This window comes from Leptosomus discolor, chromosome 2 (genome assembly GCF_034619465.1).
Source record: "Leptosomus discolor isolate bLepDis1 chromosome 2, bLepDis1.hap2, whole genome shotgun sequence".
NCBI lineage: Eukaryota > Metazoa > Chordata > Aves > Leptosomiformes > Leptosomidae > Leptosomus > Leptosomus discolor.
This window is the reverse complement of record NC_141392.1, coordinates 17,323,960-17,378,707: the sequence shown is the minus strand read 5'-3', so window position 1 is coordinate 17,378,707 and position 54,748 is coordinate 17,323,960. Positions and strand designations below refer to the sequence as shown.

Genomic DNA, 54,748 nt, shown 5'->3' with positions numbered 1-54,748 from the left:
TCTCAAAAAGCTGAAGAAAGGGGAATGATACCAAAGTTCTCTACTTTAGAGGGAAGAGAACAAGTCATCTACTCAAAGTTACACCACATGTCAGTGACAGGGCTGGGAACAGAATCACAGCTCTCTCTAGAGTACACTGATCCTTACCAGCACACAGCCTATACCTAAGTGTCCTTCAAATATCCACCCCTACAGAGCAAAAAGAAATAAGGAGTTATAGCCCGTTTGCTGACCATCCTAACAGTCTACTGTTAACAGTCATATCTAAATGATTAAATGCCATACCAGCATTGGCTTTAATTATAAGCTTCTGGAAAACAAGACACACCCTGTAACTGTACATCCGTCCTCCTCAGGTGTAAGAAGATATCTTGCTTATTGTCCTTTTTGTACACCAGGACAGAACCATGCACTCTATGTCTTCAGTCACTGTGTTACGAAGTCAGTAAGAGGTACCCCATGCACGCCTCAGGGGGCAGACACATATCCTCTGCTCACAAAGTGAGTATAACCCTTCTGTTATCATCGTGAACAGCAGGTCAAACACCACAGCCTTCCACTATCGATCCTGCAGGCATACATGTCTATATAGATCCCATGATTTTCAACCTTGCCCTGGAAGCTAGGGTTAAGTTCAAATTTAGTAACTTACAACACATCCTAGTCTATTCATAGCCCCCTTACATATCAGCATCCTACCTAAGGCAGCTTTCTTTTTTCTGGCTGTAACTACTTCAAGACAACATAAATTGACGTCTGTACTGAAGGGGAACATGCCTATCAGAACCTACAGCTCCCACATTACAGCTCTGCAACAGTCCTCAGACCGGTTGTCTCAGTTCCTACTCACCACAACGGGTATTTTGACACTAGGGTAAATAAGAGTAATGAGCTCTGTATTTCCCATAACTTACTACCAAATGTAATCTGCAGGCGCTCATACCTGATACAGAATCTCTAATCTACAATTATTTATGCTCTCTCTGTATAGATTTCATGAAATCATATTCTATATAACATAGAATAAACATATTGCTTTTCCAAATAGAAGAGCCAAAGTTTTAGGCAACTTACATAGTTGCCTTTGAAAATCCCAAACCTCCCAGAGCAACTTCTGAATGACCATGCTCAACAAAGCTTTGCTATGCAATATAAAATTCTAGGCTTACTGATTTTAGAACAGTTCTCCAGAAGAAACACCTCGATCCACTTGCAGCTTACTGCCCAGTCATTTTCCCTTCCATCTCTTTCTTAGTTCTGATTATGCTCCTGATGAGTACTTTGACCGTATCAAACTAAGACTAAGGATTTAATGCTCTCAATCTGCACAATTCAGGCAGTAGAACAGCTATGACACTTCAGAATACATCAAGCCCTTTTATAGTACATTTGCTCAGCACATCCAAAGCATGCAACTGGTGAAAAAGGAGACATGAATAGCAATTAAAGGGCTACACAAAGATCTAATCTACCCACAAAACCAGGACAAACTGTAGAGGCAAAACAAACACAGTAGGAGAATGCTGTAAGTGGAAGCGATCACCTGCACAACACAAAACAGCTCTAGGACCACCTAGACCACAAGCAGATGATCTTTCGTGGTATCTCTACATACAAAATCTACACCGTCTTTAAGAAAGAGACATAGCCCTATGCAGCTTCCAGAAAAAAAAAAAAAGCACTTTAACTCCGTATGTGTGTAGACTTGTTTAAGCAGGCATATAAATCTGTAAAGTTTCTAGAAGCAAACAGCTTCTAGAACATGGATTGACAGCTCAGTTTTTCAGAGCAATTAGTGTTATTTTCTACCATGTCAGAAGTACATAGAACATTTCAGATACTGCATAACTGGGCATGTAAGATGCTCCGTTTAGCTCTACTACCTCTGACTGACAAAACACGAAAGCCATTAAAATAAGGCGTAGAAAACACAGCTGTACAGAAAGTGCTTATCTTGTTATTTCCTGGTCTTTCTCACAAGCTTAGATTGGTTTAACTTTGCAATCTACTGTAATGGGGGAGGGGAAGAGTGAGGAGGAGGGAACAAAGCAAGTGGCATCTGAAAAATGGAGAGTGTCTTTCAATCTAAAGATAGGCACATGTCAATAAAATGAGCTTTCACTGCTGGGTGGGAAAGAAGACGTTCACCGAACCCTCTTCTCTCCAACGACTGTGCTTTACTGCTTTAACCGTTTTGGCTCCATATACGAATAACTCATTTTCTTTTTCAGGTACTGAAGGAAAGCACAAACTCACAGAACAGGCAGTGCGTTAAGCACTTCCATAACAAAAGAGGAGAGAGAAGCTACTCTTCTCCTAGAGATGCTCGTCCCAGAATACACAACTCCGTAATTCAAAAAGCCTCCTCTTCCTGACTCCTTTCTTGAAGAGTTTTGGATTGAGAAAGCCAGGAGACCCACATACACACACAGAGGAGAGATACCACCTAAATACTGCTTCAGACTTACTACCTCCATCCTAACCTGGGCTGTTCACCCATCAGTATAGACAAATTTAAGGAATAAGAGAAATGCTTATTCATGCATCAAGCCAAGTCCTGAGATGCCTTTAGCAAGCCAGCTGGACCAAGCAAGCTATACCATGCACACTGACACACAAGATAAAAGACCACAAGACACATGCCATCCCTAGTATTCTTGTTAAAACAATAAAACCCCCCCCCACACACACAGGAAAAACAAACCAAGCTTTACCTACAAAAAAAAAAAACAACCACAAAGCCAAACACAATTCTGTAACCAACCAACTAGTTTAACATGAGGGAAATTAAAAAGCAGGATTTCAGCTGCTGTCCCTCATCCCTCTCAGTTTCTATAAAAATAATAAGAGCCTGACAGAACAAGGCACAAAACAACAGACCACCACTTGCCTGTAAAAGGACTACTGGAGGACTAGAAGCCAAAAAAAGTTCTGTTCTTGCTGCATGGATGCAATGAGCTATTATTAACCTGCTCGAAATATCACAAATGAAATAACCAGAGCTGCATTGCACAGCATAGAATTCTCCTTGACAGCAACAGAACAAGGTGATCAACACTCAGGCAGTAAACACGTTAGGGAATTCTCCACATCTTCTGACCTTTTCTTCTACTTATCACACTACTTTATTTTTAAAAGGGAAACACTGTCAAAGCACCACAGGTCACCTATCCGCCCCCCCACCCCCCCACCCCCCCTTGAGTAAGGCTGGACAACGTACAACTGTTTGTTTATTCTAAGCATATCTTATTTAAGGTTACCAAGGTCATTGCCAGCTAACAGCAGAGAAAAAGCATTTACAAAATACAGAAATAAGTCTCCTAGTCTGAGCGCAAGCAGACTGGTAAGCATATGAACTGCAGCTAAACTTTTCCTTTTGACGATACATGAAAGAGAGACAAGTTTGTATTACATGGCAGAGAAATGCAAGACCACCAATAATCTGTTTAAATGCTGATCTGCTTTTGGCCTTTGATTCACAGCAATTTCTGAATCCCTTCAGAAATCTTTTACTGAGCTACTATTGACTTTGGCCAGTATCTTTCCACACCTGGCTCTAAAAATTATTTTGCATATGCACAAAGAATACACCCCCATTTCAGTGAAGCAATCTAATTTAAAGACAAGCCACTCCAGAAATAAAGTTCGGAAGTCATTAGGTTAATTCTTTTTAGAAAAACAATACAATACTTTATTCAAAGAAGATTTTTATTTCCTCTCACATTTTTCTTTGCCTAAACAGTAAGCAAGTTTTTATTAAGAGCAGCTTCATTCTTACTAAGAATAACCTTCCAACTTCTTCCTTTCTCATAACGCTGACCAAAAAGCTTAGATTTTTATTGCATGGGAGGGGGAATGCAGAGGAGAAGTTCCCCACCTACATTCCTGCTGGGTGGGACATGAGCATGTTGGGGTATCAGAAATAGCATTACTACATTCTGCAGAAATTAGGATGGTCAGTAACTATGAGAGCAACATTATACGAGCCAAACTTTTATGCCCACAGTTATTTTATAGGCAGTTTGTTAAAACTAGCATCTCTCCGTTAATACCAGTCCACTTGTTACAAAGACCGTACAAGCCTGTTAGCTTGTGAAAAGTCGTTATTTCCTGGAGTGCCTTACCAAAGCCAAGGGTCTCACAGTTTTGCTCCCCGCGCTTCAGCCACAAGCGAGCTCAAAACAGCCAACAGATTTATCCTACATCCACCCTCAGCCGCGCGCCGAGCGCGGAGGGACGCGAGGCTCCGCACCGGGGCAGCCCGCAAAGCCAGCACACGCACGCAGCCCAGCACCAGGCTCTGCATTTTCTTCCGTGGTGCCCGTGGCAGGACGGACATACCTCACGGAGCGGCACAGCGGGTCCCACCCCCAGGCCTAGGCAGTTTTAGGCTGAACACACGGCACACCCTGCGCACCTGCTCGGCTGAGCGCAGAGCCGCCATCCCCTCTCCGAAAGGCGCGATCGCTAAGCCCAGGGTCCCCCCTGCGGCACCGGAGAAGGGACACGGACCGGCCCCCGCTGCCGCCACGAGCTGACAGGCTGCAGGAGAGGCGGCGGCGCGGCCGGACCCAGCCGCCGCACAGGGCCCGGACCGCACGCCACCCGCGCCGGGCAACCGGGCACAGGAGCGAGGGCCCGAGCGCGCCCCGTCCCGCTTGGTCAATCGCCAGGGCAGCTGAAGGCCCTGCTGACCGGCTCCCGGCCCGGCAAGGCCGAGCCGGCGGCAGGTCGACGCCGCCCCGCTACGGCTCACCGCCCGCGGCGACGGCTCCGGGCGGCGCGGCCTCCCCCAGCCGCTGCCCCGGCCAAGGGCGCGGAGAAGGCCGCAGCACCGCCTGGCTTCTGACCGGCTCCAGCCCCGCGGGGCTGCGGGGATCCGCTGGCACGCCGCCGCCATTGCCCGCCGGACCCCGCACACGTGTGTATCCCCCCGCCCCCCTCCGGGGAACGGCGCCCCGGCGGAGCGACCCCCGGGCCAAGAGGCCGAGTGGCGGCCGCGCCTCCTCTCGGCGCCGGGCGCGGGTCTCCTCCCCGCGGCAGCGCCGCCACCGCCCACCTCCCTTTCCGCACCGCTCCGCTCTATGGCACCGCACTACCGGGTACCACGCAGATCCTTCCCCTCCGCCGCTATGGCCGTTCCCCGGCCCGCGCGCCCGGACCGGCACAGCCCAGCGACCACCACTACGCCTAACTTGGCTCAGCTTAGCTTCGCCTCGCCCCGCCACTGCCGCGGAGCTCACCTGGCCGCCCCACCACCGCCGCCGCGCCGCCCCGCTCCGCTCCGCTCCCCTACACGCCCGCCGCCCGGGCCCGCGCGCTTGTTTACCGCCCCGGCCGCCCCCGGCGGCGGCCCGGCCCCGCGCCCCGCCCCCGCGGCGCTCCCATTGGCTTCCCCGCCGACCCCGCCCCGTATCGCGGAGGAACCCTCTCGGAGGAGCGTGCCGAGCTCGTGCACCCCGCGCCCTAGCCAATGGCAGGAGGGCTCGGGCGGGGCGCCGGCCAATGGGGGGCGGGGAGTGGGCCGGGTCGGCGCGCGCGGCGGCGGCTGCAGGGGGACGTGAGGCCCGTGAGGTCCGTGCGGCGGCGGCCGTCGGGCGGTGGGGGCGGGGGGCGGCGGGCGGTGAGGCGTGAGGTGCGTGTGCGGCGGGCGGGGGAGGCCGGGCGGGCGGCGCTTGGGGACCCGCCGGCATCGCGGGGGATTGGGGGGGCCGGCAGCCGCGCCGCCGCCTGCTGTTAGCGGTGGGCCGGCGGGCTCCCGTAACGAATGGGGCCCGGCCTCGGGGGAGGGTCAGTCAGAGGTGGCCGTGTCTCGCCGCGGTCCCGGCGGGCGGGGCGGCCCCGGACCGGGCGGGGGAGATTGGTCCCACGGCGGGACAGGACGGGGATAGGAACCGCTGCTACCCCGCGCTTTCGGCGGGCCGGGGAGGGGGAGGGGCGGGGGTCGGTGCTCAGGCAGTCCCGCCGGCCCCCCGGGGTCGTTAATGCGTACGGCGAGATGCACGGGAGCCCTATGCCCAGCTCCAGGCAGATGCTAAGGGAAGGGAGCAGCTCCATTTTGTGGCGCTTCATCTCCGAGAAACCTTTGTGCGTGGATGCCGGTGTCGTTTTCCAAAGCATTGGCTTAAAATCGCGGTTGATCTTGCTCACGCATGTGTTGGAAATTGCGTGCTCTCCTCCGTGTTGGAAATAAAAATAGCGTGTTGTTTCCTACAGGTTGGTTCCAGCGATGTGGTGTCTCACAGATGCTGCAAGGGGCTGATAGTAACAGCTAGCTCTGTGCTTTTCTGGATGTTCTGGTAGGCGCCTGTCTCTGTCAGCAACTTTCCTGTCTGAAAAATAACAATACATTCTTTATGGTGCATTTGCCACATGGCTGCATTAGTGCAGAAGTATATTTGGATGAGGTTTGGAGGTTAAATAGAGCATTTCTTCCTAAAACAAACAGGATTCATAATTCTCCTCTAGTTGTAGCGTAACTTACAGGAGTGACCAACAAACAGCCCCGAGCTTTCATTTCAGCAGAGTCAATTGCTTGCTTTGGCCAACCTTTTCAGCTAACTAGTAGCTTGAATTGAGCACTTAAATCCACACTGAAGGACTTCTATCAAAGAGTTGCGGGTGCTGTGGATTTGTGGAGAAGGAAACTGGGTAAATGGTCTGCTATAAGTGTGTATAGGGGTTTAACTACACACCCTGTTGGTGAATGCTACTGCCAACCTGCAAGTACCAAACTTATCCCCCTCCATAGACTGGGATAATTGTATCTCTTATCTCCAGCTGCTCATACCAAAGGTTATTTGGCTGGTATTTATGAACACACAAAATATTCAACTATTACATATATTCCTTCATGGTTGTTTTTTTAAATTAAAAGATATGCTTCCCACCCAAGCCCCACTCAGCTTCCCAGGTAAGGCATGAGGAGGTCTCTGCTAGGCACTGGACAGGCAGCTACAAGTAAATTTAGGAAAGCTCATCACCCAGGCATTATCCGATTGGAAGCAAACCTCAGTCAGTACTAGAAAGGCTAGATTTGAATGTGAAAGATTAAAAAAACAATTCCCTGGGGAAGACACATTATTGATTTAATTGCTCTACGCACAGGCCGTGCATAGACACAATATACCTGAAGTGGAAAGGCCAAACATGACACTTTCATGTTTGAGAATGGGATGGAGACTGGATGTGTTAGATGATGCAAAAACATGGCTGCGATAAGACACCAGCCTCAAAATGTTTTGTCAGATGAATGCCTTGTTTTCTTAATTTCAATACTGAGCTTCAGAAATGCATACGAATTAACTGTTCTGTTTGTAGTGAATTTCATGCTGCCTTCTCTAAGGGAAAGATCATCTTCACCCTCATCTAGAAAGAGCTACTATGTTTCAGATGTCTTTTCTAAAGACACTCTTTTATCTACTGCTGTACTGAATTTGGACGTCAGTTCTAAGTTTCTGTGTAACATCACTTTGCTTGCATCAGCTCGGCTTTAGTTGTGAAATATGTCTTACTCACTGTGCTGAGCACGGAGAACTGCATGGGTTTCAGCATGAGCACGCTGTCATAGTTTGAGATGTAGGCAGAACAAGCACAGGATAAAGCTCTCCCCATCTTTCAAGGCCTGGCTGGTTCCTTTTATTCCCACGTGGTAAACCTTTGGGTATTTCTGCTGCTGTTCAATTTGCATCACACCTTCTGTTGCCAGGCTTTCTGCAGCCTTAAAAGACCCCTTGAACTCAAGTGCAGGGCTAGCTCTTTCTGTACTTAGACTAAAGAAGAGAGAAGTGTCTGTTTTCCCACCCGATTTGGAATGCAAAGACGTAGGATTGAAAGCTGGACTGAAGCTGCTGGGAGTAGATCCTTTATGTCCGTTTCTGTTACTTGTTAGTTCTTGAGGGGAATAGGGGCAGGACACCCAGGACTCACAGTCCAGAATCCAGAGGCTAACTTTTGCGGGGGTGGTTGCCTAACTGCGTCCACAATCCTAAACAAAACTGGTACATGTAAAGCACGGGGAGAATTGTTCCATGGCAGAACCCATGCGAGATCTCCGTGTAAACTGGAGAAAAATGGTAAAAGAGAAAAAATCCTCTCAATATTTGGGATTGGTTTAGCACTACCGATTATGAGATTTACAACCCTGAACCCTGGAAGAAAGAAAGGGCAGAGTTCTGTACTGCAAAAATAGACCATGGAGTCACCCTTTTCTTCAGAAAGGGTATCAGTGGTTTATGTAACAGCCTCACGGTTAGCGGTTCCCATTGGCTTTGGGAGGTCCAAATTCAGGTTCTCTCTCTGCTTGTGAAGACTTATAGCGCTCCACCTTCACATTGGCACCCTAATCGTTACACATGCTCTTGCCTTCTCCTCTTTCCAGCCTTATGCATATTCTTATTATTTATCATTGTGCTCTTATTTATTATCTATTTATTATGTGTATATGCCCATACACAATGGGAAAGCTCAGCAAGAGGAAATGGGAATGGAGCACTCCTCCGTCCCTTCCAAATCCCAGATGAATTTACACTAGGCCTTGTGCAAACTGTGCCTTGTTTGGAGGCAGGAGACATGGACGTGAATCCTGTGGGGACCAGCCCAGGCTACCCCATTCTGATTTTGTGCCCTCCACCAAAGGACTGTAGGTGAAAGGGCAGTGACACCTGCTCCATCCATGCTTTGAATCAACTGTCAGAATAAGTTGTGTAGGAGCTGATCTGCTAAATGTGCTGTGCAAACACTTGCCAGACAAAGCCCTTCCAAGCAGGGTAGAGAGAAGAAACCTAGCAAACTTCTATGTAAAACCCTAAACGTTGGCATCCACTGATGCCTTAGTTCCTCCAGCATGATGAAGCAGCAGCAGGAGATTGTTGCAAGTTAAAAGTTTTTACTTCAGCATCTAAATCTCATGTACTTTTTGTGCTATATGCCTGCATTCTTTTGCAGATCTGTGCAATGCAGACCTGAATTTACCAAGCAAGACAGAGCAGCCCTGTGAAAAAGCAAGTTTCCAGATTTTGTGGAGTCTCTTGATCACCTGTAAGAACAAGAAGTGAACATTATTAAGAAATCAGCCACAACACATCTTTGGCGCTACAACTGTCATTTGCTTCTCACGTCTTGTTCAGTAGTGTTCTATTCAGTCAGATTTCAACATACTTGCTGCCTTGTCCAGAAACGTGAGCATTCCTAGCAAGAATCTTACACCTATGAGCATTATATAAATCAATCTTTTATTAAACTATAATAAAAGTCTGATAAATGTGATTATAATAATATAAATTACAATACAGATATAAATACTATAATGATGTATCTAGCCTCATAATATATATAATATATAAATATAGTGGAAATTGTAATAAATTTAAATTATAACTAATAGTGAGGCACACTTCCCCAGAGCCTTCTGTCTACTGATGTTAAAATGGTTTGTAGAAGATTATTAAATTCTCCAAATACCCTGATTTTGCAAGTCAGAGAGAGGTCAGTACCTTACCCGGGGTCACGGGGAAAGCTTGCTGTAGCAGCTGGAAGTCCTGACTGTGTAGCAGATGCTTTAGCCGTGCCATCATGTCTGCACCTCACATTGCCTGTTGATACTTATGTAAGGAAGGGCTTAGTGATGCAATTTCAGCTCTGCTGCGGGTCTGGGGTAGAAGCAGCAAGAAGGGCACCGGGAAGAGCAAGTCCCGGGCTCTTTGACTGTGACTTCCAGCAGGGTCGCTGTCAGCCTGTGGGTGGGGTTGCTTTCCTCCTCCTGTTTGATGTTTTCTGAGAGGAGTCTGTTCGCTCACCACCTAGCAGCTCGCCACTTACTGGGTGCCAGGAAACACCCAAGAAAAGCTCTGCCAGTTCTGATGCTGACTGCTGTGAAGGACACGGCAAAAGCTGGCTTGCTTTAAGCCTTGTACAAAGTGGGCCAAGTTTCCAGAGAGGAACATGGAGAGGAACGGGCCAGAGTGGCTAAACTTCTACAAACAAACAAAGTTAGAGAAGCAGAGTGTGGAAGGATCTTTGGGCCCTGCAGTAAGAAGGGCTCCATTGCCACAGGAAATTAGTAGTCAGACAACTAACCTGCAGAAAAAAAGTTAATGGAGTCTCAATTAAGCAGGTATTGGTCACGTCATTAGGTTGACAAGTATCCAGGCTATTCAGAAATCCTTTTGCATAGGACAGGCCCAAGCTGTTTCTCCAACCACAATAAAATATACGTCACCATCCTTCTCTCATGTTCACACAGCTAACCACAAAGCAAAAGCTGCCCTGGAAACGTTTCCCTCGGTCGTCCTTCTCCAAGCAACCGCTGAGGCTCAGATAAGCTACCTCTTGAGGGGGTTTGCCTTGTGTTCACTCATCTTCTTTAGAGGGTAGTTTCTTCAGGGCAGGAGGAATGTCTTATCTGACTACGTAGATTTATGGTGTTCCATCAACATATTATAATAATATAGGGATGATGAACTGGAACAGCTCAAGTAGAAGTCACTGGACAGGTGGCTTGGTTTTAGTAGTTAACTTGTAGGTATTTCAAAACTTCGTCAGGTTTCAGTGACGCTCTTTGTACCATGTGTTATTTACGTGGCTTTATGGCCAAGAATGAGAGCAACAGGCTTGTAAAGAAATGAGATCTCTCTGACTCAGTCAGTGGTAGATGCACGTCCAGTATCATCACAGGATCCAAATGATGAGCTATTTTTGTAATGCTTAGGACTGCTCTGATTCCCGAACTGTGTATTTTCATCCCAAAGCACTCAGGCATTCTTCGCGCTCGTCCTTCCTTTCTCCCTCCCCTCCCTGCAAAGGGACGGAGACAAGGCTCCATTTCAGTTAGTCACTGAGCACTTTATTTTTAAGATGATTTAGTGATGTCAGAAGGAGACAGCGTGGCAGTTCTTGAGAAGAATGTTTTCTGTCCAAGAGGAAGATACAGTGAAGGGAGCAGGACAGGTATTTCACGATTTCCACACCCATTTTCCTTCAGGGGCTCTCAGCATGCAGCCTTGCTCTGCACAGCTGGAGAGGGCAGGGAATGCCAGTGGGGCTGCTGGAGGGTCCCGAGCCCCCTGGCTGGGAGGAGGTAGGCAGAGGCAGCCATCAGGTTCTGTGGAGGAGAATGAACTGCTGAAGGGCTGCCTTGTCCCCTAATTGAAAAAAACAAGGGGGAAGAAGACACGAAAACCTTCCCTTTGTCCCCTAGGTTTTGCCTTGCTGAGAAAGCTGCCTTCACAGGTGCCTCTCCATGCCCCTGCTCACACCGCTCGCCTGTTCTGTGTCATGCATAAAGGGGCCTCTTTGGGGGAGGAAATAGTGAAGAGTGTCAGACCACAGAGGTTATTTATTATCTCCGTGGGTCTGCAGGGAAGAGACAGGGAGGCCAGCATTGGTAGCAAAGCTTAAGAGTCAAGCATTCCTCATCTCCTGCTATTGTCTATCCAGAACAGACTGCAGTGGCTCTGAACAGGGAATTTGTGGCTCGTGCTGTGTAGCTCCAGGGCATTGACTATACAGGACTGAACTCTAATAGGAGGTGGGTGCAGGCCTAGCAGTCCTGGGGTTATCTCTAATAATTATATGGAGAAAAGGTAGCAAGCCTACTCTTCTGGCATTTTAGATGGTACTTGCCTGGATTTCTCTTCTCAGGGACGTGAAGCAGATCACAGCCTCATGCTCAGCAGGCTGGATAACATGATTTTCTCTCCAACTGGGAGAAAAGAAGCATTGCAAATATGTTTTCACAAACTGGAAATCTACATATAGGTAAATGGATTTTCTTCTCTCATTAGGTTGTGAAAGAAAAGAGAACTAGGTGGTAGAAAGAAAAGAGAACTAGGCGGTAGAAAGAAAACGTTCTCTAGATGATGTGGTAACAAGCCACAACAAGCCCAAGCTCCAAATGCATTCATCACTGACAGAGGATTGCCAGAAAAAGTTGTGCGGCACACCACGTATATGCCACCATGCCACGCTTGGCTGTGGCTTCTGCCACCCTCCGCTCCCCCAGACTTTGCCACGTGGGTGCCAAGTGGGTAGAGGGTGCTTTGGAAAATTGGAGGCAAGCCCGTGGGGGTGGAGTACAGTGAGAGAAGGACAGTGCCAGGTGGAGTGGCTGCAGATAGAAGCACTAAATAGAAGAAAGTGATACCAGTCCTTGTCTTGGGATAGCGTGTGAGACAGGGTAGGGCAAGGACAGTCACCTTGCCCCTGCCACCGTAGCATTAATCTAGTAAAACATTCACGGTATCATGCTTGCCTGTTCAAATTCTGTTGCACAGCAGTGGGTTTTATGGGTATCGAGCAAAACCATTTTGGATGAGATGAAGAGCGCAGCAGTCTCTTTAGCAGCTGTGTGCCTCAAGAATACAGTATTTCTGTTTCTCCCCAGATCTGTAAGACCCTGTTAAACATTATTCAGTCTGTAATTCTTCTTTATCTCTGGGCTAGACAGATGAGTTGTTTCTGCTCATTGTAAATTGCATTTGCTTGCATAGTTTGGTGAGTGCATTGCCCTCTCCTCTTGCCACCTGATTGATTACACGTACCTCAATCGATCCTGCACAGGCATGGTGGAAAGGCTCAGTTCTTTGTAGCTTCCAGCCAGGATTCACTTTACAGATGATAACTGGTGAATCCATTCACCCCCTAGGTAAACACGGCAAATTGGTCTTGAAGCTAGGCAAACAGAGGCAAGTCTTTTGCCTGCATTTAGCCACTCTAAAGAGCCTTTTAAGAAGGACGGAAGGGTTATCTGGAACAGTTTGTGCGGAGTGATTCTAAACGGGAAGGCGGGCTGGAGCCAGAGAATATGGGAGAAACAGGGCTATTTCTGAACACACTTTACTGGAACTAACACTAGTCATCAAAGGTTGCTCTGCTGGCTAACAGTAAAGTGTGCTGCCAAAGTCAGCCATTGGCCCCAGCTTTTGACATGGCATTGCCATGTATCACATAGCTGGAGAGCAGTGAGCCACCTTGCCCCAGCCTGGAATCATCCTCAAGACGCCGTGTTTTCTTTCACTGCCCTGAGAGCCAGTCCTTGTTCTGGCTTCTTGGCATCTTGCCTCAATGTTCCAAAACACAGCAAGGTGTGGGAGGGAGACAGGGGTTCTTCAGGGTTTTTCCGAGTGCCTGTGTGGCAAATGGACAAACTTATATGTTACATCCACTTGCCTGACGGTGATTCGCAGGTAGTCCCCACAATTTACATCTAGCAGTCAGTCTAGGGGGACAGCAGAATCATTGCTACCTTTGAATGCTGACTGACCCTTTTTCTGCTTTGCTGTGGCTATCGGTCCAGTTCCTGAGGTCAGCTGAGAAGGACTGCATAGTCTGACCTCTAGTATCCACATCTGTGTCTGCATACCTGAAGAGAGAGATCAGTTGGTGGCAGAACATCCTGACTGACATGTATCTGAGTGCAGCTAAGAGGGAGATGCCAGCAGTTAATGCAAGCTCCCGGAAGGAATGACTGATCAGGAGGTGGTCCAGACACCCAGGTTAAGCGCTCCGTTTGATCCTGTGCAAATTATTCAACTCCTGTCTGTAAAACGGGGCTAATGGCATTCTTCTGCTCTGTTGTGCTCTTGAAGCCCTATGCTAAAGAAGTGCTTGGAAAGCCTCAGTGGCAGCACAGCAGAGTGATTTCAACAAGCTCTGTAGCTGTGCACAGGGAAAAGAGCTTGCCTTCAGGCACAGCTGTGCCAAGAACCAGCAGTGCAGGTTCACTCTCCCAACTCCCAGACACTTCTGAGAAGATTTCTAACCTGGAGGAGCCCAAGGCGGGAGTGCAAAGATGTCCCTTTCCTTCAGCAGCCCGACTAGATACAGTATTTAATGATGAAGCCTGGACAGCGACTATATCCTGTGCCACTCCGCGGACTTCAACACTTCAGTTTAACTGGTGGCCTGCTTTCAAAGCACAAGAAACATGGTTCCTTTCCTGCAAGACGGATGTTCCCACTGCTCTTCTCTGCAGCAGCACTTCTATTTCATGACAGCACTAAAAAGCGTGAACGCACACACGATGGTAGCAAAGAAGGTGACCTAACCCTTTACATGCTAAGTGCCTTTTGTATTGCTTTACATCCCCTGCTAGCCCTCATTTTCCCATCCTGTTTAAGTCTTTAAAGCTATAGCTACCCTGCCATAATGAGCCTGGTTAGAGGAGCCAGCACTCCACTTCTCTTTTGTAAGCTTAACCCATGCCTCAGGTATGTTTTGGTTTTTCTAGCCTTGCATTCTTCCCTAGGCGGACCAGCCACAGCTCAGAGCCTCTACAGCAAAATGCATTTGGTGGATTTCTATTCCCCATTAGTTTTCTGTACAACTTAAGAGTTTGAATTGGCAGCATGATGAGTTGTCCAAAATCATTCATCACGTTCACCACTTCAGTTCTTAGCTTGCCCACCAAATCACATAGGGACAGAAATCAGGGGTTTTTTTCTCCTTATTAAAGAATAAAGTCAAACAGTTTTCATGCCTCCTGAAACCTGCACATAACACTCCAGAAGACTAACTATCAGCATAATATTTGAGAACAAAAATAGCTCAAATTTGAACTTCCCAGAATATGACAAAGGCCATATTTGATAGGGGCTTAGAGAGGGCATGTCTTTTCTGGCCTGATGAAGGGGTAAGACTTTCCTGTTGCAATAATTCTGGTAATGCTACTGGCATTTTATTGCTGCTATCTGTTGATACATCAAAGCTGTGAATAGGTAGTTTTAAAAATAATCCTGAACACCTACCTTCAGCTCCAGAGATCTTGCTTGTCTTACACCAGTTCTGAAGGAAGGCTTAGATTCTTTCATAAATGGATACAGCTCTACCAAGTCAGGGAGAATTGTCATTGCTTATATTTAGCTTTGTAAAGATTGAAGATGGCATGGTGCAAGTTATAAGGTTGAATCAGTTTTCCACACCTGCTCTCACACTTTTTACATTGACCCTAGTCTGCTTAAATGCAAGTTAGCTGTGGTGTTACTCACATTTTATACCAGGGTGAGTGAGATCTCTCTGAAAGCATAGAAACCAATGATACACAAGAAAATAGGCCCAATGCTTTTCCTACTCTGCCCCCTTCTGATTCTTCAGGCCCTGCAAGGCAGTTTGGGAGTGTCAGGCTTCACACCATTTATTTCTGCACAGACCTAATCCTGAGTTGGCCTTGGGAGCTGTCACTTAGTTCAGGCTGCATTTGATAGGACTCAAATCATTCCCAGTTTTGGAAAGCTTCCATTCCAACTGCTTGGCCCTGTACCTGTGTCAGGTTTCTATATCAAGGAGTTTAGCTAGTTCCACTTCAAAGTCTCTATTTATTTATATCTTTTTAATACTGAGCCATAAATAGTGCTGAGCACTGACACCTCCCAAATTGTGCTCCTGTCAAACAAATGTGTCGCACAAAGGAGAAGATACAGTTCATATTCACTTAACTCCTTGAGTGCTCAGGGCAAATATCTTGGATTTAGAGTGTCAAAAGACGGGTGGTAGCAAATCTGCAGCAAAGGGAAGATGTAAAAGAAATGATAGTGATTTGCATGATCATGTTTGATGCCCTGATCTGATGTGGACAGATCTTTCTTATGTAACCACGCTTAAACCCAGAGTTTACTCTCTTGCTCTGTTTCCCATTTGTAGGATGGGAACAGCTCACATCACTATTTTGCAGGGGAAACAAGGATAAATTCAATGAGGGATGCAACAGTGTGTTAGGGGGCGTATGAATACTGTGGTGGGAGAAGTTCTGGCAAAGATACCACATTTGTCCAGGCTGCTTTCTCATAAAACAACTGAGTTCAAGAAAACTAGATAGCCCCTGGTCCTCCCAAGGGCACAGACAGCATGATCTAGCTAGACCCTAGATTCCCCAGCACTGGCAGCTGGAATGACAGCAGGATGCTCTTTTTTTTTCCCCCAGATTAGCAAGACTTGCTGGGACAAAACAGGAGACTGCAAGTGAGAGGAGGAATGACAAAGCAGTAAGTATAATTATTCCTTTGCTCCTTGAAGATGCTCAGAAGAAAATCTAATTTAGCAATGTCTGGAGGAGCCCCTGACATATGCTTGGGGTTTGTAGGACTAAAACTAGGGCTGAATACTTTTTAAAAGAAAATAGAGAGACCCAAGCAAAATGGAGTGTGCAATGTAACCACAGCACCTCACCCAGAGCTGCAGTGCTGAATGTGGCATCACATTGATAGCAGCGTTTTTTAAATGGATGCTGGTACAGTGTGAGCTCACTCCCTCTCAAAGCCTTTCCCACCCTGTGCTAAAACTGCAGCTGTGCTGGGGTGTGGGGTGCCTGCTTTCTTCCTGCTGATACGTGACTTAGGGACTCCTTGTATTATCAAACTGTGACTAGACTAGAACTAGCAGATAACAGAAGCTGTTGTAATCAGGTAACCTTGCTCTAAGTCTCACAAGCACAGCTGCTCGTTGTCTGCAAGAAAGGGGAAAAACACAAAGTCAGCACGTCCTGAACAGGTAAGAAAGTCAGAATGCTTCAATAGCTGGAAACTGGCTTGAAAACTGGTTTTGGCTGCTCTGGGCTGTGCCCCACCCCTCGAAGAGGTTAAAAGTTTAACGGAGAGGAAGACTTCAGGCCTTCATCAGAAAATCACCAGAGGGGGTCCAACGACCACCCCCCCATTTAACTGCAGATGTGATTTAGGGGCAGAGAATATGTTAATGAGCTCTCGGAAGGCTGACATATATGTATGTGGATTATGGGGCGTGTCACAAATATGTATGTAACGGCTCCATAAAAGGGTTTTAGCGCTTTTGCTGGGCGCGGGCATGCTGGGAGGAGCCAGCCCCCGGGCCGCCCAGCGCTGCTAATAAAGACTGCCTGCTTAATAACACGTAGCTGTTAGTGAGTTTTGTTCATTTCACTTGGCGACCCAGATGGAACATCTCTGCTCGGCTGCAGGACCCATTGAGACCGGGACTCCCTAGGCATCCCCTGGAGATTTCTCCAGAGGAATTCCCCCCTCAACTGGATCCTTGCAGGAGCAGACAAAGACCAGTGGGTAAGGCATTCTTTAATTCAGTAATGTGCAATAATTCAGGCAATTGACCAGTCCTGGTTCTGAAGAGCCACTGTAAGTCGTGAGACGAGATCTCATGCAGGATTGGTGTGTGTTGGGCTGCTAGCGCCTTTCAGGCATACCTGGTATAAATTTTCTGTCTGGCTAAGGGGTTTTGATCCCGTTCTGGTCAAGAGGTTTTAAAATCCCCTTCTGGTTTTGATAACTCGGGTTTTGAAAAATTATGCTTTGATTACTGGACAACGAGTATTGTAAATGAGCTTTGATTTGATCAATCACCATCTGATTGTTTTGTGTGAATGAGGCGCAGTTTACTGCGAAGCGAGCGCGGAGTCCTAACCGTGGTTCCATCCCTCCGCGAGGAGTTCAGCCAGCGAAGGGGCGAAGCAATACATGGCATATCGGGGACTCATTTTACTGTTGTTTTAAGTATTGTCTTGATAATTGTGTTTATTGCTATTTGTGTTTGTATCAAAAGGGATTGTTTTACTCCCCTTGCGTAAACACACATCCTCTGTGAATGAGTACCCTATGATATGTGATAGATTATTGTTTGTTACATCCCGATAACAAATGTGATCCGACTTATATCTTAGTCTGTAAGGACTGTGGGGCTAAAACGTGGGCTTCAGAAGGGCCCCCACCAGGGTATGGTGATGTGTCTTGGGTAAGTTGTGGTGCATGGTGTGAGTGGGACGAGAAGGATTGGCAATTTGAGGTTCTTAGCGTTATTTGTGGAACGTTAAAAAAAGCATTTGAATGGTTAAAGATGGGAAGTAGTCAGAGTAAGGATATTGTAAAGAAAAGCCCGCTAGGATGTGTTTTAGCACAGTGGAAAGATCTGTGGGGAACACCAGGCAGAAATACTAGCAAAAAGAAACTAGAAAAATACTGTAATGATTTGTGGCCAGTTTATAAATTAGAAGACGGAGCAAAGTAGCCACCTAACGGCACTTTAGATTATAACACACTGTTACAGTTAATGTTATTTTTAAGGAGAGAAGGAAAATGGGATGAGGTAATGTATGCAGATATGTTTTTTCACATTAGGAAATCATCCTGAATGGCAAAAAGAACACAGAATAAATTTAGCACCACAAGATCCTTTTGTGTTAGCACTAGAAGAAGGCAGAGAGAAATCTCAGGTCAGATTACGATGATGTTATTCATTGTGTAGTATCGGGCAGAATTGTATAAAGCATTCAGAGAAAAGGGACCAAAAGGTGGAAGAAAGAATAGAGGATTATCTCTCCCCTCTGGAAGAAAGGAACCTGCCAGACTCGACTAGGAGTGAGAGTTCAGATGATGAAAGTGAAAAAGGCGCAGCAGGAGGACATACTCCGATTACTGCTTGGACTCATAGTAAAGTGGGGCCAATTATCCAGACACCACTTAGACAAGCAATGGGACCAACTGGACCAACTTGTATAAAGGTGCCCTTTTCTATGAGCAATTTAGATTCCTGGCAAAAAGGTATAGAGATGATCCATTGGCAGTTGCTAAAAGGTTTGAGTTAATCGTTAAGACCCAGAATCCTGATTGGCAGGACATAGATGTGATGTTGGGTGAAATGACAGAAACAGAGAAGCAATAAGTCCTAAAAACCGCCCAGACACACGTACAAGCCCAAATAACTGCCGGGACCCTAGAGGCGGGGGGGTGGGGTGGACCAACATAGTCCCCTAACTGATCCAGATTGGGACCCTAATAGTAATGCGGAGTATGGAAGATTGAAGAGATATCAGGAGTGGATAAAGTTCAGTTTAGAGAATGCAGTACCCAAAGCTGTGAGTTGGTCTGCATTATATGCCATAAAGCCAGGGCAGACGGAGACCCCCATGGAATTTCTAGACAAGCTGAGATCCACTATGCGGAAATATACAACTTTAGATCCCTCCTCTGATGTAGGGAAACAACAGCAGGTGTCATTGGTTTTGGCACAGTCTTCTTAGGATATTAGAAGGAAGCTTCAGAAAATGAAAGAACCAGAAGTAAGGGGTTTAGAGAAACAGTTCGAGGAAGCTTGGAGAGTGTTCAGAAATAGAGATAATGGTGACAGGAGGAAACTAGGGAAAACAATAGCTACGGCCACAGTAGCAGCCCTGAGTCAACAAAGACAGGGAACCTTTAGGTTTTCAAGCAGGGGAGGAAGAGGAGGACCGGGTATGAGGTTCAATCAGAGATTGTGAAGCGAACAATGTGCTTATTGCAAACAACTGGGGCATTGGAAAAACGAATGCTCGAGTAAACAGCTGGATGCCCTGGAGCCAAACACGACAGCAGAACTGAAATGATGGGGACTGGGAGAGTCTACCCTAGCGGACCCGCAGGTTAAAATAAAGCTAGGGAACCAGAGCAAGGAGGTAGATCTTTTGGTGGATGTGGGAGCCTCCTACTTGGTATTAAATCAGAAGTTAATTCCCATTTTGTAAATGTTGTGGGAGCTACTGGCCAGCCAGAAAAAGCTCATTTTATAAAATCCATTAAGTTCCAGTTGGGAAAACAAATAGGGATGCACAAATTCCTATATATGCCAGATTCTCCAAGATCATTGCTTGGACGTGATTTGTTAGAACAATTAAAAGCAGACATATCTTTTGACACAGGAAAAATGGAATTGAGGGTAGGAGATGATGAATTAATTGAGATTCTAAGTTTGGCCCTGATCCAACCTGGACAGAGTAAGGCATTTACTCTAATACCTGAAGAAATTTTGAATCAAGTGTGTCCAGGAGTATGGGCATCAGGAATTCCTGGAAAGTCTAAGGCCACTACCCCAATGGAAATAAAATTAAAACCTGGAGCAGGCCCGATAAGGGTAAAACAATACCCTTTAAAATTGGAAGACCGAAAAGGAATAAAAGAAATTATCAATAACTTTTTACAGTTTGGATTGTTAGTGGAATGTGAGTCAGAATATAATACCCCAATTTTACCACTAAAGAAACCAGATGGTAAAAGTTACCACCTAGTGCAAGATCTGAGGGCAATTAACAGGATTGTAAAAGATCTACATCCTGTGGTAGCAAACCCATATGGTTTGTTAACTAAATTAAAAACAGATCAGGTTTGGTTTACCATCTTGGATTTAAAGGATGCCTTTTTCTGTCTGGCACTAGCCAAAGAAAGAAAAAAATTATTTGCTTTTCAATGGGAGAATCCTGAAACGGGGAGAAAGACCCAGCTTACCTGGACAGTGCTGCCCCAAGGGTTTAAAAAAAGCCCCACAATCTTTGGAAATCAACTGGCAGGAGAACTCGAGACATGGACCCCACCATCACAAGATGGAACGTTATTGCAGTATGTGTATGCCTTTCTCATTGCGACAGTGACAAAGGAGGACTGTGTACAGTGGACTGTAAGTCTATTAAATTTCTTGGTTTTAAGTGGGTATCGAGTCTCTCAACAGAAAGCTCAATTGATCCAGCAGCAAGTAACCTACCTTGGCTATGAACTCTCAGGAGGACAGAGAGCTTGGGGCTGAGCGGAAAGAAGCGATCTGCCAGACACAGAAACCAAAAACGGCAAAGGAGCTCAAAACTTTCCTTGGCATGACAGGTTGGTGCAGGCTATGGATCTATAATTATGGATTATTGGTGTGGCCATTATATGAGCTAATAAAAGCAAGTCAACCAAGAGTCGGATTGAGCTGGACTGGTGAAGCCGAGAAAGCCCTTAAGGAGTTAAAAAAAGGAACTCGTGAGGGCTCCAGCTCTGGGACTCACAGATATTTCAAAACCATTTTGGTTATTCTCACACAAGAAGCAGTGCATAGCACTGGGAGCGCTCACTCAGCAATTGGGACCTTACAAAAGGGCCGCCACCTATTTCTCTAAGCAGTTAGACGAAGTAAGCAAGGGCTGGCCAGGATGTTTGCGAGCGGTGGCTGCAGTTCTTCTTAATATTCAGGAAGCCCGTAAATTTACATAGGGCCAGAAAATAACTGTTCTGGTATCACATGCAGTTTCTGCAGTTCTGGAGCAGAAAGGAAGTCACTGGCTCTCTCCTTCCCGATTCCTGAAGTACCAAGCTATAGTAGTCGAACAGGACGATGTTAACATGGTAACCACTAACAGCATGAGCCCAGCCTCTATTCTCAGTGGAGCTACCTCTGAGCCCCTAGAGCATGACTGCCTGGAGACAATGGAGACCGTCTATTCCAGTCGACCTGATCTGAAGGAGGAACCACTTGAGGATGCTGAAGATTTGTGGCTCACTGATGGAAGTAGTTTTGTGAAACAAGGAAACCGTAAGGCCAGATATGCTGTAACCACGGCTGATAAGGTTACTGAAGCGAAGCCGTTGCCTGCAGGAACCTCCGCACAGAAGGCAGAAATAATAGCCTTGACAAGGGCCTTAGATTTGGCCAACGGGAAAAGAATTAACATATGGACAGGTTCAAAATACGCTTTTGGAGTGGTGCATGCTCACAGTGCTATTTGGAAAAAACGAGGATTGTTGACTTCAGAAGGAAAACATATAAAACAGGCAGAAGAGATCCTACACTTACTCAAGGCTTTGAACCTACCAGAAAAGGTGGCTGTTATGCACTGTAAGGGGCTTCAGAAACGTAACACTGAACAGGAAATTGGGAACAAATTGGTAGATTACGAGTCAAAACAGAAAACCAAAAATACTATTACTTAAATTCCGGATGGTAAACTCCAGACTCTAGATTTAGATCTTAATAAAATATTCAAAAGGGGACAGGGATCTAATTAATGATTTAAAAGGTAAAGAACATACGAATGGATTGGCATATGCACCTGATGGGCGTATTATAATACCCTCCAACATCTTATGGAAGTTAGTTTTAGAGGAACGTATTAAGACACATTGGGGAGTCAGGGCTTTGTATGAATGTTTGAATAAAAGGGTGATAGGCCATAATTTGTATACCACAGTAAAACAAGTCACCCAACAATGTGAAACTTGTCTGAAAAACAACCCTAATACAGCACATAGGGTCCAAATAGGAACCATCTGAAGGGGAAACGTTCCTGGGCAGCAGTGGCAAATAGACTTTTCGGAACTTCCAAGAAAAGGGGGGTATCGATATTTATTGGTACTAACTGATACCTTTTCAGGGTGGCCAGAAACTTTCCCTTGTAGGACAAACAAAGCAAGAGAAGTAAAATAAAATTATTAAATTAAATAATACCACGATTCGGAGTGCTGGCAGTAATATCATCAGATAGAGGTACTCACTTTTGTGCAGAGGTAGTACAACAGGTTAGTAAATTGTTGAAGATTAATTGGCAATTACATACTCCCTATCAACCCCAAGCAAGCAGACAGGTGGAAAAAATGAATCACCTGATCAAACAACAAATAGCAAAAATCTGCCAAGAAGCTAATCTATACTGGTATCAGGCTCTTCCCATTGCTTTATTGAGAATTAGAGCTAAGCCCAGATCGAAAAAAAAATTTGAGTCCTTTTGAAATTTTGTATGGTAGACCTTATCAATCTCAATATAAAGAGGATTTAAATCAAATTGGGGAAGGATACCTACGGGAGTGTATGATAGCTTTAGGAGATCAACTGAATAAAATTAATAAAGTTGTCTTGGAAACCTGGGTTAGAAGTTTGGACCAACCAATTCATCCCTTTCAACCAGGAGATTGGATTTATGTTAAGAATTTTACAGGACAACCACTGGAAGAAAAGTGGAGCGGACCATATCAGGTGTTGCTGACTACTTTCACCGCCATCAAGATTAAGGAACAAGCTGCCTGGATTCACTATTCCCGTGTGAAGAGAGCACCTCCAAAGTGTGGACTTCTGAGCTGATAGGACCATCTAAACTCAAACTGTACAGGCAAAATGAAGGTTATTAATCTGTTGACATTGGCAATGGTAAGTATTGCCACCGCATGGGAAGAAAATACCTATTATCAGGTAATAAAGACTTTAGTAAATGCTACTAATGCTAAAGATTGTTGGATTTGCACAGCATTACCCAGGGGAAATATGAAACTCCCCTTATATGGGATAGTAGCTACCCACTGGGATGTTGATAACAACACCTGGCCTGAGTTTTGGAAAAAAGAAGATGGTGGATACTGTAAATACAATGGCAATGACAGTTTAGAAGTTGGTCCAAAATTTGACCTACAGTTATTAGAAGAAGAGAAGAGTCATTTCTTGATCAGTAACAACAGCTGTGAGTGGAAGAACCATAGCAGTACAGGTTGTCCTTGTCCAAGTAGGCCAGGAACAAACAATTGTTCATGTGAGGATGGGTGGAATTCTTATTGGATCAATAAAACTACAGTAAATGTGGGAACCTGGAATTTAACGGGATTGAATGTCACAATTATAGACTTTTGTAACTCCACCCAGCTTCAAACCTATGAACCTGCAAAAAAAGAGAGTTATAAGGGTTCCAGCTGGTATAGTGGCTGGCATAGTGCGGGGAAGTTTTATGGGGCAAACCTCACTGCCACAGTGGGGCCATGCCAGTTACCCAGTGGTTACTGGTGGCTGTGTGGAGACGGACAGAGTAGAAAACGACTTCCCGCCGGATGGAAGGGGACCTGTACTATTGGTTTTCTTACCTCACAAAATCGATTATATAATCAATCCCAAGTCCCTGGAGGAATTATGAAAGCCTTGTGGAAAAGAGCGAGGCGAAATTTGAACCCGTTAGTAAGATATAACACAGGATACCATAGCTTTGTCAGGGCATTGATCCCAGCATTAGAAGTGTGGCAATTAGAAAAAGCTATAATAAATATCTCAGCAACCTTAGAAGAAATTGTCAACGCCACCTCTGATGCAATCAAAGGACTTCAGGTAGAAGTACAGTCTTTATCACAAGTGGTGTTACAAAATCGAATGGCCCTAGACTTATTAACCATAAAAGGAGGAGCGTGCACAGTAATAAATCAAAGTTGTTGTACATACATAAACCAGGCGGGAAGAATTGAAAAAGATTTACAGGCCATATGGGAAAGAACGCAGACCCTTCATGAAACAAGTCAATCAGGTTCCGTAGGAATCTGGCAAGATTCGTGAGACAGGCTAACATCCTGGTTGCCCGACTTTCTTTACTTGGCTGAAGCAATTATTTGTGACCATTTGTATACTAGTACTTTTTGTAATACTAACCTGTATACTGATCCAATGTGCCTCTTGGTGTTGTAGGAGGAGTCTTGATGATTATAATATTTGGAAAATTAATAAGATCAAACACCAGGTGGAAACAAGAAAGTATTTTAAGAAATCTGTGGTAGACTGTAACAGAGTTTTATAAAGAGGCGAAAGAATTCGCCTTGTAAAAGAAAAGGGGGGATTGATACGTGACTTAGGGACTCCTTGTATTATCAAACTGTGACTAGACTAGAACTAGCAGATAACAGAAGCTGTTGTAATCAGGTAACCTTGCTCTAAGTCTCACAAGCACAGCTGCTCGTTGTCTGCAAGAAAGGGGAAAAACACAAAGTCAGCACGTCCTGAACAGGTAAGAAAGTCAGAATGCTTCAATAGCTGGAAACTGGCTTGAAAACTGGTTTTGGCTGCTCTGGGCTAAGCCCCTCCCAAAGAGGTTAAAAGTTTAACGGAGAGGAAGACTTCAGGCCTTCATCAGAAAATCACCAGAGGGGGTCCAACGACTACCCCCCCATTTAACTGCAGATGTGATTTAGGGGCAGAGAATATGTTAATGAGCTCTCGGAAGGCTGACATATATGTATGTGGATTATGGGGCGTGTCACAAATATGTATGTCACGGCTCCATAAAAGGGTTTTAGCGCTTTTGCTGGGCGCGGGCATGCTGGGAGGAGCCAGCCCCCGGGCCGCCCAGCACTGCTAATAAAGACTTAGTAACATGTAGCTGTTAGTGAGTTTTCTTCGTTTCACTGCCATGAGGGAGACTCCAGGACGTTCAGCCTCACTGAAAAAACAAGGGGCACACAGCAGTACTTTAAAATGGCTGGTACTTCTCCATATAGACTTACTGCCCTCCCGTGGCTGCCAAGGAGCATCTCTAATGCAGAAACAGAGAGGCCAAGGACTGAGGGAAACAATAAAGGAAATAACTACGTATTCAATTTAAACCAAAACGCAATTTGAGTTACAAGGAAGAAGGTGGTAGACACGCTGTGTGATTAACTGGAATTACCTAGACTGTTGAGGGACACTGGCATCAAGATGGGTGTCACCCTGGCCTACCCGAGAGCTGTGCTTTTGGGGATGCACATCAGTGGGAGTATGAGGGTTTCTTCAGGATGAGGGAGACTGCAGTTCAGCAGAGCATGCAGCAGGTTGAAATCAGTGAATGAACGCAGCAGACAGACAAATGCTTTGCTCATTCCAGTTGTCGGGTCACAGAGTCAGTATCTCATGTAGTGGCCAACTAGGGAGCAGGGTAAATCCTGCTCTCTCCATTTTCACATCTTAGGCCCTGCTGCTCAATGTTAACATAACAAACAAAACTTCACCTTATGCACACATGAAAATGTCCAATGAGATGAGAAATCACTCAATATCATTTTAAAATTTGTGTGTATGTGTGTATATACACACATAAACACACAGAGAATATATATATTTGTAGTAAATACATACCAACTTTTACACAATTAAAACCACTCCAGTATATACAACATACACTCCTATCACTCACCAGGACAATACATTTTGTTGCACTGACAGAATCCATTGCTCAGTTACCCTTTAAATTTTTATAAATTATGCAGAATTGCTCAGTGGAAAGCCAATCTTTGGCAAGCACAAATCTGCAGAAAACCACCAGCTCCAGCAGTGATCCTTCAATATTTGAAGGTACCCCCCTCCCAGTTTCCTTCACATATCAACTGCTTTCATAGAAATAGATTATTTCAAACTATATGCAAGAACCCTGTTAAGCCAAGCAGGATTTTAATTCTAGTACATATAAATATTTCACATCCTCCCTACAACACGCAATGCAAAAAGTAAAATCATGTTTGCAAGTGATTGTACTCTGATTTGGCCCCATAACTGTTTTAGTTTAAAAAAAAAAACCAACCAGACAAAAAGAAAACCCAAGTATCACATAAACTTTACAAATCAGCAGACAGAGCTCTAGTAATTTATGTTTCCAAAGGAAATACCTTTTAGTCGTAATTAACTCTGTCTGCAGCTGTTAAGTCCAAACACTGTGAGTGTAAGAAATGAGGACAGAAAACTAAAGAGAAATTACTTACTTGTCAAACTGAGACACACGCAACTTGTAAAAACCCTTACGTGCTTTTTAAAAATTTGTTTGAATCACCTGTGTGATGTCCTTGTTAAATACCAAAGTAGATTAGCTTGAACAAGTCTATTGGAAAAAGCACTACCTTAAAAATCTGTAGTTCAAAGCCTTATCTAAAAAGTATTTTCAGATTAAATTCTGCGTTTCTCAATGACGTATTATTCACAAAACGTTGCATAAAGTTACATTTTGAAACTCTGACATTGATCAGCTGTCAAAGAAAACAGAGCTTGTTTGTGTAATAAGACACTCAGGTAAAAAAAAGAAAAAAAATCACAGAACTTGGCTCTTTCGAAAAAACTGACTCTCAGAATAGAAATCAAATGATTTTAAAAGGTGGAGATAACAGTAAGTTTCAGTCAGACCTGTATTTTTTACTGGCAACAAGCACTGTGAATTTTTAATTTTTTTTAAAATTAACTCACCTGAGGGTGTGTAAATATTCCCAGCATTAATGATGCCTTATGTAGAGTAATGTAACAGCAGATTCAAGTTTGCACCCCCATATTTTGATACAAACTATGACAGCATATTTCCAAAAAAGTCCCTTTGACAGTAAATAGCTATTTCAAAATTTGTAATTAAAAAAATAATCTTTAAACAGTACCAAAAACCAGGTAAACCAAGTCTCAATCAGTGTAAGAGGACCTCTTCATAAAGGGAAAGTACATCCTCCTTTGGAGTAGTTACAACAACGTACAGAAATGAGACCAGAAATACACACAAGAAGTTACATGTCCGATTTACTGGAGTTGTGCTGTAATTTCCACCTTATGGTAATTTGAGGATTGTAGTATGGACCCAGAAAAAGATTTCCAAAAAGGTAAAATACTGGAAAGAGACAGGAAAAAGTATCTGTTTTCCCACACTGAGGATCTGATGCGCTGTAACAGGCAGCCCTGCCTTCATCAGCCGTTAGCTGCAGTGGTGGATGCGCGCAGAACCAGAAGCCTGATGTTTAAACATCCCACCACTGACATGCTGTCTAAGTCCGTCACGGCTCACTATGTCTAACTAAGGTCAGAATAAATGAGCATTTGGGGCAATTTCAACAGAAATTGTGTGCACAGAGGCCAGCTTATGAAGTTCAGCCTCGCTTCTCTAATGCTCACAGCCAGGTGTAACGCACTGCCCTGTTCTGTGCACGCTGACTGCTACGCTTTTCTAGTTACAAGCCTGACCTTCTCGCACTGCATGTTTGCACAACACTTCAAAAGTGTCAAGCATTAGAAATTCTAGAGTACAGTTAAACTTGACTGCAATTCCAGGGCTAAAACGCCTTACTTAGCTTCTGGAAGCATAGATCAGATTGCCTCTCCAGTCTTCCATGCTACATACAGGTTTCTGTGCTCACAACAGCCAGTATGCACACCAAATAACATAAAACTAATGCTCTGACATCAGCAATGAGCCAGGCTTTTCGCTGCAGTCCAAGAGTCCTGTGAAAATAAATCCCAGTTCAACATGTAACTATTAAATTTTTAGTACACATCGTGTCACAGAGTTAGTGTTTTCCTCACAAACATATGGCACTAAGTGTAAAACTTTATGACTTATTCCAAACAGTGTATCATCACAGCAAAGCTTTAAAAAGAATCCTCTAACTCCCACTTCTTCTAAATATACAGCTGGTGGGAGGCCAGGGTGTCCATGAATGGTCGCACAAGGTTGTCTGTCGAGAAGTAAAAGACCAAGCCAAAGGTAATGGAGATGGGAAGAGCGGGCAGTGCTTTCTTAAAAACAGCCAGTAATAAAAGAGTTAGGCATAAACCCTGCCAGAGAAAAAGAGAATAAAAAACACAAGGAGATGTAGTAAGAAGCCCAGAAACATATCTGTCATCAACAACCCAATATACAAATCATAAGCTATATACATTGTACAGCAATTGCCCTTCTGGTTAGTTTCCACAAGGATGCTCATGTAAACAGCAAGTTTCTAATAATTATTTTCTACCTAGGTGAAAGCTCAACAGCACGTGATCATTAGATCTGGCAGGACTGAGTCCTTTAGCAGTTACAGTACCATCGTCATCTGCTTTTACTGATAATTTCCATGGATTTTTCAGTCTCCTTCCTTCCTGTTTTTTCCAGCTCAAACACCAGAACAAGATAGGTTTTCATCCTCCTATCTAGCAGTTCTCCTTGGCGTAAGGGAGTTAACCTTTTCAACTACACTTGCTAATCAATGTGAAGTTGTAATATTGACTCTCGTGGACAACACAAGTCCCCAATATTTTAACACTGCAGCAAACACACAGCTGTAACTGTTTTCCCTAGGGCTGTTTCACCCTCACCATGTCCACATTTGGCTCTGCTCTGACGAGTCCATATCATTCAGCTTCAGTGGCTGTTTAAAGCCTGACTTTACAGACAGTACATTTAGGGTGGTTTCTCCTCAATACCCAGCGTGTTACCTGCAGTGACTTAGCAGTGCTCAGCTGCTCATACTCCTGGCAACACTGCTGTGCTAAACAGGGTGTAACAGCTTTTGAAAGCTTGCTCACTTACTATGAGAATGGCTACAAAGCAGGCCAGCGTAGTATTCCAGTCTCCACTAGCTGTGGCAGCTGCTTTCCCAACAAGCACACTGTAAAATATGAAGTCTCCAAGGCCCAGCTTCACACCCCCTGAGAGAAGTAGAAAAAGAAAACAAGTGTTAATTCCTCCTGAAAAAGACAATAAGGTTTTTTTCTTCCTCCTGAATAAATTCTTGTCCCCTGGGGAGCAGGTGAAAGTTCTGAGTCCTGGCTACCAACCTGGACCCTTAGCTTCCCACACATTACTGAGGAGGCTGAGACTTCCAGCCCCCTCTCCTGCAGTTGTTTTTGCTCAGCCTCATTCTCTGAGGTTCCCTGGGCTGCTTTACTGCTGTACCAGCTCAGGAAGCATGAGGCCAGAGAGGGATGGGAGGCAAGGGGAAGAAGGAACTGTTTAGATTGTCCGCATAGCCAAGAGATGTCACTGGAACCACAACCCCAGAACAGACTCTGCAGCAGCAAGAAGTAATACGCAGTCAGACTTGAGCTCTTTGTTGCTGAACAAGTCACAAGTACTCAAATTAAATGCGATTAGTCCAAACCAGGTAACAGAGTGTTAACCACAATGAGTAAAAACGTCAGGCTCTGACTACACTGAAAACAAGGCATAAAGCTTCCCTTACTTTCCTCCTCCTCAAGCTCCTCTAAAGAAGTGATGGGGCGGGTTGGAACAGAACTCCTTGTCTCTGACATCTGAGACTCTGTGTGGGAAGGGCTCCTGTGGTTCTCTCTCCCATCCTCAGCTTGGTTCCACAAAAACAGGCCAAGAAGAGCAGACCAAAAAAAAAGAAACACAAGAGGTAGCCACATTTACAACTTGTTTTCATGCATGAAATCCACACTTCTGTGAAGCTTCTCTGGAATGGCTAAGCCCTTTGTTTCTTGGAGGTGTGGATCATCAGGACCAGCTCAAGCAGAGACATTTAGCAGCTCTGAGGAAAACACGTGTGTTATTATTTGAAACAGTCAGAAGGGTCCATGTTAACAGCTTCTCTGGCAGCTACCCAGGAGTTCAATGGCTTTAACAAGCAAGTACATACGCAGAACTAAGCGTTACTCTGCACAGGCTAGAATGACAAGTAAAACCAAGTAAAGTTAATATGCCTTCCCTCATTGTTCTGTCTTTGGGGTGGAGGTGCTCAGGTATTCCCTAACTGGTCATATGACAAAAACCAGGTGACTAAGGGGACTGTCATTTATGGGAAAAGTTCTGCCCTGAATCACATTGACATTGGAGCTGCGTGTTCACACGTAGAAAGCAGACGCATTTCATTAGTCACAGAATTCTTTTTTTTTTTTTTGCCACCCCGGTAAACACATCTAACAGAGCCCTTGGTAGTGCTTTTGGAAGCAGCCAGTCTGTGATATATTACTCTATCTGACAGTTCCTATTTTTCAGAAGCACTCACACAAACTTTCTAGTCCACGTCAATCGGACAGGATGCTGCTGCTGCAGATGCAAGCAGACTGTGATCTGCAACACACAGAGCTTCCACAGAGGTATTCTGTATGCCTCAGCATGCAGTTTGCATCTGCTCTGTGCTCAGTTTCAAAGCAGGATTGTGTCCCTGCAGTTTATTAGTATGTGAGCTGCTTTATCCTGAAATAAGCAGCATGTTCAGTTATCAAACCTCAGCATGCATCTTACTGCTTTAACATAAAAAGGTACTGTCATCTCTGAACTACTGCCATCTCTGAACTGCAACAAGCCCAGATGGGAAATCCTCCCAATACCACAAGTCAGATTTTATTTGATCACCTTAAAACTTCAGTTTAACTTGTATTTCAAGAAGATAAAAGCAAACGCACACAAATTACCACAGGACCAGCTAGAACGTAAACTTGAAACACCTCAGCTAATGTTGGGTAACTGCCCAAACATAAGCCTTTACCCAAGGGTAAATGTAAAGACGTTCATTTTCTTTGGCAGGGTAAGCCATAGTGCACTTAGAGCTAGGTAAAAGCATGCCTGCTTCATGGCAGTAGCCTGATTGCAACACACTGCAACGCACTTAAGTTCACCAGCTTGTCGGCATTGTATTTATGAGCCTACATCATAACCAACCACCTGCAGCTAAACCCCCACTAGCCCACTTTCAGCTTTGACTTCAGTACATCTGAAGATGTGTGTTGAACATCACTTCTGTTTGGTTTTCTGTTTGGTTGGTTTTTAAATAAAATCAGCCTGAATACTGGAGCTTCCTACATCATCTGGTCATCTTTGCTGCCAGTCCTAACAGCAGGTTTCAGAACATCGCCAAGGTCTGCGACTAATGTAACAACACTGAAACAAACACATCCATCAGGGGCTTACATTTACTTGCAGTCTCAAACATACACATTATTCCCATGGGACAGCGCTCTGTATAGAAGAGTGACATGCAAGCAAACCTGCATCCCACGTCCGCTGACTTGGTCCTCTTGCTGCTGTGTCCGGCTTTGCCATTCCAACTGTCCACATCATAGCAGCTAGAAGAGAGAAAGTAATCAGCTGCGTAAAACATTGGTCACCATAGCTCAGAGGAGCTAAGAGTTTAGCTGTCCCTAAAAAATACAAACCCTTGCCTCTGTAAATGCTCTTAAAATACTCACTCTTAGTTGGTTTCCCTAGGCACTTAGAAGACAGGGTGGGAGAAAATTAAGGCAATGCACCCATTCAGTTTCTAAGAAAGTCCCAGAGCACAAAAAAACCCTAAGAGTCAGTATAGTCTTCTCTGTAGGCTGAAGAAAGCAAAAATCTACAACTAGGGTCCTCATCTCCTGTTTTCTTCCTGGCTTCTGGCTCTTCTCTTCAAAGAAGATAATTGCCCAGGAAACGATGGTAGTTCGAAAGGTAACCAGAGACAGCTTAATCCTCATGATCTGCTAAAGGTAAAGCACACAAGCGAGGGATATGCAGGAGTTGTCAGAGTGCTAGTGTTCTCTCTGCCTATTTGTTTCGATTCTTTCCTGTCAAAATATTGGCCATTTCTGTTTTGGTTCCAAGAACAACTTTAGGCTGTTTGGGGGTCTATTCTTGAGATGGATCCCTAAATTAAAAAGGAATATAAACCATTCTGAGATCAGTGGAAGGGAACTCAAATCAGCTGTTTATTTAAGTGTGCATCAGTCTTCCTGTTTTTATAGGAGCTAAACTAAACAAAATAAGCCAAGGCAAACACAGTGCCTGCTTTCTCAATACAAACTCAGCCAAGGTGATGTTTTTGCATCTAGAGGGAGCCACACAATGTGGTCTTGCAATGGAGACAAGAACTTTTTGTTCCATATTTATTATTTGTTGAATTGCATTCTGCTTTAGAGAATTTTGTTTGTTAATTAAATTTTAGTTTGTTTACTAGATTTAGAATTTTACTTTGTTTCAGGGAGCTCAGCTGAAGCCAACAGAAGCTCTGTTTGGAACACATAAAATCATTTATATAACATTAAATGCTAGAAAACAGATCGATCAGGTTGTAGGCATCCTCAAGTTAGTACCCAACATTTGGAAATATCCATTCATCTTACAAACGATGTAATGAAAAAGTCATTGAGGTCCACGAAGCACTTGAGTCCAGGTCCCATGAGTGTTGAGCCACCTGCCTCCTTCCAACCATTTTAATCTTAAGCACATAGATACCCTTGTGGATAAGGGCACCAGACACTATCATAGTCAAACACCTCTAGAAAGCCAGGGAAGAGATGACTGATTTTGTTTGCAGAGCAATACTTGAATAGAGCCTTTTACAAAGCAAGCAGCCACACAGTGACCAATAAAGCAAATACATTCTAAGCACACCTGTACAGTGCACTGAGCAAGAGGGGGCTACAGGAAGAATGGAACCTCACCGCACATTTAAAGTGTCTATAAAGCATATGCACAAGGAGTAAGTGTACTGAGTGAGCACCATCTAATCATGGAGCTTTGCAAACACTGTCCATCTAACACAGGTTGTTGTATGCAGAACAAAGGGGCATGTTCTACACTGCATTCATGAAAGGATGAATCCACTTTTGAACATTTCAGCTTCACAAGGCAAATGTGGGCTCCCTTTGGCTAATTTGAGTTGGCACCATTGTAGCTGATAAACAAGGTCTTCTACAGATGGTCTGTTCCAGAACATAAATGCCCACCAATCTTAGGGCGAGGAAGTAACTAAAATAGCGCTCTTTGGTTTGACACAGAAATAGGTTGTGAGTTTAATCTGGCTAAAAATATTAACAATCTAATCTTACTCACAGGAATATATTAATGCAGGAAAAATGGGCTCATTTCTCTCCTGTGCAGTTTCTACCAGCATTCTCAGTGGCCCCTTGGGACAGAGAACAGCCATCAGATCTGCAAAGAGAAAAGGGCCAGACAATCTCATCTCAAACTATCATGCATATTTTACATTCTTTATCTTTAAAAAGCTATTCTCCCCTCAAAATTACATCTATCAATATTAACTGGATGATTTCCTGAATGGCAGTTTCTGCCACTTAGCATAACTCGAGCTGTTCTAGTCCCTGAAGACTATGTTCACTTAAAATAACATCCCCAAGCCTCAATGTAATAATAAAAGTTTTCATTGTGCTAATCCCATAAAAAGCCTCTTGAGAATACCACATTATTTCTTTGAAAGTAGATGACAGCTTTACATTGAGGTGTTAAGTTTAATTAGAGGAGGACTGGGGGTACTTTGTTCACGTTTCAGAATCCACCCCTACATACGCTGACTCTATGTTTCACATGAATGAAGGCCTTTGGTCCAGTTCCTCTTTGCCTGCCCTCTCTTCTCCCAGAGCTCCTCACCAATCTGAATGTTACCTCCTGGCTACCTCTTGTTCTGCAGGTTCTCTTGAAACTTGTAACTCATACCAAAATCCACGATCTCCCGATAACTGTAAATGAAACCTGTGAGACTATCAGGCTGCTACTGATAAAAATCCAACCACCCCTACCATGCAGTTAGATGTGGTTCAGTACTTTCCTAACTTGGTGTTCCAGTTTGAAAGACATAGTAGGACTACAGTAGCTACACGAACAAGCTAGCAAGAGACAAGCTAGGGAATCAATTTAATTTCCCATCTGTGTAAAGCTGTTAGCACCAAGTTGTTTTTGGAATTATATACACAGTCCTGAGATTGCTTCAGAGTAACCTCTCCATGAGCCACACCTTTAGAGTCACAACCTAGACTTACCATAGATGGAGATTGCACCTAGAATCACCCAGGCTGACCACTCGGGTAGATACTTAATGAAAACCAGTGCCATTAGAGCACTGATCATAATGAGATACGCTTGCTGGAGCTGCAAGGGACCTTTCCAGTGGATGCAAATCATTCCAACTGCTCCAAAATTCCAGATGACTAAGAACAGAGTGGGGTAATCCATGGCCACGTTGTACGTCTTCAATACTTCACTGGAATACAAAAAGAAAATTTAGCTAAGCAATAAAAGCAACTGACAGGCAAAGCATCCTACTAGCTGTAGTTAAACAAACAAGCCTCCTACTACACCAGGAGGAAGCAGGATAGAAGCAGCTCTCATCACGAAAGGGGACTCTGCCAATTGCTGCACTTAGCTCTCTGTTCCTCCTGCAGGAGATGGACACTGCTGTGTGTGCAGACAATCACCACACCGCCTTAGTCCTGAGGTCAACAGTGATTCCAAGGGTTTGAGCAGGCAGGATTTCAAGTCTTAACTGAACATAGGCCTGCAGCTACATGACCATCTCCAGCAAAGAAGTCATGTAAGAGTCATCCCACCAGATGCATGATGCTTACAGTTAAAAATGAAAAGTTTTAACAAGTGTCACCTGCAAGTTAAAAACTTGGTTCTACCTGAGCTGGGAGCTAAGAGAATGAGCTTGAAACAACGTAGTCTGAGAAAAAGGCAAATCAGAGAACCAAGTGGGTACGTGAAGTTCCCTTCCACTTGCTTCTCAATGCGTAATTCAGGGTCTCTGTACCACAAGGTTCAGCCCATTTATTTCATGCTCATCGTATCAATTCTCAGCAATTTTTGTAGAGTAGACACTGCAAAATCAGGCATTGTCTATTAAAGACCTCATTTTCCACTTTTTTAAAAGAAAGCTATCTCATACTAACAATTCTCAAACCTCCATTTGGAGAAGGGGAGACATTCCTTTCCTTGTTCAAGTTATGGATTTTCTGCAAAGAGGTGAAAGAGCCCTGAACTGCCAGGTTACCTGCACCACTCCCACTTACCCAAGATATATGTAGGTAAAGAGGAAGAGCAGCATCAAAGAAGACAGGATCAGCCAGCCATGGATGAACTATCAAGGGCAAGAAGAGACAGTGATTGAAGGGGCTGTTACCCCTCGCGCAGGTCGCGGTACTGCTTGCGCTACTGACAGAGCTTCCTACTGTCCAACAGGCTCCTCCTGCATTCCTCCTCCAGTTTACACAGACCCTGCCTTGCCTGCTGCCGCTGAGGGAGGAGGAACAACCAGTTGATCCCAGTTCTCCCAAACTCTTTCATTTTATAGTCTACCCCTTGATGTTTCTTTTTATTGGTTTGGGGCTTGTTTTTTCTCAGTCTCTTTCCTATCCATTTCCATGGGTCTCCATACTGGTTCCTAGCTTAGACAGGTAAGCACACTTTCTCTGCTTGGTGGGAAGGAGGAGGGGGTTGCCCAAGGCTGTACAATAAATCCATATCAAGGGCAAGTTTAGAAAGCAGCAATGGTGCTGGGCTGGTACCACATATAACAACTCCCTGGGCACCACAAAGCCCGAATGTGCCTTTTCCTCCAAGCCTTGTCCCCTTCCACCAGAGCCTCCAGAGGCAGGAAGAATACCAGTTCTCACAAACCTTGTCTGAAACTTCTTAAGAGAAGGCATTCACAGTAAACGGTACAACTTAGTCCATAAGTACAAACGGCAAAACATTTTGATCAGATGGAGAAGACTCAGACCTGACTAACACAAGGTAGTAGGCCTCGTTTTTAAGAGACTACTATTAGTGACAAAATAACAGCAAAGCGTATGCAGGGCCACAGCTCCACCACCACTGACAGGCCTCTGTACAATATGATTCTTGCTGTGACTAAGATGTGGAGTAGCCAGTGCAGTGCCTGTATTCCTCACGGACACACAAGCCTCACTTGAACTCAAGTTCACAGCACATAGGTGGAAAAGGCTCTGGCATGAACACTTTACCTTGTAGCAGCGATATTTATAGAGCAGAACTAGGAACACGGTCATTACAACGATGACGCTGATCATTATGATGGTGTTCAACACAGAGTTCAAGAGACGCTGGCCCACAGACGGGGTATCCTCACTGAAAGGGGTGTAGATCCTGCAGCATAAAACAAAAGCCATATAAAGTATATATATTCTCTTCTAAGTAACTGCCCTGAGATAAAACCAGACCTCTCTGTGCATGGGAAAGAAAGGGAGGCATGACTGCCAAGGACAGCAAACATGAGATGTAGCCTCTGAAGGGGCTGGGCTCCAGCTAATTATCAACTAAAGATTAGCGGTCTCTATCAAAAGCACATTCCTACAGAGAAGCTGTGGCTGGCAGAGCTCTAAACAAAAAGACCTAGAGTATAAATTACTTTATTTAAGTTTAGTAACTTCTCTCCAGGCCACAAATTTTTATTGCATGCTCTGGATCTTTATCTGGATCCATGATAATTGTCAGGATAAATCCCAGGTGCTGTCCTAGGGGAACTCTTTCTTTCCCTGCTTGGTAGGAGAGTCTTGAACTCTCTTATCCCTTCTCATCACCCTGCATCACCCCCTCCCATGTTTTGTTTCCTTTGGTTCAGCTCAAGTCCCCATTTCTCCACCTCTCTTTTAACCGAAGTGCAGTTAAAGCCCCAGGAGAGCTCTCGGGCAAGAGAGCTGGATGGAATTATGTATCCACACCACGAGTCTTTAGGAACCAGAAATGTCATCAGGAAACGAGACACTCATCCAAATGAACATGCTATTCCCTGATTGCTGCCAGCTAGTGAGTGAACAGACTAGGAGTCCAGCATAGGCCTTTTATGCTGCAGTATGAAGCAACTGCATTATTACACAGCTCACAGGCTTCGCTTAGGGCGCCCTAATGACAGCGCTAATGAATCAGTATAGTGCAGGTCCAGAAAAACTTACACAGATGAACGCAGTGTACTTTAGTAAGATCTTTGTACGTTTACACAGCCACCTCTAGCTGCGTCAAGGTTCTCCCAACCTGCCAAAGAAGCACTCTGTGCACACGGACGTGCGTGTGTGGAACATAAAGCTAGACATCCCATGAACTCAGAGGCTGTTCTGAAGACCCCCACTTACAGCTGCCCGTTTTTCTCCGTATAGAAGCGCACTGACTTTATGGTGGCGACGACAACAATCATACAAAGGGTGACAGGCACAAAGAGCATGATTACATGCTTTGCTCCATATTTCAGAGTCAGTTCCTCTTCTTCATTTTCCAAGGTGCCTTCTCTCACTGGAACACCCGAGTCAGACACTTCCCCGTCAGCAATATTGTTAGGGCTACGGCTGCTACCTGTTCGCCTCTTCTGAAAAGAAATATTAGCAGATAGATAAGACTCTTCTTTTCTTTGTCTTCAAAGGTTTATTCCATCCTATTTCACGAGGCTGCTGTAGGCCACCACAGCCTTGTCCCTAATGGAAAGGTACAAACTGAACAATACAGTTAGAAATTCCATTGCAAACGGGCTGCAATGGAATTTTTAAACCAAAACCATGAACATCTAAGGGCCTCTTCAAGTGCGCGTATATAGATGGACACATGCACATGAAGGGCAAGATGCCCAGAACTGAGATAGAACAAATGTCATCTGAGGTGGCATAAGCTTGATCAGTTCCTCCCCTCACAGCAATGCTGTGCTTCCTTTACCCTGCTGCTTCGCTGGCAGCAGGACTAGATTCTGTTCTAACATTTGCTGCATTTGACGAAAGCAGACAAAGGGTTTCTGCCAAAACAAAAAAGGCTGAAAAGGATATCCTGTAAGAGTCATATGTACAGCAGGTCCCGATTAAAAGCCTATATCTTTACCAAAAGGAAGGAAGAGGGAGGAGTATATATGGAGATAAGGGGGAAAAAGTCACAGTGAAGGAAATGGGAACAGGCACCACTGCTGCTGGCTGAGAGGGACACCAGAGAAACAACACTGGCCAAAGCCAATCCTTGAAGCCAGTCTGCTGGGAGGGATTGAGGGGTAGCAGGACTACATCTATCATCACACCCCATTTCTTCACTCCCCAGGAAGGACGCACACCTACCCTGTGTGCCTGCGCTTCCCCTGCTTCTGAGGCTTGCAGGCCATCCTGGTAGGAGGGTACTGGAGGGCTCTCTGCAGACATCAGGGATGTTCTCTCATTGCAAGGCTCCTCCTCGCTGTCCGAGTTGTTCATGAATGTGATCATCGTCGCTTTCCCAGAGAGCGCTTGTGAGGGGCACAGCCAAGCACTACCCGAGGCTGAGGGGACAAGCAGAGCAGAAGGAAAAACAAACAGTGACCACCACAGTGCAAACAGCTGGAAGTCTGAAGAGGTGGCACAATTTCAGCAGGGAAGCTACAGCACGCTGTGTAACTCCATCTCCTTCTAACAGCTGATTTGGCCTGCTGTCACCCCAGGCATGACAATCCGTTCAGTTAAAATCACTGTGACTTTTGCAGTCAGGCAGAACAGCAAAATTCAGCACTCAAGTGATTTAATACTTCTTCTTTGCCATAGCTTTCCCAGTTGCTGCCTCTATTTTCCCTCTCCCATTAGTACACCTTACCCTTCACAAAAGAGGTTTCTCAGTGCTTAGTGTTTGTTTTGCAGGGGTCAAACAAAGCTTCACCTCAAATCTTGGGTGAGAAAGCTAAGAGAGCTCAGCTCTTACACAACACTCCTGCAAGCATCAGCAGGTAGCAGCAGTTTCTTAGTAACCTGGAGCCTTGGCTTTACATAAGCCACTAACCAGGAGTTACAGGCTGTCTTTCCTGTTACACTGTTACAACTGTTTATTAACCAGATGAATTTTATAAGCAGTTCTTCTCTTTGCCCATGGACAAGAAGAGGTTTGTATAGAAAGGGAGAGACCTGTCTCCTTAGGTGAGCCACTTTTTTTTTTCCCCTTATGTTGCCTTGTGATTAAGGTAATATTTGGATGAGAAAAAACTTGGGGAGTATAGAAGTGGGGACTAGAAACATTTGGCCCCTTTCCACCTACTGGTGTGCAGAAAAGCAAGCAAAGCAGCAGCACAGTGCAGAAAGGAAAGGAACGGCTCTTCTTTCCAGACACCAGAGAAAGGAGGTACGCTGCCCTGGATACTGCAGAACAGCCTTAAAGCCAGGATTTCAGGAAGCTCTAAAGGCAGGTGACAGGAAAATTCATTTTAGCATTTATTTAGTCAGCTTAACAAAGCAACTGGAGCAAATAAGGATGGTTCAGTCACTTTCTCTCAGCCGCCTATCCATAAGCAAAAGCAGACCTCTAAGGCATCGTAAAGCTGTAATATCTACAACACCACCTCTCCTCTGCAGTATTTCACCCATTTGTCCCAGAAATCTATCCAACTCAGAAGAGGAAGCTGAAGAAGCCATGTGACTTGGACACAGTTACTTAAATCTGAATCATGCATTTGCAGTCCAACCAGTACAATATACTGTCTTATCAGCCAGCTTGAGAGGTCAGAGTGGATACTCTGAAAATCTGTGAGATATTCTTGCTTCTCACTAAAGGAACTGGAAATCACTTTGGAAGGGAAGAGGGAGGAGTGGGAGATTCCCCTTTCTTTCACAACCTCCTCAACACATCTGGCACTTTCAAGAAATTTTAGAACATCATCTCAATCTGCCCAAGTGAAACTTTTTCAGACAGCTGCTCTTCCCCACCTTCTCTTCAAGCTTTTTCATATAATTTTGTTCCTCTTTTAGTGATAAAAGTGGCACAATTATGGTAAACAAATGCAGGGCCAGCCCTCAAGCCAGGCCTGTCAGCTACACAGTAATACTATGTTCTTACCGAGTAAGCTGCCTAACACCTGCATTTGTGTGCTTATTTCTTACCGTCCCCAAAACCTCCACTCCAGGTGCTTAACACACTCTTCCAACTGAGCACGTGAGGGCTCACAATTTACAGTTGAGAGCCCAGATTCTGCTTCAGTTATAGGAGTCAGGCCTGTAAGAAGCTGGATATATAAAGTCATTCAATCCTGACATACTTCTGGTCCTGTGAACAGGCCAAGTTGGGCATGCCACATGATCTGTGACCCATGGAATTTAAATAACTCTCAAAACCTTCTGCCCATATCAGAGACGAGGGAAGAAATAAAGATTTACTCTCTGATAGTTTGGGACCAATATTCAGGTTTTAACCACCCACCGAAAATATTAAAGAACTTTTTCTCCCAGTATTTAAGAAAGTGTCACTTGATTTTTGCTATAGGAACACAGCAATTCTGCAGAGGATTTAGAAAGGACAGCCAATTAGCCTACTTTAAACATCCTAGTTATGTCCACTGGAGGATTTAAACCAATAGCAAAACCACAGTGCTAATTACTAACCTCCACGACTGTATGGAAAAAGAATCTCATGTTGTAATACAGCCGTTTTCAAGCTGGACATTTTCTGCTATTCTCCCTCAACAAGGATATGGACAAATGCAAAGATGCAACCATACTTCTGGTCAGCAAGCAGACTCCGACCCAAGCACGGCTTTACCGTCCCTTGTTTACAAGGCTTTGGTTTCAGCGAGGGCTGACACAAACAGGCCCCAATGTATTTGGGATTTTACAGGAGCTCCTGTGGCAACCAGCCCTCAATAAATCTTCAGACACCATACTCACAGCTGCCTTAAACTGACCTAAATATGGGGTCCTGCCAAAGGGGTTGTCCCGCCACCCTCAGTCTCTCCTGTGCCAACACCAGGTGCTCATCAGCTGTCTAGCTCTTTGGAAAAGACAATAGGCACTTGTTTCCCCTTGCTTTCAGAGAGCCAGGTTCCAGCAGGACCGGCTCCCAGGCTGGCTATGCAAGCAGCCCCAGTGCCATGCCCCTTCCAGTACGGTCAAGCCTTATGGTGGCAAGCCCTCTGCTCACTCCCAGACAAGCAGCCCACCCTCACCTCCAGTCTCCGACACCTACGGCAGCATGGCTCTTAGCCAAGCGGGGTCTTCCACATATGGTTTACGGAGACAGGAACACCATCCCTCCCCCCCTGCCCCACCACAGATCCATCAGGGAGTTTGCCTAATGCCACTATTCAGTCATCAGAGCTGCACTTTGAACTGGCACCAAGGCTGCTGGAGAGAGCTTTGGTTTAAGCTGTCTGTCCTTCTGGGCAGGAAGGACCAGCCTGGTCACTCTCACACCCAGCAAGACAGCACCCCTTGGGGTGAGCAGACCAAAAGAAAAGAAAAAAAAAAAAAAAAAAAAAAAAAAAGAGAAAGCCTCTGCCCTCAGGGCTTGCTTGCCAAAGAAAAAGGGAGCCACAGAGCACGAGGCAACCAAGAAAGTGGCAGTACAAAGCCACAGTGTTTTCTGATACTATTTCCCCATTAAACTAAGGGAAGGGTCCTTGCAGAGATGATTTCTGCTTCCCAAGGACACTGGATATCCCGTAATGGAAAGCACGGGAACCTTGTTTCCTACTTGTGCGCATAACACCAAATACATTGGTGCATACTGACTGTTTCCTAGGCTGAGCTGAAAAGGGGGAAGGACAGTTAGGAAAGGAAAGCATGGAGAGCTGTCAAGCACACTTCCTTTCTGGCTACAGCAACAGGAGGAGCTTTCAGGGTGGGGGGAAGCTATATCTGTATTCACAGAAAGCTATAGAGCACAGCCTACCAAATACAGTAAACAAAGGAGATGAACAACACATGTCAGACCATCATCAAATTGACCCAGTAAGTTGCAGGGTATCAGGCAAGGTTTTTCCTCTTTTCCACTGTGGATGGACTCAAGCCATTAGGTGCCATTCAAAAATCATACAATGTTTAAGAGCCAAAAGACCAAACTCTCAAAGCCATACAGCAAAAAAAGGAAGAGGACAAAAACTAGGTCAGTAGTAAGTGCCTCTAGTAACAGGGCAGCTGAGGTGGGAATACAACGCCTGCTTTATCGCAGTCTTGTGCAGCCTGCACAAGAGCAGAAGTCACCATTTCTTTCCTTCCAGATGTCCTTTGTGCAAGGGACCTCTTTCCTCAACTGCAATAAATCAGCTTTATGGATTTTGATGAACTGGGCCAGCTTGCACTAACATTAGAATCTAGCCTCGGTTTGCCTTTTAATTTCATGCTGCAACATCACTGCACTGCAAACAAACTTAAATCCTTTGCTTTGCATTTCATCCATCAGAAATAATACCAGAACAATGTACAGCACAGAGCAGCTGCTATAGGCTGTCAGAATACTTAATAATCCACTTGAGAGTTAAAATTCCTGCCTATACATATTGTTCTCTTTATGGCAATTAGTTTTTCTTTGCTATATTTAGATCAAGAGAAAGCTTTGGGCTGACACTGACAGCCTGATGTTCTCCTAAGTTTGGGCTGCAATAATAAATATGAAGAGGAGGAAAAAAAACTTTAAGAAATCCTAAGTGGTGGGGCCAAAATTAGGAGGAAAGATTTCCAGGTTCTTGCCAACAAATAAAGCCAGAACGCGCATGCTGGTAAAATGACAGGGGTCTTGGAACACACCGTCTCAGTGGTCAAAAAGAGAACTTGCAAATGCCATTCACTTTCAGCCCCAGAACACAAAAACAACATAACATGAGATACTATGGGAAGCTGTAGATTTGCAGCCCTCTTTCTCCTTTGTAGGACACACCAACGTAGCTGAACTAGCACTGCTTTCTTTTGTCCTGCAAGAAAGGCACAATGCATAGCCCCAAAGGGTTATTTCGCTAGCAGAGCTGAAATCAGACCCTCCCCAAGAGGGTCAGAAGGATTATTTTGCCAGCGTTAAGGCCAAATACACTAGCAGTCAACTTCTCATCACAGCATCAAGGCGCCACAGCCCTGCAGACCTACTGACACCAGTAAAACCTCAAAGCCTGGGTCAGACTTCACGCACAGGAGCGGTACTGGCGTTGGCCTTAACACTGCTGGGGCAGCTGAGCCAGCGGGTGCTGGAGGTGACACACCAGGGACACCCAAGGACACTTGCGCTGGGGCTGGGTTCCTGCATCCTACCCGAGCGCGTGGGGCACTGGGGGCAGCCAGCCACGGGGGTGCAGAGCCCCAGGTGCCCCTGCAAGCCACTGGTGGGCACAGGGGTACGCACCAGGGCTGGGTCAGCTCCCCTGTCCATCCAAGCGCATGTCCAGCCCGGGTACCCACACAGCAGCTGGCAGGGCGAGAGAGAGACAACAGTCACTTTAAGAAAAAAAAAAAAAAAAAAAGAAACAAAACCAAAACCGACAAAAACCCCCTACCAGGCAGAGGTTTTGCAGGAGGCCAGAAGACGACCTTGCACCCCTGCAGGTGCTTTCCCCACCTGCCCCTTCCAACGCTTAAAGATCTGGTTGCCACTGAAGGTGTGCCGACAGTGCTTCCAAAATAAATCCTGGATTGCAGGCAGCAATGCCACCGCCCAGGAGAAACATACATATATATATATATTACGCATATATATACACAAACACACATATAAGAATATATATTTATATATACACAGATACATAATATGCACATATATAAAAAGATATACACATAGAGCTATACATACACACACATATATTATACATATATTATGCATACGTATAACTTTCACCAGAACGAGCCAGCAAAGCTTCCAGGCCTCGTCCCCACTCCCCCAGTCTCTGTGCCGGGCCCCGGCGCGGAGTGCACACGGCTCCAGCAGCGTGGCGACCCCGAGCCCCCGCGCCAACGCCGGCCAGGTGCGGGCCAGGGCCAGGGCCAGGGCCAGGGCCCGACCCCGACCCTCTTCCCTCCCGTCCCGTCCCATCCCGTCCCGTCCCGTCGGGCCTCCCGAGCAGCCGCCGCTGTTTACCTGCTCCCGGTACAGAACCGACTCCTCTCCACTCCCATTGGCCCCGCCGCACTCTGGTCCTAACCCTGGCCGGGGGGAACAAGCACGCCCGCCGATTTGCCGCAGCAGCTGTCGCTCGGTGGCTTCCCCCGCCTACTAGCCATGATTCTCCAATGGGAGAGGAGGGTGGGAAGGGGGATGGCCAATAGGAAGGCGGCTCTTCTCGCCCTCTCCCTCCGGCGGTGAGGCGGCGGCCGGTGGCGGAGCCGCCATAGTGGGGCGGCTGTGGGCGGTGCCCGGAGCGCTGGGGCCGCAGCAGGCCGGGGGTAGGCGGGTGTGCCGGGGCGGGGTGGCAGCGACCGCAACCGGGCGCCCATGGGAGGGCCTCTCCCCTCAGCAGCAGCGAGGGAAAGCGGCCGCTCCGCTCGGCCGTGAGGCGGGCGGGCGGTGCCGTGAGTGGCTCTGTGGGGACGCGAAGCGTATAGGCAACAGGAACGAGCGGTCGGGTAAAGCACCGTCAGCTTCCCCTCAGGCGTAGAGGCTGCGCCCTCACAGCTGGCGCCTGGGGCTTGGAATGACGGCCAACGGCAGTTTTAGACGAATTGCTTGAAAACGCCTGGCTTTACACCCATAAATTAGTTTATACGGACCTTGTAACCGAGTTACTGGCGTTTTTAAGGCATTTAAATGTTTATTAACGGCCTTCAGTAAATGGGAAAGTGATGTGAGTGTGCAGAAGTGAAATAAAAAGGTAAGGGGGAAGTGTGAAGGGATAAATGGAGAAATCAGAGGAAATGGACAAAGAATGGTTTTTCTGGAGCTGTGTCTGACCTCTGTTCAATTTATAGAGCAGTGGGATGAATAAAGGAAAATTACAAACATTTTCACATTATATCCTGTGGGTGTGAGGAGTTTGTATCTTCAAATGTAAGCCTTTTTGTTTAAAATTAAAAAAAAAAAATCTAGCTTGATAGTAAGCAAGATAATCCTGTAGACAGATGAAACTGTTCTTCAATCAGCACACAAACCTCTCCTGTGCCTCTGTTGTTCCCATTGCTTTATCAAGCAACAGTTAAGTGGAATTAAGATTCTAGCAGCACTGTACCACTTGCTCATCATCTGTGGGGGCAGAGGCACGAACTGGAGTCATGGTAAATTCCTTCTGCTGCTGTTGTCACTTAGGAAGAACCTCAGGCACAGGCAGTATTTGCAGCAGAGTTTCATGTTCCTGTTTGCTTCGTGCCATCCGTGATGATCTTTCATACAAAAGGAATTAAGGGTGAGATGGCAATGAAGGAGATGTGATGTACAATAAGTGAACTTCCCCACTACATATCATTGGATAAAATGGAATTTTTTGCAGATTCCAAATCTAAGTTGGCCATCACATTCTTTTCTCCAAGTTTCCTGCACAATATCAGTGACAAATGATACATCTTCCTTATACCTATAATCCCTATTTTGAGCCATTTTGCACATAGAAATAAGTTACATGTAAAATTCTTCAGAGTCCCAGAGAGCTGCCTGTCAAAGCATGGCCAGCTGTCCTTCGCCAAGGTAAAGTCAGTCTAGGAAAATCGATAAACTGTATGCTTGGCTGCGTTCTTCACTAGCTCTTTGTGACGGGTTTCTTTCGAAGGCTGTGTCTATCCTTGGTCTTTGTGCTGAGCTGTTGTGTTCCTTTTCACTGGACACTTGATCCAGCTGGAGTTGTTTTGGTTTTGTTGTTTTTTAAATGGGAATTTCTCTGATTAATTGAATCCTTTGCACATTGTATGCTCAGCTGTTTGTCAAGTTTGTTTAATATTAGGGGAAGGAGCAATTTTGTTTGCACTCAGACTTTCCACAACTGACAGTGGTTTTATATGCCTATACTTTTATGCGGAGCTTACATATCTGACACAAATTTGGGATAATAGGAAAAACATTTATCTGTTTTAAAACATTTTACATCTTCGAAGCCAAAGCATTGACAGTCTGAACCGCCCTGCTCTTCACCTTGCTGGCAGCCAGCCACTCCCTCTGGGCCTGCCTGGAGTTACCACTGAGCCAGCAACAAGCACATTCCAGCGAAAGCCCTGGCTTGCCATAAATGTGTGCAAGCAATAGGCAAGTTGTTCCTTGGCCCATTAAAGTCACTGGGGCTGTATGCAGATTTCATCCAGATGGTGCAATTGCTGAGTTAGGAGCAAATGTATTTTCTTACAGGTGAATTTTCTTCATTTTTCACTAACACCCATCAGTGCCTCCCTTATTCTTTTCTCCCTCAGCTCTCTCCATTTCTACCATATAATGGACACAGCAATCTTCAGTAATTAATGCTTTTTCTTGTCCAGTCTTCCCCTTCTCTTTTCACACAGAATCACAGAATGTTAGGGGTTGGAACGAACCTCGAGAGATCATCTAGTCCAACCTCCCTGCCAGATCAGGACCACCTAGAGTAGATCAAACACCTAGAGTAGATCTCTTTTTATGCTGTTTTTCCAAATTCTAGGTTCATTCCACTGCCCTTCTTCTGGCCAGTTCCAGTCAGCAGTATGTCTGTATTTACCTTTATCTTGGTAGATGACCAGGCCTTGCAAATAATTTGTTTGTATCATCAAGGCCACATGCCCCAGAATTCTGGTGTACGTTCCCCTTTTCCTCCAAATCCTGACATTTTAAATAGCAATTCTAAGTGGTTTTCATTTGCCTTCTGCTTTTTTAATCTCTTAGGAGATTTTCATTGCTAATACCTTTTTGCTATTTTTTCCTCAAATAGCAGAGAAAGAGAAGTGGGGTTTTTTTCCCACTTTTTTCAAATGAAAGCTGAGACTTCCGTGCAATTCTAAGCCCCTTGAGATCAAGGCACATGGATGTTCACCCAAGTTGGGCAGCCTCTTAGGAAGCAAGCTGTCTCTCATTCAAGAGCAGATAGCAGATACCCCATTCAGCATGGCCATGTGGATTTCAGAGGCTGTAAATACCTAAAGGCTGACTAAAAGCCATGCTTATAATCAGGCTGCAAGACAACAGAGAGGAGAGAGAGTCAGGCCTTGTGCCATCTTTACTAACAGCCACCTTCCTTAATTGCTGGGTGGGCTTTGTCTCCTTCTAGGGGCTGAAGGGATGGGAACTGTTTTCACAAGCCTGGTTGCCCTTTCTCAGCATATTTAGAAGCTAAACTTGCAGCCTTTTTTCTCTCAAAAATGCTGCCCTTGAGTATGAAGGGCTCTGAGAGAAGATTACATTAACATGAACTACAGAGGTGTCTATTCAGGTCTCTGGCCTGAAGTTGAGAGACAAATTCCTTGCTTCTCTCCACGTTCTCACTGAATCCTCCCTTTTGCTCTCACCCTGTTGGATGAGTGTGAAGAGATGTAGGTCTTGTGCGATCTAACAAAGGGTTTTTGGAAAAATTACATGTACTGCAACCTTCATGAAAGCGCAAGAACTAGTGACACTGGGGCCATGGGTACATGAAACTCAGCTGTGTTTCTAAGAATGCGCATTCTGCCTGCCTCCTTTGTGGTTTTCAGAGGCAAGAATGTAGCTTAACACAGTGTTCCTCTTCTGCACTCTAAAGTGGGTAATAGGAAGACAGAGCGTTGTTTCAGTCTTTCCTTCCCTGAGAGGTACTACCACATAGCTTTCAGTCAGAATGTCCCTTCACATGTTTTTTTCCTGGCTGCATCACATGAGAAGCAACTGACCTGAGAGCAAGTTAAAAGACTCTTTGAGCAAAGCCCCTCGCTGTATTCATATGACTATCAAAAATATTTCTGCTCTTTTTCTCTTCTTTAAACAGATCTGTGAAGTCATTTCCTTGAAGGATTTCTCACACGTAATGTAAAGTATGCCTGTTCTGAAGAAATTCATGTGACAAGCTGCATTGCAGCTTTTTGGCCTGGGAGATCAGTGTCTCTCATCAGAAGCAATTTTTGCCAGGCTGGTGGTTGTTCTGAAGTACATTGGGACATTCTGTGGAATCGCCCTAATGTGCTCCATTTTAGTACTTAGGCATTTACAGTAGGAGATCTCAGGGAGTTTTTGGTCATAAACTGTTACAATCCTCCAAATATATCTAAGGAATTGTAACTGTTTTATTTCAGGAGGTGTAAATAATACCCGGAAATAGGACTACTGACACAAATTCAAACACTGAGATGCTCCCTTGGCTTTCAAATGGAAACAGACACACCACCATCTGTCAAAATAACATTAAAACCTCTTATGCTTACACAGAAGTTATGAATAAGTTCTAAGGTCAGGCCCAACATATCTGAGGTTTTGTGCTAGAATAGACAGTACTTTCCAAAAGTCTTGCTCAGTTTATTCCACTCTGTAAATCTGCAGTCCCTCAAGGAAAGGTTCACTACTGAATACCGAAGTAAACATTTTTCTCATAGCTGAAGGATATCTGCTCATTTCTAAGATTACTTAGCATTGCAGCCAGGGCTTATGACAGGCTGCCACCCCTGGACAGGTATCATATATTGCTGTCACACTTCTGTGACCATTTTTAAAGAGTGGTCCCACATTGGTGTATCTATGAAGCCTGAGATCCAACCAGACAGTTCAGGTGTATGCTCCAGCACTGAAGAGCATGGCATATCCTTCTGCCTAAAACATACAAAATACGGATCCAAAGTCCCTTAGACTGTAGACTATTGACCTGACTCTTGGAAGCACACCTCCGTCGTAAGGGGGTACTAACCATTTGTGCCATGAATGTTCATTCAGTCCATGTCTCCCGTGGTGTTGCCTAGACCTGAGATCATCTCACGATCCATTCATCCGAGAGTCTATAGCGTCACAGAAGCTGTGTAGATGACTGCTTTCTAATGTATGTTGAAATGGGCTAAACACAAGACCCAAATCAAACAGACAAGGCCAAGGTGGTGGGAGTGGAACAGGAATTAAGTCTAGTTAAGTGTGCAGCCACAAAGAAATTGGTGATACATCCAAATCAATGCAGTGCCACCAAAGTCTTGCTTTTAAGCACAGGCCCATCAAGCAGGAGCAGCACTGCTCCAATGGGAGTGCCCTGTGCTCTGCACCACTCTCATTCAGTTTCTCCTGCCTCCTTATGTACATGTTCTGTACAATTCTGCTAAAAAATCGTGTATCTCTCTAGGAGACAAATGCACCAGCCTGAAAAGCAGTATTAGGCTTTTAAGGTTGTTATCTCTTTGGCTTTCCAGATCTTGGGACAAATCCTTCAGACAATCCCAGGCTCCGAGAAGTCAGCAGAAGTGTTCATATGACTTGGAAAACTGTGAGTTAACACTGCTCTGCTCTGCCTGAAGTCAATGATCAATCAATAATGACTTTAACTGAAATGGAGTCAGTCCTGGGAAAAAGGAAAATACATGCCTAACATCTTTTTAAAATGCACATGACAGCCAAAACAAGACCTTCCCCATAACTATGGAGATGAACTATGCAATTTACTTGGGCCCTCTGCCGGTAGTCATCGTGGGGAGGACGTGGGTAAGGGATGTCAGTTATGCGTTAATGTTCAAATAACTCCTTCCCCGGTTGTATTTCAAGGAGGTTCCGTCCTCCATAAAAGAGAGCCTTGCCATATACACTAGGGGGCAGAGGCCTTCTACGGATGGACTTCTCCTTGGTAGCTGAATCGGCTGTTTAACATAGATACATCTGCAGTCTCAGCTTGGTTACGTTGTGTGATAATCGTTTGAGGGGATTTTATTGTAATTAGATTCCTGCGAAATACATTAGGTGCTCCTATAGCCCTCTGTGGAGAATTTATCCGTGAAAGGTCTCATGTTGCAAAACTCCTGACGCCACCAGAGCAATTGTTTCGAAGCCACGTTGTTTGCTGGATTCCACCACGCTGTTCAGGCACTCGGATTCAGACCAGCTTGTCTCTGCTGGCACAGTTGTATCACAACCAGTGTTCTCGTTGCTGGAGCTACAGCTGTAGCAGCAATGGCAAGAAATCTGAGAGACTATAGGCAAAGGTGTGTTTTTCACTCCCCTCAGGGGTAAGGGGAAAAGTGTCCCATTTTGATTTTTGTTAAAAAAGAAACAAACAACAGCAATGCTGAATTGCTTTCTGTTTCTGACCTTTACTCATGTACTGATGTTAAGCAGCAGTTTTACAAAGAATCCATTGTCATATTTCTGCAAGCTTCTCTGCACAGAAGCACTTAGAATAGTTTATCTTACTAAATTTTAAAGTAAATTATATAAGTTTGTTTCAAACACCTTCCCCTTCAGCAGGAGTGGCCATTCCTAAAATAGCATTTACTGGTACTTAGTTTATTAAACTTTGCATTAACACCATTTAATCAAGCCTTAAATTAGGGTTTGAACCAACTTAGTTAAACTGGTTCATGCCAGTTTGATTTTCAGTTATGCAGTAACTGAAGAGTTTATTACATTTTAAGATAATTGAAATAAGAGAGTTCATACAGGGGTTTTCTACTGATCAAATAAAGCATTTTTAAGGCAAATCTACAGTTAAACCACTGCGGCTTTTCAAAACCTTGAGGCTTTATTTTTCCTCTTGTTCAATGAAACTGTAAGTTGAAGAAAAAACCAAAAGATTTCTTTTATGTACCAGGGAGGTTCAAGCACATATCTCAGATTAAGGAAATAACAGTAACTAGTACCTCTTCATCTTCTTCTTTATAACTTTCCTCCTCTCTTCTCCATCCGACAAGCATCAATTGCTTCAAGAACTTCAGAAGTTAATTGTTTTTAAATTCTGCAAGGTCTTTCACTCTACTACTGAATCATATTCCTCATCTGTAATTTTTTGTGAGCACAGTTAAGCTTGCCTTTTTCCATTCCATTGCCATATTTCACCCAAACCACCTTGGTGTTCCCATACATCTCACAGATGTTTTCATGTAACAGTAATATGTGTTTCCAGAGCAGCAAATCATTACAGGCATTATGGGTGATGCTCATCCTTGATCAAAAACGTTCTTCATGGAATACGGTCATACTGCAACTCGCACAGACAGGCCAGAGTTGACTGGTGGTGGTGGATAAGCTCTATCCATTTCAGCCTGTCTGTTTCCCAAAGCCCAGGTAGAGCCTGGAGATCATTTTAGCCAGGGCTGGGTTGAAGTACAGCTGCTATTTGACAGCTCACATAACGATACACAGTAGTCAAGGAGAGAGAAATGAAAGAGAACAGCACATAGATCTGGCATTGTCACGGTGAAGTTAGCCTGGCAGAAAGTCATTACTCGATAGAGAATTACAGAGGAGAGGACATTGCAAATAAATAAAAATCACAAACGTTCATTTGAATACAAACTGCAGGTTTTCCAAAATGTCTGTGGTATCTGTGGAGGTGTATTTGTTTTTTCCTATCCACACGATATTTGCATGAATAGCAACAGTGTGGTCCTAATATAAGGAGGAGGGGGAAATAGCAGAAAAGACAATGCACTGTGATAGAGTCAATGTGAGCACCTGACTGAAGGCAGGTGTTGCACCAGAATTTGGATCAGTGCTCAGTGATGCAGTCTGAATTCCCTGACGCTGGTTGTCTGCAAAGCAGCCCTGTGAAAATCTAGACCTGGGGCAGGCAGTCTGTTTGGTTTATGCTTGGTTCAGCCAGGAACTTTTCCGTGCTCAAAATCCTTGGTAAACAATACCACCGCTCTGTGGACACATTGCCTGACAGTCACCAAGCAGTTCAATTCCAGCATCTGTGCTGTCACTGAAGGCGGCTTACAACTTGGCAAGACAGAGGGTGAGTGTAGTGCTGTCAGAAGAGCTGCAATACCCATGTCCAAAAGAAAAATGTATGGTTCTTCATGACATGTTGGGAAGATGGAGTTTCCTCATCTTCCCTATCAAGTCAGATGAGTTTACTCATGCAAATGTCATGAAAAATCAAATGCAACTCCACAGATACCTCCATGTCATCTGTGGACACCTTACAGCTTGTATTTGAATGCAAATACAAAAGCTGTGGTAACTAATGTCAAGACCAGATATATTGTTTAAAAAGAAGAAAGATGCCCTCGCTGTAATTTAGAAAAGGAAACAGTAATAGCAGTGACTTTCTGTATGAGCAAGAGTAGCATATGAGAGACCAACATTTCCCATGTACTCATTTCAAATGCTGAATCTGGGACACTTTGAGCCTCGTTTTACACATGCTGAGCAGACAATATTCTGCACTTCATGAAAGTCATGAGGTTCATGAAAGTCATGGCTCAGTCCAGACTGGTTTCCTTTTAGACATGCAGAAATAGACATCAAAATTCACTGACCAGTTTTGCAAATGTTGGTCTTTAGCTGTCCTTGCCTTAGTTTTCCCATCTGCATGGAAAAGACAATAATTACCCTGAATGAGAAGTGCCTTGAGGGACTCCCTGCAGGGAGGGGGTAGCAAAGCTCTATGTCGTTAATGAAGCTGAGGAATGCCCACTGTACTGCACACAATGCCAACGCTTAGATCATTTCTCACTCACCTCTGCTTTCCTCCCTAAACTGCATTTCTGTGTCTCCTGTGTCTTTCTCAGAGCTTTTCACACTCCTGTTTATTTCAACCTTTGTACAGGAGGTTCCATAACAACATCAGATTCACTTCACTCTTCCAGCCAGTTACATCACTTCACCTCTTAAAGTAATTTCTTTAAGCTCGGACAGCCAATGTGACACTTTTTTAAAGCTCAAAGCCTGCTCTGTTTATTCAGGAAAGATTCCTTGTGAATGCTGAATCAAATCTAGCCTTCAGATCCCCAATCTTAGTTAAAACAGTCAGTGCCACAGCAGATGCAGTTGGCAGGTGTTGGCAGGTGATGGCAGATGAGTTTTCCTAGACCTTGAAAAGATGAACTTGTTCCCACTGTAAAGGTTGTATCTGAACACAGAACCTCTGATTCTAATCTCAGTGCTGAGCTAAAGTGTCTAACAGTCTCTGAATAGCTACCCTGTGCACACTAGGGCAATAAGGAAGCTAGCTCTTTTGATAGTGAGGAGAGCCTTTAACCACCAGAACCAGAGTAGTTTTGCTGTGGAAAGGAAGTGGGAGATTTGAACAGCAAGGAGAGAAGAGCTTGTGTCTTGGGCACTAATTTAGGATACTGGTAGTCCAGGCTGATTTTCCAGTTCCTGCACAAACTTCCTAAATGTTCACACAACACAGAGATAGGGACCTTTCCAAGGCCTGACCTGTTCCTTAGACAGGAAACTCTTGGACAGAGAGACTCCTACTTATTGTATACATGTGTTTTTCACTTATGTCAATGAAATTCTGACTCTTAAGATCATTTGGATACATTTTCAGTTTGTTGGCTGAGGCAGATGAATCAGAATTCGGCTGAAATCGGTTTGAACTGATCCATAGTAGAGATACCCGGGGTTTATTTGCATTCACAAGAAAAAAATGTAAAATGTTGCTCTGAGTTGTGGAACATACTTTATTCAATGCAAAATGAAATCTTTCCTTCTTAAAATACTTATAGTGAAAAAGTTAAATAGCAGAATAGCATTATAAAATTGCTGATGGTAGTGGCCACCTCTTCTGCATACGCAAGCACTCATGTAGGCAGTGTAAAACCCAGATCTGAATATCTTCTCCATCTGAGAGGATGTGATCCACATCTCCCATTTCTCACAGAAGTGTCTTCTCAAAGCTGTTCTACATCCACCAGATTTAGTCAAAGGGAGGAACCTTGCCTAATGTCGTGATCTGTTTTGTCTTGTGCTTTGATCTTCTTTTAAAGCAAATACGTTCCTGACATGCTGAAATAGTTCCTTTCAATGTTAACAACGTTAACGTAATTTTTGACTCAGCCCAACTATACTATACTGCAAAGTTGGTGGACGGTTAATCATTCTAAGCATGTGCTGAAAGAGGCCTGTTGTGAGCATCTCTTATTGTTCTTTATTGGTTTATTTGAACTATACAATGGACTCCTATAAGTAGGATATAATCTTCTATTGAAATCTGTAAGAGAGTGGAAAAAGCATACACATGATACCAGCCTCCTGGGGACTTTTCTAGAAGGACTTCTCCTTCCTTTATTATAAATAAATGTGAAATAAAAATTATGCTCATGGGATGCACCAAATACTTTGATCTAGATTTCAGCTTATAGTGTTGGAAATCATTTTGCTGTAAAGTATTTCTTGTGAAGTCTGAAACAAGTATAGGTTGACTCATGAAAGAAAAATTGAATCATAAAGAATAGCTACTTGAACATACACAACTATGAACCCAAACACCTCCTTCAGTGTCTGCAAATTGTAAAATTGACTTAAACACCACAAGCTGACTGGTCCCCACCAAAGGAGAAAGAAAAGCTAAAAAAAGAAAGAAAGAAAGAACAGCAGATGGGACAAAGAATGGATAGTCCACAAACCTTTAACTCTGCTTCCTTCAAAACTAAGACTTTTTTGGCAGTCTGTGGTCCAATTTGTGCCAGGAGTTCTGAGAAAACACCTCACACTTCTGACTGGGGATCATATTGCAAGATGGAGCTCTAAAAAAATACCTGCGTGGTTGCATTGCCCATCTCATCCCAAAAAGTAATGCATCTTTCTTCATCTTTTTCTAATGTTCTTCTGTGATTCTCCTTGTTATCCTAACTCAGGGTCTGTCCTGCCAGATGCCGAGCTTACTGTGATGCTCGTGCTGCTGAATGCTGAGTGCCTTTGAAGACACTGGAGGCCTAATGCATCTTGCATCAGGCTTGTTCACTTGAGTTTTGTCAGAGTCTCTGTTTTCCTTGGTTTCCAAAGGTTTGCTGATGGTCAGCAATGTTATATGGTCATAAACAATAATAAGAGCTGTTCTTCAGAAGAAGAGGGAGAAAGAGGAGGGAGGGAAGGAAAAAAGGAAGAAGGGGGTAAGGGGGCAGAGGGAGGGAAGGAAGAGAAAGGGAATTGCTTCTTGGTAGTGCTCGTTCCTGCGAATCCCAAGGTCAGCGGTTGATGCCAGTGCCAAGCATCCAGTGGTCACTGAGCACTGGGCTCTACTGCATCATTTCCAGTGTGCCATAAAAGCATATCCAC

The 54,748-nt window shown here is 44.7% G+C and overlaps 2 protein-coding genes across 5 annotated transcripts; one reads left to right on the top strand and one right to left on the bottom strand.

Moving 5' to 3' along the window:
- Window positions 1-22,869: 22,869 nt before the first annotated feature.
- On the top strand, window positions 22,870-24,301 carry LOC147415927 (uncharacterized). Its single transcript, XM_086460367.1, is given in 2 exon segments — window positions 22,870-24,093; window positions 24,095-24,301. Coding segments are annotated over 2 exon segments (1,431 nt in total).
- Window positions 24,302-25,601: 1,300 nt separating this feature from the next.
- PSEN2 (presenilin 2) lies at window positions 25,602-43,793 on the bottom strand. Of its 4 annotated transcripts, XM_086460659.1 has the most exons (11): window positions 43,778-43,793; window positions 38,047-38,243; window positions 37,090-37,316; window positions 35,965-36,106; window positions 35,011-35,078; window positions 33,982-34,202; window positions 33,038-33,136; window positions 31,213-31,290; window positions 29,445-29,564; window positions 28,793-28,911; window positions 27,689-28,056 (listed from the first exon to the last, which is right to left on the bottom strand). In XM_086460659.1, exons 2-11 carry the CDS (start codon window positions 38,188-38,190, stop codon window positions 27,901-27,903), a joined length of 1,374 nt encoding a protein of 457 aa, XP_086316785.1. In that variant the 5' UTR covers window positions 38,191-38,243; window positions 43,778-43,793; the 3' UTR covers window positions 27,689-27,900. The 4 variants fall into 4 exon arrangements, with proteins under 4 accessions (XP_086316783.1, XP_086316785.1, XP_086316782.1 ...); XM_086460657.1 differs by lacking the exon at window positions 43,778-43,793 and having other exon boundaries at window positions 25,602-27,723; window positions 38,047-38,225; XM_086460656.1 differs by lacking the exon at window positions 43,778-43,793 and having other exon boundaries at window positions 37,090-37,319; window positions 38,047-38,225.
- Window positions 43,794-54,748: the final 10,955 nt, after the last annotated feature.

Coding starts and splice junctions, on each gene's coding strand:
- PSEN2 (XM_086460656.1), bottom strand. CDS start 38,190: ATGATCACATTCATGAACAACTCGGACAGCGAGGAGGAGCCTTGCAAT. Junction 36,107..37,089: donor ACGGAGAAAAACGGGCAGCT/GTAAGTGGGGGT, acceptor TTTATGCTGCAG/GATCTACACCCCTTTCAGTG. Junction 33,137..33,981: donor AGGTGCAATCTCCATCTATG/GTAAGTCTAGGT, acceptor TTCTCTTTGCAG/ATCTGATGGCTGTTCTCTGT.